Source organism: Hyperoodon ampullatus (assembly GCF_949752795.1).
Source record: "Hyperoodon ampullatus genome assembly, chromosome: 11".
NCBI classification, from domain to species: domain Eukaryota; kingdom Metazoa; phylum Chordata; class Mammalia; order Artiodactyla; family Ziphiidae; genus Hyperoodon; species Hyperoodon ampullatus.
In genome coordinates, this window is record NC_136924.1 from 53,845,174 (window position 1) to 53,912,312 (window position 67,139).

The following is a 67,139-nucleotide window of genomic DNA, read 5'->3' on the forward strand; positions in this document are numbered from 1 at the left end:
AATGAAAGTCTATTCATTCAGTCCTGCAGCCTGATTCACTTTAACGCTTTCATAAGTGCTGTGAAAGTCCAGCCTGCTCTCAAACAGCTAACTAGCCAGGATGTGTCCTCTTTCAAGCCCCTCTGCCTTCACATCTCTTCTGTCTGGAAAGCTCTTATCACCCCTTCTGCACCTGGCAAAAGCCTATTCATCTTTGCAGGCCTAGCTCAAATGCCATCTATTCTGTAAAGCTTTTCAAAATCTTCATCCAACCATCCAGCAAAATTAGTCACACAATTCTTTATCTCCTAATGTTTCGTTCCTACTTTTGGCATAAGGCTTACCACCGTTTATTTACACAGCACATTATAGTACAGTTAGTGGTTTGTGCTCTGTCTCCACACCAGACTGTGAGCAGTTAGATGGCAACAGCCCTGCTTTATTCACATTTGTACCCCTGGTATCACGCACTGTGCCTAGCATGTAAATGTGCCCCCCGTAAATGTTGGTGGAATCAAACTCATTAACTTTGGGGGAAGGACTGGATCTCTTTAAGCTTCCATTTCCTCCTTTATAGGAAGTGACAAAGATGTCTACAACAAAACATCAGCGTTCAGATTCAATGATATGTCAGATGTAAAATATTATCTTTTTTTTTTTTTTTTTTTTTTTAGAAGATGTTCAGGGTAGGAGTTTATTTATTTATTTATTTTTGCTTTGTTGGGTCTTCGTTTCTGTGCGAGGGCTTTCTCTAGTTGTGGCAAGTGGGGGGCCACTCTTCATCGCGGTGCGCAGTTCTCTCACTATCACGGCCTCCCTTTTTGCGGGGCACAGGCTCCAGACACACAGGCTCAGTAGCTGTGGCTCACGGACCTAGTTGCTCCGCGGCATGTGGGATCCTCCCAGACCAGGGCTCCAACCTGTGTCCCCTGCATTAGCAGGCAGATTCTCAACCACTGCGCCACCAGGGAAGCCCTGTAAAATATTATCTTGCACCCAACATAAACCCTTGTACATAATTAGCTCACTAGGAATTGATTAAATTCATCCATTCAATAAAAATTATTTAGATACTGTGTTCCCAGCGAATCTCAGTAGACACGATAAGCAATGACTCTGATGTCATAGAGTTTATATCTCAGAGGGAGAAGACAGCTGATGGCTAGTACACAAATAAATATAACAAAAAATACTAGTGATAAAATGCTTTGAAGAAAATTAAACAGGGTGTTGATACAGAAAGTTACTTGGGAAGGGGAGGTGGTGGGAGAGGCTTCTCAGAGGAGGTGATGTTTAAGCTGGAATCCATGTGACCAAAAAACCTGTGAAGATCTGGAAAAAGAGCACTCTGAGCTCTCCAATGGCAAGTTCATACCCTGAGGCAGGTACAAGTTAGAAGTCCGTATGAGAGGAAAATGAGGTAAGTATGATGAGAGCATTTTTACTTAAGAGAGGATGGGGGAGATGAGGTTGGAGAGGTAGGTATGGGGTAGATTATTTGGGGACTTAATAGACTAGGATAAGGAATTCATATTTTATTCAAGGTGCAATGAAAAACCAGTTAGAGTTCCTTAATCAGGGTAGTGATGTGAAGTGATCTATATTTTTTAAAGTTCACTCTAACAAGTGCTTGTTCCTGACTGTAGTAGTCTAGGAAGGAGATGCTGACGTGACTTTGGCTGATAGAAGCGAAGATGGAGAGGAGGGGATCTGAATATGTTTCAGAGACAGAGCCAAGAGGACTGACTGTGGAAAATGAGGGAAAGTAAGGAACCAAGCTTGATGTGGAGATTTTGACTTGCTTCTGGGTGAGATTAAGTTTGAAAGTACAGAAAATATTTTAGAACAACTAGCAGTAGGTGTGCTTTCCCCTATTTCTCCTGCTAAGTACAATTAAAAATCCTGGACATTATTTATAAATCAAATATAAGAAGACTCTAAAAAGTAGAGAGGAGGCAGATCAGCTAGGGACTCTGGGACCCAAAGAACACAGTGGTGAATACCCTGGGCTTTCCTTTTGCCTCGTATATCCCAAATGTGGGGCTAATGAGGATAGCAATCCAGAAACAACAGAGGGCACAGACCAAAAAAATTCCCCCAAAAGCGTCCTCTCTCTAACCAAAAGACTAGGAAAGGAACAGCCAAGCAAGACAGAAACTTTTAATTTTTTTAAATATTTATTTACTTACTTTGGCTGCGCCAGGTCTTAGTCTTCACTGCGGTATGTGGGATCTTTTAGTTGTGGCATGTGGACTCTTAGTTGCGGCACGCATGCAGGATCTAGTTCCCTGACCAGGGATTGAACCCCGGGCCCCCTGCATTGGGAGCACAGAGTCTTACCCACTGGACCACCAGGGAAGTCCCAAGACAGAAACTTTTAGATAATACCTATTCTACTCCAGGCAAACACTGCAGAAAAATCTGTGGCCCCACCCTCATCCACACCATCAAAACCAAGTAGGAAGCCTAGTCTCCCACCTTGTAAGGCTCTAATGAGGAGCTCTGATACCCAAGGGGCTGGCATAAGAAAAGGCCAAGTAGGGAGCCAGGAATTTTACTTCCACTGGCCGGTAACAAACACCCCAACCCTCATGGTATTCATGGAGACCACATGGGGCAAATGGACTTCTACCCCCACCCAGCAATAATGAGGTACCCATTCCCCCTCCCCACTGGGATGGGGTCAGAAGAGGAGGAGGCCTGATGGAGAATCAGGACTTTCAACACCACTCAGCAATAAAAAGACTGCCCTTACCACAGTGTCAGTGGAGACCATGGTGGGAAACAACACTCCCATCTCCACACACCAGTAAGGAGGAATCCTCACCCTCACCCCCACCACTTAGGAGGCTGAGTGGAGAACACAGATTTCTACCTCCTTCTGACAGTAACAGGGTGGTGGTGCTCCTCCCGACTCTCCTACTCCACCCCACCCCTGCTGCCACAGAAGTGTCAGATTAAGTCAGTTTTTAAAATAAGGATTAAATAAGGTCCAGAACCTCATACGTAATATGAAAATGTCCAGGTTTCAATAAAATAATTCATTATACAAAGAAATAGGAAGCACTCAAACTGAATGAAAAAGACAATAGATGCCAACACAAAGATTTCAGAGTTATTAATATGACCTGATTTTAAAGCAGCCACAATAAAAATGCTTCAACAAGCAACTACAAACATGCTTCAAACAAATAAAAATAGGAAATAAAAGATATAAAGAAAAACCAAATGGAAATTTTATAACTGAAAAATACGACTGAAATAAAAATCTCAGTGGATGTGCTTAACAGCAAAAGGAGAAAACAGGAGAGAAACAGTGAACTGAAAGACAAAACATTAGAAATTAACCTGAAAAATGGAGAAGAGAGACAAAAATACAGTCTCAAAGATCTGTGGGATTCTTTTTTTTAAAAAAAGATCTAACATCTATGTAATTTGAGTCTCACAAGGCAAGGAGAAAAATGGCAGGGCTGAAACAGGACTCTAAAAAATAATGGCTGAAAACTTCCCTAATTTCCCAGGAGAAAAAGACCTACAGATTCAAGAAGCTAAGCAAATGCCAAACAGGATAAACCTGAAGAAATCCATACCAAGACACATCATAATTAAACTTCTGAAAACTAAAAACAAAGAAAAAATCTTGAAAGCAGCCAGAGAAAAATGACAACTCACATATAGGAAAATAACAATGACAGCAGATTTCTCATCATAAATCATGGAGGCTAGAGGAAGTGGTATTATATTTTTCAGTGCCAAAAGAAAAGAACTGTCAACCAAGAATCCTACATCCAGTGAAAATATCCTTCAGCAATGACATGGATATAAAAATTTTCTAAGATAAAGGAAAGCTAAAGTCTTACCAGGAAACCTACCCAAAAAGAATAGCTAAAGAAATTTCTCTAAACAGATAGAAAACAATACAAGGAGGAACCCTGGAATATTAGGGAACTAAGTAAATACAACAGGCCTTCCTCCACTTAAGTTTTCTAAATTATGTTTGAAGGTTGAAGTAGAATTTATAACATTGTCTGGTATGGTTCTAAATGTATGTAGAGGAAATATTTAAGACTGTTGTATTATAAATAGGGAAGGGTAAAGGGATATAAAGAGAGGTAAGGTTTCTATACTTCACTTGAACTGGTAAAATGACACCACCAGTAGACTGCAATAAGTTTTATATATATATATATATATATATATATATATATACACACACACACATATATATATAATATGTATATATATATGTATATATATAATGTAATACTTAGAGAACCAATAAAAGAGCTATATTAAAAGATATACTTTTTAAAAAGATAAATCAAAATGGAATTTTAAAATAGATTCCAGAAGCACGCAGGAAGGCAAGGGGAAAAAAAGAAATGAAAAAAAAATAGAACAAACAGAAAACAAAAAAATAAAATGCCAGACTTATGTCCTAACATATCAATAATTACATTAAATATAAATGGTCTAAATATATGAATTAAAAACAGAGATTAGCAGGTTGGATTATAAACCATGACCTAACTATATGCTGTCTACAAGAAACTCACTTCAAGTATAATGATATAAGAAGGTTGAAAGGATGGAAAAAGGCATATTATGCTAACATAAATCAAAGGAGTGCAGGAGTGGCTATATTAATATCAAGCAAAGTAAATATCAGAACAAAGAAAATTATTAGAAACAAGAAGAGACATTATATAATGACAAAGTAATCAATCCACCAAGAAGACATAGCAATCCTAAATGTACATGTACCAAGAGCAGAGCTACAAAATATATGAAGCAAAAACTGACAGAACTGAAATGAGAAATTGACAGATTCCCAATTATAGTTAGAGACTTCAACATTCCTCTCAAAAACTGATAAAATATGTAGGCAAAAAATCAGCAAAGACATGGAAAAACTCAATACCATCAACCAACAGGTAGGAATTTATAAAATATACACTTAACAAAAGCAGAATCCATAGTTTTATCTCAAGTTCCCAAAAATCATTTACCGTATCCTGGGTTATAAAACAAACAACAATTTTAAAATAATAAGGATAATAAGGGAATACTACAAACAACTTTATACACACAAATTAACAATGAAGAGATTGATCAATACCTCAAAAACCACAAATTAGCATATATCACTCAATATTAAATAGATCATTTGAATAGCCCTATAATATTAAGGAAATTTAATTTGTAATTTAAACTCCCAAAAAATAAATCTCCAGGCCTAGATTGTTTCACTAGAGAATTTGATCCAACATTTGAAGAAGAATTAGCACCACTTGTACACTATCTTTTGCAGAAAATAGAAGAGGAAAGAACATTTTCCAATTCATTTTGTGAAGTTAGTATTACCTTGGTACCAAAACCAGACAAGCAAGGAGGGAAGGAAGGAAGGAAGAAAGAAAGAAAAGGAAGAAAGGAAGAAAGGGAAAGAAGGAAGAAAGAGGAAAGGAAAGGAAAGGAAAGGAGAAAGGAAGAAAGGGAGAGAAAGAAAAACACAGGCCGATATCCCTCATGAATATAGATGTAAAAAAAAAATTCTTAACAAAATATCAGCAAATAGAACTCAGCATTATATAAAGAGAATTATATACCATGACCCAAAGGGATTTATCCCAGGGATGCAAGGCTAGTTCAATATTTGAAAATCAATCAATATGATCCACTATATTAAAAGGCTAATGGAAAAGAAAATCACATGATCAGTAGTGCCAAAAAAGCATTTGAAAAAAATTTAACACCCATTTTTGATTTGAAAAAAAAAAAAAAAACTTTGAGAAACATAGAAATCAAATGCACTTTCTTCACCTTGATAAAAACTTTCCTTATGTTCCTTCATGGAAATCCTTTTTATAAGTCTCTCCACCTTCATCTTTCCAAAGTTTGTTGTTATCTTATTTCCTAATGCCCTGTTGCCTTTCTTTTTGCTGTTCGTGATTTATTTATTTGTAATCCTTTACTATTATTTTAGTAGGACCTGAGGAGAGGGGGGAAAGTGATGGTGCTTAATCCACCCTCTTTATCCAGAAGTCCCTACTCATTCTTTTAATTACCACTCCCTCTGAGAAGTCCTCTTGCTGATGTTAGACCATGGAAATCTCTTAACTCTTAATTCATTTAACATATAACTGTCTTCTGTTTCATTTTTATTAGCCTTGTGAGTCCACATCTAGGTTTTAAGCTTTTTAAAGTAATAATGGCTTTTTATATTTCTATTTACCCACTGAATATCCAGTACAGTATTAAGTGTTCACTATTTGATTGTTAAAAATAAGTAGATTAATTTTATGAATTTATAATATGACCCCATTCCTATATTCCAATTTAATTTTTTATTAATGTTTTAATGTGGTGGACCAATGAACATATTACGTCATGGATTTCACAATGCACCAGCTCTATTATACATGACAGCTTATGGGAGAAGGTGTAAGAGTTCACGTCCAAGTCCCAAAATGAAAAGCACACTGCCATCTCCTGGATCAAAGCTAATAATGCAGCCCTTGAAAAATGACATGAATACAGCTCCGAGTAAAAAGCAGATCTATGAAAAGTAATTATAGGTGAAAATGAGACTCTTTGCTTTCCTTCTAACAAATGTTAAGATAATATAATTAAAATCAATATTGATCACTCTGGTAATGAAAATCTTAGTCCTGAATTCAGGTCATTTACAGCTAGTTAAGGTGACCTGTTAAAACTGTCTTCCAAGTTCATCTAAGGAGCCACATTCCCTTACATGATCTTCTCTTTTTCTGAATGTCCACCCAGCCTGGATTCAAAATTCTCTGGTGATCAAAGCTGTCATGTGGTCGATATTAGAGAAAACTTTGTTCTGCTTTGCTCTATCAAAAGCAATGACAATTAAATGAAATGAAAAATGAGATGGCAAATATGCAGTGCAACCTGGCTGTAGCATTTCAGACTGCCGGCTGGAGTTTTTACCACAGACTAAAAATCCACATTTTGACTTACTCTGATTATCCAAATCAGGCTTTCTTGGATGGGAAAGAAGGTGATAGGGTGAGTCAAAAGGGCAAAGTCCAATCCCAGGTACCCAATGTAACAGACAAAATCAAAATCAAGCCAACATTTGGGGACTCACAAGCATTTCTGCATTCTTGTGTGTTTCCTGGCTTTTCTTTTTCCTTTGGGAAGATTCTCCCATTGTTCTGGGAAACACAGTTCGGGTTTTGGTCAAGGGAAGTCCTGAAAGCAGGAATAACACAAGTGCCAAGTGCTGAGGCTGCAGGCTGAGATGCTGAGCCTTCAAATGTAAGGCTCGTCTTCACAGAGAGTAGTGAAACTCTGCAGAGACTATGAGGTTTGCTCATAAACTGTGAGGTTTGGAACTGGGCTTGTTTCACCTGACTTAGGCAGCTCGTAGTGGAGAAGGGGCACCAGTGCAAAGAAGCAGTGGACTCCAGGAGCAGGGATGCCTGTTCTCTTTTCTGTCCCCTAACGCTCTGATGGCATCCTCAAGTATTCGGTAACGTTTTGTTAAACTCTGCCTTCTGGTATCAGCTGAGTTTGGGAAGCTAATGGAGAGGCCTGTGCCCACACGTGGGGTTAAACCGGCCTGGGGAGGAGCGAAGCCTGGAGGCTGTGAGGGAAGCCTGCAGCAGCTGTCCAGAGAAGAGCTGACAAGGAGCAGTCAGGATGGACTTGTGCACGGGTAAGCACTCCCTGGGCTGGGTGTCGCTGGCACCCATTAAAGCCTGGTGTCTTCCAGTGACACAAGGAGGCAGCTCAGGTTATGTTTGGGGGCATCAAAGTGATGAATGTTCCCCTAGAGCTGGAGCCCTAGTGATGATACCTAAGTCTATTCAAGTCTGGTACCCTCTCTGGATTCTGCATCTTGGGGGCTTCCCGTGGCCTTACTGTTTGGTCTGCAGTAGAACTGAAGGCAGATGGGGGCCACGTTACAGCATCCTCACCCTCTACTAACCTCAGCCCATCTGTTACTGAGGTAACAATAACCAGAGCTATAAGTTAGGGGTGCGTAGCACTGAACTGACTCATGAGAATGCTCACCCTGGAGACTCATGGATACTCAAAGTCAAGTTGTGAGCCCGGGACCTCAGCTTCTCCAGGCCCCACTCGGGCAAAGCTCTGAGCCTGTGGGAGGTGGCAGGCTCCCTACCTTACTCTTCTCCTACATTTCCCCAGTTAGGTCACCCTTTTCACTTCTGGATTACCCTAAACTCCACCTTGGCTTTGGTGTCCCAAGGCCTGCCTTTGGATTGTTTCAGAATCCTCTTCTCCAAGGCATGAAGATGGTGTGGGTTTTATCAGATAAAATTATCTCTGCTAATGGGCCAATTCGCTCAAATTCAAATTATTTTAAGGTCTGGGCCGAGTAAAACTGTTTGTGTTTCCAAGAGGTGTAGAATAGGTTTTCCAGGCACTGCAGCAAGCCAGTGGGGAGATGTATCTGGCAAGGGGCCCTCTGGCACTGCTCGGTGGCTGTCTAATCCAGGGCTAGAGCCGAGAACATGATCAAGTCTACAACCAAGCAGAGCTTCCACCCTTGCCAGACTCTCTGGATAACACTGCTTGGGTCTTGAATTGTAGTCTCCTGGTGCTAAAATAAGATCAGTAGCTAGAGAAACAGATTGGCACATCAGTGGTCTCTATCTATCGCTGGCTAATAAATACATGAGTGCTTTCCTTTAGTCCTCTTGCCATTCTAATAAACTACCACCTGACCAATGAGCAGTAACTAATCACAGAGAATTCCAGGATGTTTAGCACTCACAAAAGGCTTCATACAAAGAGTAGAAAAGAGAGGATGGAACATGATATAATCTTTGGGATATCAAACCAATGACCACAAAACAGTGACAACTTCTTGGTCTCAACTTGGCCTTTTGCCACTGCAAATGCACTCCTTTACCAAAATTCAGGATCTGCCTTGACTTCATTATTATTATAGTTTTTGCTCTGATGTCACAGAACATACATATTCCATGAGTCCAGTGAGACTAAAAAGCAAAATCACTATATTTTATTACGTAAATGGACTCTATAAAGTAAATATCAAAACAATTTATTGATGATAGAAACTGGGAGGCAGGGAAAATAGAAGAGAAACAGGTATCCCTGAATGCTGGTAGTTAAAACAGATGACTATCATATACAGACACAGCCATTTCCCACCGCACACACAGGCGTGCATACACACACAAACATGTACTTCCCTCTCTCTGGCCCAAGGAAAGACACATTTCTGCACACTTCGTTCTGACTGCATTTTTGTGACGTCTCTTCCTCTTCAAAGCCCGGTCTGATATTTATTTTAGATCCAGGTCCCATGCACTAAAGTACTGAAGGAAGAATACCCTTCCACATCCTACAGGTCCCTAGAAAGACCTTGTGAAACTGGAAAAGGGGACTCTGCTTGGTGTAGGAAGGTGGGGCTTCTGACATGGTCAGTATGGGGCACTGGCTTTGGGGTGTGAAAAATGGGTAAAGGGGGTCAACTGAATGGTGACAGATGGAAACTAAACTTTTGGTGGTGAGCACACACTGTAGTGTATATGGAAGTAGAAACATAATGTTATCCACATGAAACTTACATAATGTTGTATATAAACCAATGTTACCTCAATAAACAATAAATTCACTTTCATTTTGATTCCTATGCTTTCTGCCACGTACATGCTATTTTCTGACGATCCAGGGGGTGGCAGTAATAAAGAAATCCCAGCTGCCAGCCTGCCTCTCCCCTGGTCCTGCTTTTGTGTTATCACGAAGATTGTTCAGCTGTGACTGCAGCGTAGAAGTAAGAGGCAGCGCAGGAATAAAGACACAGACGTAGAGAACAGACTTGAGGACATGGGGGGAAGGGGAAGCTGGGATAAAGTGAGAGAGGGGGATTGACATATATACACTACCAAATGTAGAGTGGATGGCTAGTTGGAAGCTGCTTCATAGCCCAGGGGATCAGCTTGATGCTTTGTGACGATCTAAGGGGGTGGGATAGGGAGGATGGGAGGGAGGCTTAAGAGGAGGAGATATGGGGATATATGTATACGTATAGCTGATTCACTTTGTTTTACAGCAGAAACTAACACAACATTGTAAGGCAATTATATGCCAATAAAAATACTAAAAAAATTTTTTGTTCTTAAATGCTGCTGCCTAGAAATGACGTATCATTTCTGCCTACATTTCATTGGACAAAGCACTGGCACATGTAATTTTAAGGGGCCAGGGAAATATAATTCTCCCATAGGCCTGGAAGGAAAAGAAAACTGGCAATATCAGTGATTTGAACCCCTGTATTGTCTACTATGCTCACTGCATTTGTTCTTCATGAGATCTTACAGCACCCTGTTGCTTGATTTCTTTTTTTAAAAATAAATTTATTTATTTTATTTAAAAAAAAAAAAAAAAAGAGTGTCTAAGTCAGTCTAACCTCTGTTGGACTCCCAGCTTCACAGGACAGCCTATCTCTCTGAGCATATTTTGAGCATTAAGTGAGATGATATATGCAAAGCCCTGGTACAGTGCCCAGCATACAACAGAGTGCATACAAATGGTAACTAACAGTATCACTAGTCTGTTAGAACTGTTAGGACCAATAAGAGAGTTCCACAAAATTCCTATTCCCTTTCCACACTAATTTAGTATTCAAAAAATGTTTGCGGGTAGGAGCTCCCTGAACACAGTCCTGTAAGAGAGAACTGAAATAATCCCCATTGACGATGAAAAGGTCTTTAATGTTCAGGCAAGTGCTTTGAGCCAAACTTAAAAAGGCTCTTCATCTGGATTCTTCAGCCCATTCTATAGTACTTGAATCCATTCATTCATTTATTCAGCAAATATTTATTAACTTCCTATTACGAGCCAAGTAATGTGCTATGGAAGCCATCTCTTGAAAACACAATGCGGGCTTCCCTGGTGGCGCAGTGGTTGAGAGTCCGCCTGCCAATGCAGGGGACACGGGTTTGTGCCGCGGTTCAGGAGGATCCCACATGCCGCGGAGCGGCCGGGCCCATGAGCCATGGCCACTGAGCCTGCGCGTCCGGAGCCTGTGCTCCACAATGGGAGAGGCCACAACAGTGAGAGGCCCGCGTACAGAAAAAAAAAAAAAAAAAAAGGAAAACACATTGCATGTTTATATCCCACTGATATGCAGACTAACTCTCGTTCCCATTGAGGCCACGCTCAATGGTTTGTGGTGTAAAACTTGACTCAGTAAAGTCCGTATCATTACTGGATTCCATGTGAGGAGACCTTGATAGAGGTTTCTGGAACCAGTACAGAGTTCTGAGTTATATCACTATTCACATGACTTTGGGCGAATAATTTAACCTAAGTGCTGCCCTAAATACCTCAAGTTTCAAAGGTCAAATAGGACCAACTAAGTGTCAAGAAAACTATACAGCACAGAGCACACTGTTGTGATAAAAACTGTATGTTCTCTACGGTCCTGATTCTTTGGGACAAAATTCCAGATGTATTCTAAACGGTGCTGCAAATTCCGTTCTGCTACATGATTAATGGAATGATGGAGTCATCTACCCTTGTGTGTTTTCACCACTCTGGCTATAGGAATGGCTGTTTTTTTTAAACTCTCCTTTTGTAAAACTGAATTAATTCAGAATCCCTTTTGCCTGGTGTTTGTGGACAACACACAGCAACAACTGTCTCCAGCTCCACTCCCTCTCATTCAGTGAGCGTTTATCCTGCGCCCAACTGTGCTCTGCTCTATGCAAATAGTGAGGCCTCCATCCGGAGACAGGAAGCAACTCAGGAGGCTCATTAGCGAAAGACAACCGGACAGAGGTTGGAAGAGCATTTGATGTATTGCAGTAGCATATTAGCAGCTGAGAATCTTTTATTACTGATGACATTTTCACATACTTTTCAATATTTCTTATTTCTATACTCAAGCTTTATGAAGTTGCTCATTTTATCCTGATTTCATCGGCCCCACACCACCCAAGGGATGTCCTTGGTTTCATGAAACTACATTTCCCCCCATCATCAGCCTCAGGGTCATCATCAATATGTTCAATTTGATGGTTTTAAATGTCGGTCAGTAAAGCAAGCAGATTAGTTTAAGTAGATTAAACTAGACCACTGGAACTCAGGCCTATCTTCCTCATTTACACTATTCCCCAGAGATAATAAACAAAAGAAGGATTCTAATGAGGCCTAAATTTAGTTTTACCCATGTCAACTACATGAGGGCCTGTTCCCTTTTGATTTTTTTCTCTGACCCCTCAAGCTGATTATTTCAAAACATGAAGTTTAAATGCTGCAGGATCATTATGTAAAATATAAGATCCTCTAGGAAACACACCAAATGAGAAGTCTACTACTGGTCTTCTCCCTGCGACCCCTCCTGCGTGAACAGCACTGGGTTTTGCTGTGCCATTAGGGAACTGCTGTCGCAGCAATTTCCACTTTGCCATTTTACTACCCAGCTGCAACTCAGGACAGTTAGAATGTCGTCACCCCTCCGCCACCTAACCAGACCCCACCTGTCCTTTGAGGCCCGCTCAGACCCCACCTTCTCCCTACAACCTTCCCTGTCTGTTCCCCACATCTCCAGCTCCAGAACCGTACCTCCACTGAGCCTTTCATCACTCTCAGTCCTGCTGGCTTTGCAGCTGTCAACACAGCGCCAGTCACTGCCAAAGCACCATACTGATTCCATAAGCTATGTGGGAATCTACTATCCCCCATCTCCCATGGGCTTGGCTGGTTGCCATCAGAGAAGTCAACACAGAGTGAAGGAGTGCTGTCTTCTTAGATAAGCTGCCCACGGCCCTGGATCCTGGGACAGGAAGAGCCTAGAACTAAGACACCAAGCCCTCTGTAGGCCCTCTGTACTATTAACCACAGTCGCCACAAGAGTTGCATCTAGTGGGGCATACATAGCAGATGAACATTTATGAAGTACAATTACCCAGAGGCCTTTTTTGCTTACTTTTAAACTCCATAGTAAGCATCGGTTAATGAAGGTTTCCACATATTGAGGTGCTCAAGTAGGAGCAGCCCTTTTCAGATGTAAGGAATTCTGCCTCCTCACCACTGCCAGGTTGGGATTAGAAGGCCACATGGACTGCTGTATAAAAGTAAAAGAAATCACTCATCTTGTTATATGTCTTACGGCCAGATGAGCTGATGTTAGGGCTGAGTTAAAGTGAAGTTATCCATCCTCATGCTTCAAGGGGAAATAACTGAGTTTTTATACCTATACAAGCTCAATAAAACAATCATGTTAAAAAGGATTTTTTATCAAGTCCTTTTGTTGCCCCAAATTATTATTGATTTTAATCCTACTGATATGGGGATAACCCATACTATGTATAGTTTCATTTTTCTTCTATTTTCCAAGTGATTTCTGTGAAAAAGTTGTGAATAGTGTGATTCTCCAGTGAATTAGATATTCTGCTTTATTTTTTAATGCCACCTGCTTTATAACTCACTTCATGAAAACAACTGAATCTCTCACCTCTTTTTCAAAAGCAAATGTTCCTGAAAGTCTACTTTCTACCTTTTCAGATTTTTAAAAGCATGAAAACAAGATTTCTTTAACCCCATCTGTGCAGATTAGCTGTAGCAAAATATCTGCAATCAAAGCCAATCAGTAGCAGCCCCCCAAAAAAGGAAGGATTTAGTATGTGGTAAACTAAATTGATAGCTTCTTTGTGAGTTGGTTTCAACATCACTGAATCTTACTAAGGAGAAACTGTTTTCCTAGAGCCAGGATTACTGAGGGTCCTACATTAAATAACCACAGTGAGAGAAGAAATGCACTAACTCCAACCTAACCTAAGAAGAAAGGTGGTAATAATCTAGACTGATCCATCAATAAACGTTAACTGAGCCTCTGTCATGGACAAGGCCAATGTTAGCACTAAGAACACACATGACAGTGTCACGACCATCAAGGAGCTTCAAATCTAGTATGGAGTCAGGATGCGCGCAAATGAAAAATTAACAAATAAAAACAAATGAAAGGAGGGACTTCCCTGGTGGCACAGTGGTTAGGAATCCACCTGCCAGTGGAGGGGACACGGGTTCAATCCCTGGTCCGGGAAGATCCCACATGCCGTGGAGCAACTAAAGCCTGTGCGCCACAACTACTGAGCCTGCGCTATAGAGCCCACGAGCCACAACTACTGAGCCCGTGTGCCACAACTACTGAAGCCCACGCACCTATAGCCCATGCTCCGCAACAAGAGAAGCCATTACAATGAGAAGACTGTGCACCGCAACGAAGAGTAGCCCCCACTCGCCGCAAATAGAGAAAGCCTGTGCACAGCAATGAAGACCCAACGCAGCCAAAGATAAATAAAAAAATAAAATTAAAAAAAATAATAAAACAAACGAAAGGAGACTGTAGCCAATCAAATTCAAACTCTATCCCATACAACAGCCTTGATAGTGTATGGAATTGCCTACAACCCCCAGGGCAAGTCAAGGGGCTCATGAGATGTTACATGACCTTCATCTATGCTGATCCCTCTGCCAGGACCCTTTCCCTCCCATCGTGCACCTGGACCATCGTTCTCATATCTCAAGTCTCATAACAAACACTGCCTCCTCCTTCCCTGTGCCACCCAGTCTGACTCAGAGCTGCACCCTCTGTGCTCCCCCAGTGCCCTTTCCAAACTATCAGGGCACTCATGACACTGTACTGTAACTGCTGGTTTATCTGACTCCCCAGCTACACTGCGAGCTACTGGAGGGCAGAAATTGGGCCTGTGTTTTCCCCAGTGCTTAGTCACCTACGAGCACATTATAGACACTCAAGAAATGTTTGAATAGACGTGAATGAATGCCACCACGCCCTGCGGATTCTCCCTCCTTAAGATATCTTAAACTCAACCTGTCTTCCATCCCTTTGCACCAGTCAGTATAGTATAGAATGGTGGTTGGGCAAGTAGCCTTTGGATACAGACTACCTGTTACCAGGTGACCATAGGCAAGTTACATAACCTATATATGCCTCAATTTCCTTATCTGTAAAGTGGAGATAACAGAACCTACCTCCTAGGTTTGTTGAGGATTTAAATGAAAAAAGACATAAAGCCACTAATGTCAGGCAAATAGGCAGTACTTCATGCTACCCATTATTATTAGTTCAAATGTTATTTATCTCCTGCACTCTTGTATTCTTCAATTGGTCTCCCTGTTTCTAGCTACACCATCACCAATCCACCGCTCATCACTGCTACCAGAATGATCTTAAAACTCAAACCACATGTCACTCTCTTCCTTAAAACCTTGAGTGGTTCCCCATCACTTTCAGAAAACCAGCTTCTCTGTCACTGCATGGAAGGCCCTTCATGCCCCAGCTCCCACCCCCTCAGCCACCTCCCCACAGCCAAGCCCCACAAGCATCCTCCTGCCTACCACCTGCAAAACCCCTGCAAAATCACCGTCTTATTAATGACTTAAGAAAAATTCAAGTCATTCAAAACGCATTATTATTATGTATAAGCTATACTTTATGACTAAATTTCACTGCCTGTTTATATATCATAAGACTATACATTTAGCAACATATAACATTAATAAACTCCAAGCATGTTGTAAAACATTGAGCTATACAAATTATGATCATCTTAATAAGTTATACCATGAACTGGGGAAATTATCTTTTTAAACAGATTAATTATTCCTCAAGTAATTGTAGGCATAATAATATGTATGCTGCAACAAAAATAAAGTCTTAAATTTGACTGTCTTATTGATGCTAACAGCTATATAGGATGGTGACCTAGCATTTTTTTAACATGACAGCCTCTAAAATTAAATTGATTTTAGCAATATTTACAGGATGCCCAAAATTTGCTAAGTTGCCACTTTGAACATTTACTAAAGTTGATTCCTACCATCAATTCAATTAAATTTTATATTCAATTAAATTTACCAAGTGGGCACCTAACTATGTGCAAAGGACTGGGCCAAGGACCATGCAGAACAAGGATACGTAGAACACTAGCCTGGATTTCAAAAGCTCACAGACAACACACTCACATGAACCACGTACACACAAGCTATACACTAATTACTACCTTAAACATTCCTAGTTTTTAAACTTTTACACCTTGCTTTAGATTATCTGCATTCAGTTGACATATAACATGGATATCATGAGGAAAAAAAGCTGTAGCACTGAAATTTAAGTATGCTGTGACCTCCAAGTAACCTATTTAAAAAGTCTAACTGAAAGTCTCCTTTCAACATAAATACTAAAAATACACATCCTGCAACTAAGCAATTTTATGATAGTGAACTGGCACAATGGTACGAAAACATTTTATAATGAAACAATCTGATATCTACCTAACTCCCTCTATATAACTTTATTCATATGCTAAGGAAGCAACCTTGTCATGTGGTTACAAAAACTCATGAAAATATTTTTAAAAATGTAACACTTATGGAGCACTGAAGAATGTATCTAAACTTAACACTTAAAATGACTTATAGGACTTCCCTGGTGGCACAGGGGTTAAGAATCCGCCTGCCAATGCAGGGTACATGGGTTCGAGCCCTGGCCTGGGAAGATCCCACATGCTGCGGAGCAACTAAGCCCATGCGCCACAACTACTGAGCCTACGCTCTAGAGCCCACGAGCCACAACTACTGAAGCCTGTGCACCTAGAGCCCGTGCTCCGCAACAAGAGAAGCCACTGTAACGAGAAGCCCGTGCACCGCAACGAAGAGTAGCCCCCGCTCGCCACAACCAGAGAAAGCCCAAATGCAGCGACAAAATCCCAACGCAGCCAGATAAAAATAAAAAAAATTTTTTAATAAAAATAATAAAATAAAATGACATAAAACACCAATCTTTACAAGTATACCTCATTATTTATATTTTTATTTTCAGAAAAAAACTTATAAATAGTTCATTTAAGTATATTTCTCACTAGTTAAATCACAATTCACTTTATATTTAGTTAGCTTACGTCCAAAAACAGTACTTCTCCTGTATGATATCATTTTCTTAAAAAGCAAAACATTTTATTTTCAGTAGAAAAAAATTTACATGAAATCCAAAGGCAATAATTTCAGTAAAAATGGAAATCAACCACCGTATCTTTTCTTGAGTTCTTCAACAGAATTATCATTCAATCCTGATTTGTCTATGTGATTGAATAATACACGTGCAACTGAAAAAGAAAAAAAATTCATTTTAATCTCCATTTTTAAAAAGTAAAGCAAAAATTAAAGGTAAAAGTAAAGCAAAAATTAAATATTTTTTACATTATAAAGCAATCATTAGGATTATTTATAAATTCTAATTCAGATATTTAAAAAGCCAACCTGAGAACAGAAAATTATATAACAGTCCAATGATGTTTCTTAGCAGAATATTTTGCTTTGGCAGTAAAAAATTTCCCCTACATCCTCAATGACATTAACTTTGCAGATGAAACATATAATTCATTCTGTACTACCTTAAAGATTTTTGACCTGTGTAACAAGTATACTTTTACTTATTTAATATTCCAATTAACTTTTTCAAAACTTAAATCATTTTAAAAGAAAAATTTATATCACTACTATAAATTAAAAATTAGCAATAACATTCACAAGAATCATGTTTGATGGGCAAGCTGTACATTTTTATAATTACAATTAAAAGTTAAAAAAAGATTTGCTGGGAGGGAGGGAGACGCAAGAGGGAAGGGATGTGGGAACAGATGTATATGTATGACTGATTCACTTTGTTATAAAGCAGAAACTAATAAAAAAAAAGATTTGCTTATGAGTCATTTAAAATCTTTATCTTTCACACCACTGAAATGGGTGGTCTACACTCAACACTATGAAAAACGCTATTAGAGTTCATACATTCCTCAACATCAAAACTAGCTAACAGTTTTTAATAATGATGACAATAATAAAAGACAACAACAGCTACTATTTATTGACTATTAAGTTACATGCCAGGAACCACTGTTAAGTGCTTCCCATGTTTAACTTAGCGGACAGTGGTGACCCCACCAAGACAGTACTGTTGGTAGGCCAGTCTGAAGGACCAACTCACATGCTTTGAGCACACTTCAAGTTATCACATCATAGTGGCAAGAAATCCATTCACTCATGCACTATACTAAGAGGTTATTATGTACTAAGCACTGTTCTACACGCTGAGGCCTAAAGAACAAGGTAGACAAAGTTCCTATTGTCATGGAGCTTCCATTCTATTAGGGAGAGAGAAATAATAAACAAATACTTAAAATACTGTCAGCTCGTTCTGTATTATGAAGAAAAATAAAGCGAGGTAAGATGACAGAGGGTGATGAGGAAAGGGAGGCAGGCAGTTATTGTGAGTAGGCCTGTGAGGAAAGGTGTCTCTGAGGAGGTGACTATTAGGTGGAAACTGAATGAAGTGAGGAAGAGGCAGGGGAGGATAGTCTAGGCTGAGGGGGAACAGTCAAACACAAAGACCCTGAGGCTATAAGAAGTTTGGCAATTTGGTACATTAAAAAGACACAAAGTCAGTGCGGTGGGGCAGAATGACTAAAAAAAGTGATAAAAAATGAGGTCACAATAGTAATAAGAAACAGTAATACTTTCAGGGAATTTCAGGGACTGTTTCTGATTAAAGATTAACCAGAAACTTCTTTTGGTTTACCCCTATTAGGAATCTCTCTAAATTACATGTCCACTTCCCTAAGTTCAACATACAGAGTATTTTTCTTAGTGATTCAGATTCAATGTCACTGCTACATACATAAAGAAGAAACAGAAAAGGAGCCCAAGGTATGTTTAGTCCAGAAAGTATCTGAAAATCATAGTTTTTGCTATTTCTAAAACTAAAAAACTGGTACTCCTGCATTCTAATGATTTTTCTTTTTCCTAAAACTACAGTATAGCCTTAGAACTCCAAGTACAATTGACCCTTGAAAAACACGGGTTTCAACTGCACAGATCCACTTAAAGGCGGATATTTTTCAATAGTAAATACTACAATACTACATGATCCACGGTTGGCTGAATCTGTGAATGAGGAACCTCAGATACTGTGGACCGACTATAAAATTGTAGGTGGATTTTCAACTGTGTGGAGGGTTGGCGCCCCTAACTCCCATGTTGTTCAAGGGTCAATTGTAATTGAAGTTTCTCCATAGTTTGATTTTGCTTAAATTAGGGTTCTCCAAAACTGACACTTTATGCCAAAGACTGAGATGTAGAAATAAACAAGGGATCCAACTCTTCAGGCTAATCACCTGACTCTTTTTACCCTCTAACTCTACAATCCAGCCGCACTGCACTCCTTTTAATTTTCTAAGCTCAGTTTGCTCTCTCCTGCCTCAAAACCTCTGCACATTCCCACCTTCTTCATCTGACTCCTGCACTTTTTTGAGAATTCAGCTTAAATCAAAGAAACTCAAGGAAATTAGCTCAAAAAATGGGTGAGAACTCCCATGCACCCACGCCCAGTTGCAAGCTCCTGTGGCAGGAACCCTGCAGGAGTTCCATCATGCCAGCAGCTCAACCATTACGCTATCACTGCGTTTTCAAGTAGAAGAGCCCAGAACACCTTGGTTTAACTCCTGGGTCTGGCTTCCTAGCTATGGAATCTTGGTCAAGTTCCTTACCTGTGTATGCTTCAGTTTCCTCCTTTGTAAAACCAAAATGATAATCATACCTACACCTCACAAAGTTGTTGTCAGGATCAAAAAATTTAACTTTACTTAATTTAATAGTAATTCAATTTAATTAGCTTAATTGTAATTAATTTAATTGTATGTACCTTGTACATAATTGACATTCAATAAATATTTGCTACCATTTGTTGAATAAAGGGACACACAAGAATAAAGAGATATGAAAAAGCTTTCTTCACAGAACTCACTTTTCTTCTCAGGTTCTGACATAAACATCACTGCCATATCAAACCTTCTTAGTTCAGAAAGTCTTTGTAAGATTTCAAAGATGAGTGATGGCTTTTCTTTCCTGAAATAATCCAAATAAAAAAACAAATTATCAATTAAAAGCAGCTCATTCAGTCTGCTTACTAAAATAATATTTCTAATTATATATAAGTAAGGTCTTCATGTATCATTTTTCCCTGCATACTGTCTATATTTTAAGTGCCCAAATGAAGAATTTTATCAAGTCAACTGAAAAAATTGTAATATTCTTAAATGTGAGGCACAGCACAGACGTTATTAATCTGCTGTAATATTTGTCACTTCCATACCCTACCTTTCTCTAAAAAAAATTTTAAGTCATTTTTCCTCCTAATCATTTCCTATTTCATTGTTTGTACTTGTCATCTCTTTACAACTTCTGCAACAGCTAAATTTACAAGACAGCTAATTTTGCTATACAAAAGGTAATATGACATCAAAAAGAATGAATTTCCCAAATCACTAGAAACAGCTGAGCATTACAACATGAAAGCATAACTAAACTTACTTACTCAATGTAAAAATCATGCAGAATTTTAATGATATGGTTGAATACATCTGGATCTAGATTTTTCTGAAACAGCTTGGGATACAAGGATGGTTCAATTTGCTTGGGAAAAATATAAGGTGTTAGAAAATTAAATTATGGCAACATTCCCAATCACAAATTATTTATATAATAATTGCTTAGTTCAACACAGTAAAAAATAACTATTATGCATTAGTATTCAATGAATAATAATGGAGTCACACTGAAATGTAACTATGATAGAAGAATGAAAGTTAGAGGAACTATAAAATAATCACTCTGTTCAAGACAGAGAAAAATCTCATGGAGAGATGTGTACTACCCAACAGAACCAGGAAATGAAAGAGAGCTCTCAAGGACCAATAAAAAGAATTAGAGAGTTTAAAAAATAGAACTACCTGAAAAAGACAATGCTAAAAATCCATTATTTGGTAAATTTCATGAGTTAATTCTTTCTCTTGAGCAAATAAAAGCTCATTTTCAGGAGACTGACGGCCTAAATATTGCAAGCATTGCTTGGCACACAGAAGGCACTCAATGTATTTTAGCTTCTTTCCTCATCTTGAAGGATGAAGAATTAAGTTTAAGTCATGATGTAGGAAATTAGATTAAGTTATTTTAGAAAACAAAATTTAACACAGAACCTTTTTCAGAGGTTCACTGGTTGCAAATATTTAAAATGGTCTGACCAGGCTGATATATGTATCAGGCAAGGGATAAGAGCATTTTTCTACAATCATATTATAAGCAAATATAGTACTATTATTATATAGTGACCAAAGAAGTTCTTTGGCCTCTAACTTACAGGAGAACTACCAGCTTCCTCCCTCTTACCTTCAAATATTGATACAACATATCTGGAGAATTTTTCAGTTGTCTGAAATTAGATTCAAGCTGAAATGAGTTTGCAGGAACTGGAGGAAGAGCAGTCCTGATAAACTGAGCAGATGTTTTGTCCACCTCTATAGAAATCTTCTCACTGAAAGGCTGACATACATCCTTTTTCAAATTGACTTCAGGTCTGAAATATTTCAGAAGCATCAAACAATTAGAAAAGAACCACAGGGCTTCCCTGGTGGCGCCGTAGTTAAGAATCTGCCTGCCAATGCAGGGGACACAGCTTTGATCCCTGGCCCGGGAAGATCCCACATGCCGCGGAGCAACTAAGCCCATGCGCCACAACTACTGAGCCTGCACTCTAGAGCCTGTGAGCCACAACTACTGAGCCCACGTGCCACAACTACTGGAGCCCACGGGCCGAGAGCCCATGCTCTGTAACAAGAGAAGCCACCACAATGAGAAGCCCATGCACTGCAACAAAGAGTAGCCCCCGCTCACCGCAACTAGAGAAAGCCCACAAGCAGCAATGAAGACCCAAGGCAGCCAAAAATAAATAAATAATAATAATAAAAAAGAAAAACAAAGAGAAGAACCACAAATAGTCAAAGCTTATATAAGGAAACATCAACAGAGATTTTTTAATTTCTGACTTTATTAATACTGTATTATCTATTTATATTCTGCCAGTAGTAAATTCTTTCAGCTGATAATATATGTATACTTTTGGCAAGACAGATTATACTTGTGCAAATTTTCAGATGCTGGTTACATAATGACTATTCTCATTAGCTGGGCTAATAGCCTGGCCACCTTTTGACGAGACATTTCTATACACTGCATTATTATATCACATATACTCACAAGTCAACCTTTCACTCTGAATTATGTGAATTACCACAGTTTCAAGAAAGATTCCAAGAAGGAAGAAATGCTTCCTCCTTTAAAAAAAACAAAAACAAAAACTGCCTGCTTAAAGTTTTCCCACAATCTATAATATCACTCTAAACAGAACTACTAAAGTTCAAAATTTAAAACAAAAAAAACTTTTAATAGAACTGTTGAGTAGCAATGCAAAAATATATGAATAAAATTTCAACACCCCAAAGTAAACTACTAATCTATGTCTTTTATATTCTTATCATTAAGAAAATGCATGACTTTTTGAAAAATTCCAAACAAAATTTAAAGAGCCCATGAATATCTTAAATATTCATGGCTAGAATAATGATAGTGCCTAAATTCTACACTGTTTATGAAGCTTCCCTATAAAAAATTTAAAAACCTGAATTACAAAGTGAAACATATTTACTGAAGTTCTAGAAAAGAAAATGCACAAAATCAATTTGTTCAAGATACTTTCATCACTGTTTGCAGATGACATGATGCTATACATAGAAAATCCTAAAAATGCTACCAGAAATCTACTAGAGCTCATCAATTAATTCAGTAAAGTTGCAGGATACAAAATTAATACACAGAAATCTCCTGCATTCCTATATACTAACAACGAAAGATCTGACAGTGAAATTAAGGAAACACTCCCATTTACCATTGCATCAAAAAGAATAAAATACCTAGGAATAAACCTACCTAATGAGACAAAAGACCTCTACTGTGAAAACTGTAAGATGCTGATGAAAGAAATCAGAGATGACACAGATGGAAGGATATACCATGTTCTTGGATTGGAAAAATCAATACTGTCAAAATGACTATACTACCCAAGGCAATCTACAGATTTAATGCAATCCCTATCAAATTACCAATGGATTTTTCACAGAACTAGAGCAAAAATTTTTTTAATTTATATGGAAACACAAAAGACCCTGAAGAGCCAAAGCAATCTTGAGAAAGAAAAACAGAGCTGGAGGAATCAGACTCCCTGACTTCAGACTATACTACAAAGCTAGAGTAATCAAAACAGTACAGTACTGGCACAAAAACAGAAATATAGATCAATAAAATAGGCTAGGAAGCCCAGAAATAAACTCACAACACACCTACAGTCAACTATCTACAACAAAGGAGGCAAGGCTATACAATGGAGAAAAACAGTCTCTTCAATAAATGGTACTGGGAAAACCGCACAGCTACATGTAGGAAAATAAAATTAGAACATTCTCTAATACCACACACAAAAATAAACTCAAAATGGATCAAAGAACTAAATGTAAGGCTGTACACTATAAAACTCTTAGAGGAAAACACAGGCAGAACACTCTTTGACATAAACTGCAGTAATATCTTTTCTGATCCACCTCCTAGAATAATGAAAATAAAAACAAAAATAAACAAATGGGACCTAATTAAACTTAAAAGTTTCTGCACAGCAAAGGAAAGTATCAACAAAACAAAAAGAACCCACAGAATGGGAGAAAATATTTGCAACTGAAGCAAATGACAAGGGATTAATCTCTAAAATATACAAACAGCTCATGCAGCTCTATGTCTAAAAAACAAACAACCCAATCAAAAAGTGGGCAGAAGATCTAAACAGACATTTCTCCAAAGATGACATACAGATGGCCAAAATGCACATGAAAAGATGGTCAACATCACTAATTATCAGAGAAATGCAAATCAAAACTACAGTGAGATATCACCTCACACCAGTCAGAATGGCCATCATCAAAAAATCTACAAACAATAAATACTGGAGAGGGTGTGGAGAAAAGGGAACCCTCCTACACTGTTGATGGGAATGTAAATTGGTACAACTGCTATGGAGAACAGTATGGAGGTTCCTTAAAAAACTTAAAACAGAACTACCATATGATCCAGCAATCCCATTCCTGGGCATATATCCAGAGAAAACGATAATCTGAAAGGATACATGCACCCCAATGTTCACTGCAGCACTATTTACAACAGCCAAGACATGGAAGCAACCTAAATGTCCATCGAAAGAGGAATGGGTAAATAAGATGTGGTACATACACACAATGGAATATTACTAAGCCATAAAAAATAATGAAATAATGCCATTTACAGCAACATGGATGGACCTAGAGATTATCATACTAAGTGAAGTAAGTCAAAGACAAATATCATGATACCACTCATATGTGGAATCTAATTTTTTTAAAAAAGATACAAATGAACTTATTTATAAAACAGAAACAGACTTACAGATATTGAAAACAAACTTATCATTACCAGAGGGGAAACGTGGGGTGGGAGGGACAAATCAGGAGCTTGAGATGAACATACAAAAACTACTATATATAAGATAAATAAGCAACAAGGACCTACTGTATAGCACAGGGAACTCTACTGAATATTCTGTTATAATCTATATTGAGAAAGAATCTAAAAAAGAATGAATATATGTATATGTGTAACTGAATCACTTTGCTATATACCTGAAACTAACACAACATTGTAAATCTACTATACTCCAATAAAATTAAAATATTTTTTTAAAAAAAGATACTTTCTCTTATTTCTAAAGTCCTCGGTGTGGTAAAGGAATAGTGATCATTCCTTCAGCAAAACCTCTCTTACAGTTAAAAGAAAAACTACAGTGTAAAGTTGGATACTTCAAAAAACTATGTGGATGAGTACAAACCAGAAGTCTCATCAGCAATATCAATTTTCTAGTGGGATTACTACCATTCTAGATGACTATCAAATAAAAGTATTTCTACTCACTGCAGAGCTGAAGTATCACTGATTTCTTCTATTTTCAATACTTTTGCTTTTGGGATATCACTTGTGGGCAAAAGGTCATCTTGGCTTGAGTTCTTCTTACTTGTGCCAGTGCTTGCTGTTACCTTTGCTGGATTAATAGGATTATGCTCTGGAGCAGCAGCAGTAGTAGTGCTATCTGGCACATCAACAGTCTGTATCAAATTACCAGTTTCTTCAATAATAAGCTTCTTGAGTGGTTTCTAAAACAATTAAAATCAATTCTTTGCATCAACATACAAAGGTTTCCTATTTTAGGGACACAAATTAAAAGGTTACAGTGTTTTTACAGCCAATATCCGAGTTGTAAGTAAATTCAATTTGGAGTCATACTGCCAGACTACTACCATATGTCGGTCTAAATGGGGGAAAGAAGATGCATATATAAATAATTACAAGGCAATGGAACATGCACTATAAAAGGTACAGGTACAGGGCTTCCCTGGTGGTGCAGTGGTTGAGAGTCCACCTGCCAATGCAGGGGACACGGGTTCGTGCCCCAGTCCGGGAAGATCCCACATGCCGTGGAGCGGCTGGGCCCATGAGCCTTGGCCGCTGAGCCTGCGCGTCCGGAGCCTGTACTCCGCAACGGGAGAGGCCACAACAGTGAGAGGCCTGCGTACCGCAAAAAAAAAAAAAAAAAAAGGTACAGGTACAAAGTGCTAAAAGAACAGAGGAAGGAAGATAAAAATTGACATCAGGGGGCTTCACAGAAAAAGTACCCAGGAATGGCAGTGTTGAAGGGTATAGCATGGTCAGTGGAAAGGTGAGAAGTCCAGTAGGGCTGGTGCAAGGGGAGGAGAGGTGGAGATAAAGCCTGAAGGGCTCCTAAAGGCAGCTTATAAAGGGACTTGTGTGCTGTATCAAGGAGTTTGAAGTTTATCCTAGAGGCAACAAAGCTAAGAAAAAAATATGACCAAGTGACATCAGTATTGTGGGCTGAAGGCAAGTAGAACATGGCCAGGCAATAACCTGCATTCTGTATGAAAGAAAAGATCCTGCATGCCGCAACGAACATCTTGCAACTAAGACCTGATGCAGCCAAATAAGTAAATAAATAAATATTTTAAAAAACAAAAACAAAAACCTAACTGCATCCTCTAACTGCTGGATAAAACCAGCCTAGAATTAAAGATTTGCCAAATAATTTACACAAAGTTGGTAAGTACTTGACCACAATAATGGTTTTTAATTTATTAAAATAAATAGCATTCACTATTTATTTCAATCATAACAGGTGGCAAATATTTTAAACTTCTTCCTAAGTTTACATGTAATACTCTTTGCTTTTTAATAAAAGACGTTCTTCAGTATACTCTAAGTTTTCATTCCAACTGTAGAGTTGAATTTTAAATCAGAAAGCTGTAAATATAAAAACTTTTGACATATATACTAAACTCAGTGTTAAAACCAGGCATTCCATTAGTATAACTAAGAAAAGACCTACTGGTTAACAACTGAGTGTTACTAGATGAATGCACATAAATAAAAAAGCTATTAAAAGTCTGTTAACAGAATCCTGTTAGTGGTTCTATCTTTAAGGATAATCATGTTAATCTAAGGCTTTTGCTTTGCTGATAACTATCAACACCAATAGTTTTCTATCAAGATATTGACCAAGAATGGATATGTGTTAGTGTTAAAAAACAGTGTTAAAGAACAGACTATAAAAAAATAGACTATAACTACTGAATTGTATCAATGCAGTTCCATTTAAAACCAAATCCTTTCATTGACAACAGAGGTGCAAACATGATCCTAGTTAATGAATTTCCTAACAGATGATCTCTTTCAGGGTAGACCAGTGGCTACTGAGAGCTGCTCAATGCTACTGATGGCTGGGAGGGATGAGGGGATGACAGTATGCTGGTAACAGGAGTGAAACACAAAAGGTACCACTACAGTTGAAAGATGTAAGAAAATACGAAAGGATCAATTCATCTCTTTTTAAATTAAGATTTAGAAGCATACATTTTATTTAACTCTATATTATACCATTTCAAGAAAAAGAAAAGAGAAATAAGAATAAACAGAGGGATTCCCTGGTGGTGCAGTGGTTAAGAATCTGCCTGCCAATGCAGGGGACATGGGTTTGAGCCCTGGTTCGGGAAGATCCCACATGCCGCAGAGCAACTAAGCCCATGTGCCACAACTACTGAGCCTGCACTCTAGAGCCCACGAGCCACAACTACTGAGCCCACGAGTGGCAACTACTGAAACCCACGCGCCTAGAGCTGGTGCTCCACAACAAGAGAAGCCATGGCAATGAGGCACCCATGCACCGCAATGAAGAGTAGCCCCCGCTTGCCGCAACTAGAGAAAGCCTGTGTGCAGCAACAAAGACCCAACACAGCCAAAAATAAATAAATAAATAAATAAAATATTTTTTTAAAAAAAGAATAAACAGAAAAGGAGAAAGAGACAAAGGACCAAGCATGAAATTTTGATATGGGAAAACAGGAAAACGAAAAAAATAAAATATTTTAGTGGAGACCAAGAGATCAGGACAAACTCTCATTTACTACCATCCTACCTAGGAACCCCAGGCCCAGCTGACCTACATTACTGCTCTCCTACAGTCTCTCTAGAGAAGATATATTAACCGTACTCCCCACTGCACACCCTCAAGCACAGGACACCCCAACCGAGCCTCTCGCTTGAATAAAGTAACCCCAGGACTCTTTTTTCTCCACCTCCTGGGCCTTCCTTTCTTTCCTGACCACCTTCCTCAGTGTCCAGGTGGCCTCACACATATATGACTGAAAAGGAAATTAACATTTGTTTTACGTGAAACTGCCTTAGCATTATTGGACATTATTTCCTTTGATCTCAACTAACCTGTGAGTTATTCTCAACTTAAGTTTAAAGCTTATGAAATGGGGCTCAAATCAACTCAAAAGCATCATACCAAACTGCACCTACTATTTTTTAAATAATGCCCACTTTTTTAAATGGAGACCTATTACAAAAATAAATAGCAATTATTTCCCCTTCCCACTAGGATAATGATTTTGTTTCTGTTGGATCAGTTACAAAATGGTTTACCCTAGATCTCTCAATTCATGAAGGTGTTCTGTTTTGAGATCCAGCCACAAAAGATTCAAATTTATGTTGCATTTTCACAACTATTAACATAAACTGATTTTTAAACTGAGAGAGAAGAGAACCCAACAGATTTATAAAAGCTGTTTAGGGTATACTGGCCATGGGACATTCTTCCATACACAGATATCTGATTTACCACATGGTAATGTCTTTATAATTATGGACAGCAGAAGTCTGACAAAGGCTTTGTTTTTAACTTTTGAATTAACTTCTGTGACAAAGTTTTACAAAGAGATAAAAGTTTAAATCACATTGGATTAAACATTTAATCACCTTTATTGTTAAGAATAGAATAATAGCAAGTGAATATGATGTATGAAAATGAACATGATGTATGAAAATGTATGAAAGCAACTAAGATTTATGCCTGGCACATGAAACAATTATTATCTCAGAAAATTCAAGAATAAAGTCAAAATAAGAACCCAAGAAAAATATTAAACAAAGAATTCCTCTATCTGTTACTAACTTGAACTATGAACTTGGCAAAACACAAACTTTCTTTGCCTCACCTTCTTCCTTTGTAAAAGGAGGATAAAAATATCTGCTCCGACTTCCTTGTAAAATTGTTATTTCTCTCAAAGCATCATCCATGCATAACAGTTACTTCTAGGGTGCAGGGAGATCATGATCAGTGAGGGGCACAGAGGGAGATTTTTGGAGGCTGATACCTTTCAATTTTTTGACCTCGTTGGTGGTTTCACAGGTGTTCACTTTATTCTTTAAATCTTAATTTGTTCTGTGTACTTTTCTATACGCATTTTATCTTTCATAATTTCTATATATAATACCATGTAAATGTTAGAAGTTACCATAGAGTCACACACACACTATATATATATATATATATATATATATATATATATATATATAAACAAAACAAACCACTGAATTTTACCAGCTACTCTTTCTGTTCCAATATTGCAGGAAAAAACTGGCTTTGTTGGACTTAATGAAAAACAGTATGGTATACCAAAAACAATGTGCAGTGTATATTCTTAAGAATAATTCTGCCTATACAGGCAATACCTTGGAGATATTGCAGGTTCAGTTACAGACCACCACAATAAAGTGAATATTGCAATAAAGCAAGTCACATAAATCCTTTGGTTTCTCAATGCATATAAAAGTTATGTTTACACTATACTGTACTCTTTTAAGTGTGTAATAGCATTATGTCTTTAAAAAACGTACATACCTTAATTAAAAAATACTTTATTGCAAAAAAAAATGCTAACCATCATCTGAGCCTTCAGCAAGTCTTTTTGCAATAGTAACAAAGATCACTGATCACAGATCACCATAACAAATATGATAGTAATGAAAAAGTTTGAAATATTGCAAAAATTACCAAAATGTGACACAAAGACATGAAGTAAGAAAATGCTATTGGAAAAATGGTGCTGATAGACTTGCTCAGCACAGGGTTGCCACAAACCTTCAATTTGTAAAAAACGCAGTATCTGCAAAGTGCAATAAAACAAGGTATGCCTGTACTAGATTTTTGCCAAAGTGCTAACTTTAGATCAAACCCCACAGAAGATGAAAGACTACTGTAATAAAATCCCAATCTCAAATAACAGTAATAGAAGTAAAAATATTTAATTACAAAATGTAAAACTGCTCCAAATTCCTTTAAAGCCAGAAAATATGTAGAAATATTTAGTGTTAAATTAAAAGTCGCTTTAAAAAGTTACCCCAGAACTTTAAACAGCTCAATTTTCCCCAATTTGATTATGTCAATATTCCTAAGAAGTATTTTTTAAAGATTCTAAAAATGGCTCTTGGAAGAGATTTCAACATTTCTTTTCAGAGCCTACTAATTCAACATTTGTTTTCAGCTCTTATTAACAGAACACTGATATTTAAATAGCAAGGGAAAAAATTAAAGGGCTTTACTTACCGTTGATCCAAGATGAGGTGGATTATCAATGGGTTTTATCACGTTTTGCCTTTGAGTAGAATCAAGAAAGACATCATCCCAGTGTCCTTTCTCAATTAATTCCTTGAAAATAAATTTGTAATCATGACTATCAAAATATTCTCAAGTTAAGCATGCAACAAATAAATGTGTTTATGCTTCAGAAAATAAGACCACATTTTGGTGGAAAGAATGCATACCTTTTTAATTTTGGAAAGTTCAGTCACTGCCTGCTTATTTCCAGGTTCCAGAAGTAAAACAGTTTCAAAATCTGAAATGAATTTTTAAGAAATATAATAAATTAGTGAAAATACTTTATGGAGTTCAAGAAATTATATATTTAGTTAGTAACCCCACATTTATCTCAAGAAGTTTTACTCAGGATGCTAGGAAACTGGTGAGCAATAATAAGAACTAACATTTACCAACTGCTATTCTAGTTGCTTTATATGAATTCTCATGTAACCATGACTACAACTGACTTTACAGTGAAACAACTGAGGCCTTGATCTAGAGGTCATCTAACTTACCAAAACTCACACTGTTGACAAATGACAGGGTAATCACCAAACATAAGACAGAATCTAAGAGAATCCCAGAAAATGGAATATTATTAAGCCTTAAAAAGGAATCAAAGTCTGACATACGGTACAACATGGATGAGCCTTAGAGACATGCTAAGTGAAATAAGCCAGACACGAAAGGACAACTACTGTATGATTCTACTCACATGAGGTACTAGAATAGTCAAATTCAGAGACAGAAATTAGAATGTTGATTACCAGGGGCTGGAAGAAGGGGGAATGGAGAGTTATTGTCAGAAGGGTAGAATGTTCAGAATGTAATGATGAAAAAGTTCTGGAGATGTGTAATGGTGATGGTTGCACAACAATGTGAATGTACTCAATGTCACTGAACAGTACACTTAAAAATGGTTAAAACAGTAAATTTTATGTTATGTCTACTTTACCATAATAAAAAAATGCATGGGCTACAGCTGAAGCCAGACTTAAACTGCCAGATTTAAATGAACTTTCAAAACACAAAGGCTGAAAATCAATTATATAAGTATTGATGTGTCAAGAAGTTAGAAAACCAGCAAATTAAGCCAAAAGACAGATGAAGGAAGGAAATAAAAAGCAGAAATATGTAAAACAGAAAACACACAAGAGAAGTAAGTTGGTTCTTCAAAATGACTAACAGAGTAAATACTTAAAAGATCATGAAAAAATAAGAATAACTAGTATCAAGAAAAAAAGCGGGGGCATCACTACAGTCTCATATTATCCTCTACCTCCTGGTTGCTGACTCCCTTTTCATTCTTGCCTTTTTCTTGCTTTTTTCCTTCTCACCTATAATTCGAATTTTTCATTAATTTTGGTCAGATTGTACTGTATGCTATTAAAAGATAACCAGGTCCACTATGGAAGCTGAATTCCTTCAAATCTACAAATGTATTCATGATCTAAACTGTGAAAGAAAATGTACTTTTCTAAGTTCTGTATCCTTGAACCATGGGAAAGCTATGCAAATCTCTGCTTCTATAACAGGAGTGTCAACAGGAAGAGTGAGGGCCGGGTGTTACAAAAATAGTCTTACCTTGTTTGGCCTCATTGAGCTTTCCCAAAAAAGTTCTTGCAGTTCCCCTTCTGGCAAAAGCTTTAGAATATGAGCCATCTAATAAAATGGCTTGTGTGCAGTCTTCTTCAGCCTCTTCATACCTATTAAACATGATAAAATGACCAAGTAGAAAAACGTAGCTTACAGAAAACTTCATATAAACTCAGTTTCTAATATAAAAATATACATATAATTTCAATTACCAGCTCCCAAATCTGTGTTTGAGGGAAAAGACTAATTTTTAAATTTTTTATTCTCACCAAATTTTGGAATCATCTGGTGAGGAGAGAGAAGGTATCAGATTAAGGGAAAGTCAGGAAAGAGTCTGCTGGAAGGATGAAATTAATGATGATAAAATATGAGTAGAGCAGACAAAAGAACACCACTGCTGGCAGTGTACCTCCCCTCCAACTCTCAGTATGTACAGGTACTATATTAAAAATTATAACTGGCATTAAACCTCCAAACTTCATTAATATTTACCCACAGTACACATCACCTAAGGAAAACAGCACACACAGAACTTAGGATTCATTATATACGTGAAAGCGTATCATCTAATACTTTTCATATATTCTACTTTTCATAAATTCTACTCAGTCATGCAACCAGCAATTAATTCAGTCTGAGTACTGCTTTATGACAACAAAAAGCTAAGAAAGGTTAAAAAAAAAACAAACAACAGAAAAAACTTGAGACCCTCATATACATTAAAATGACATTAATGAATTATTGTGAATTCATTTGGCATAATAATGGTATTGTGGTTATGTATGAAACATCCTTTAGGGATGAAATATCATAATGTCTCTAATTTGCTTTACAATAATTCAGGGGGAAAAAACTGAAACAAATATGACAAAATAGGTATGGCTAGTGAACACTAGATGATTTGGTACATAGAGTTTATTATGAAAAGTTTCATAATAAAAAATATTTTTTTAAAAAAGAATCTTCTGTGATCACATTCTTCCCAAGGCCTAAGTGAATACCATTCTACCTTCAAAACAAGACCTAGTGTGAAAAAGATTAAACACCTCTGAATTTTCACTTTTCAGCAAGAGGAAGAACATGTTTGTGTGTGTTCGTGTCCATGCCCCAACCAGTATATTTTCTACTTGACAGATTATATCATTCTCCCATTCAAGATACTGCATGGTCCCCACATTTTTTACAATAAAGACTGAAGAGCACAAAGTCGGGGGCTTGCATGACGCTCCAGCCTTATCTCTGCCACTGCCCCTGCATATCAGCCATCATATGGACCACTTGTCCTTTCCAGAGGTACCATAGAGTTTCCCACTCCTGTGCCTCTGAACCTGCACGAGGACACTCGCCCTGTTTTTTCACCTCACTAATCACACTATCCCTTTAGATCTTGGTTCAGTTCAAACTCCTGTTTGAAAGAGTTGCTCTTTTCCTTGTTCCTCATCTAGTCTATAACATCTGACAGCAGTCACCATGTAGCAGAGAAAACTTCTGATATTAACTGAATCTAAAAGACACACTAGAAAAAGATACAAATAAGAGTCACATAGGGAGACCTTCAAGATGGCGGAAGAGTAAGACGTGGAGATCACCTTCCTCCCCACAAATACATCAGAAATACATCTACATGTGGAACAACCCCTACAGAACACCTACTGAACTCTGGCAGAAGGCCTTAGATCTCCCAAAAGGCAAGAAACTCCCCACGTACCTGGGTAGGGCAAAAGAAAAACAAAAAAACAGAGACAAAAGAATAGGGACGGAACCTGCACCTCTGGGAGGAAGCTGTGAAGGAGGAAAGGTTTCCACACACTAGGAAGACCCTTCACTGATGGAGACAGGGGGTGGTGGAGGGGAAGCTTCGGAGTCACAGAGGAGAGCGCAGCCACAGGGGTGCGGAAGGCAAAGCGGAGAGATTCCCGCACAGAGGATCGGTGCCGACCAGCACTCACCAGCCCGAGAGGCTTGTCTGCTCACCCGCCAGGGTGGGTGGGGCTGGGAGCTGAGGCTCGGGCTTCGGTCGGATCGCAGGGAGAGGACTGGGGTTGGCTGCATGAACACAGCCTGAGGGGCCAGTGCACCACGGCTAGATGGGAGGGAGTCCGGGAAAAAGTCTGGACCTGCCTAAAAGGCAAGAGACCATTGTTTCGGGGTGCGCGAAGAAAGGGGATTCAGAGCACCGCCAAAACGAGCTCCAGAGATGGGCACGAGCCGTGGCTAACAGCGTGGACCCCAGAGACGGGCATGAGATGCTAAGGCTGCTACTGCAGCCACCAAGAAGCCTGTGTGCAAGCACAGGTCACTATCCACACCTCCCCTCCCGAGAGCCTGTGCAGCCGCCACTGCCAGGGTCCTGTGATCCAGGGACAACTTCCCCAGGAGAACGCACAGCGCGCCTCAGGTTGTTGCAATGTCCCGCTGGCCTCTGCCGCTGCAGGCTCATCCCACATCCATACCCCTCCCTCCCCCCAACCTGAGTGAGCCAGAGCCCCCGAATCAGCTGCTCCTTTAACCCCATCCTGTCTGAACTAAGAACAGACGGCCTCAGGCAACCTACAGACAGAGGTGGATCCAAATCCAAAGCTGAATGCTGGTAGCTGTGCGAACAAAGAAGAGAAAGGGAAATCCCTCCCAGAAGCCTCAGGAGCAGTGGATTAAATCTCCACAATCAGCTTGATGTACCCTGCATCTGTGGAATACCTGAATAGACAAAGAATCATCCCAAATTCAGGAGGTGGACTTTGGGAGCAACGATATATTTTTTTCCTTTTTCTCTTTTTGTGAGTGTGTATGTGTAAGCTTCTGTGTGTGATTTTCTCTGCATAGCTTTGCTTTTACCATTTGTCCTAGGGTTCTGTCTGTCCGTTAATTTTGGGGGTTTTTTTGGTATAGTTTTTAGCATTTGTTATCATTGGTAGATTTGTTTTTTGGTTTGGTTGCTCTCTTTTTTTTTTCTTTTCTTTTTTTATTACTTTTTAATTTTTTTATTTTAATAACTTTATTTTATTTTGTTTCTTTTTTTCTCTTTCTTTTTTTCTCCCTTTTCTTCTGAGCCATGTGCCTGACAGGGTCTTGCTGCTCCAGCCAGGTGTCAGGCCTGTGCCTCCGAGGTGGGAGAGCCAAGTTCAGGACATTGGTCCACCAGAGACCTCTCAGATCCATGTAATATCAAATGGCGAAAGCTCTCCCAGGGATCTCCATCTCAACGCTAAGACCCAGCTCCACTCAACGCCCAGCAAGCTACAGTGCTGGACACCCTATGCCAAACAACTAGCAAGATAGGAATACAACCCCACCCATTAGCAGAGGCTGCCTAAAATCATAATAAGGTCACAAACACCCCAAAACACACCACCGGACACGGACCTGCCCACCAGAAAGACAAGATCCAGCCTCATCCACCAGAACACAGGCACCAGTCCCCTCCACCAGGAACCCTACACAACCCACTGAACCAATGTTAGCCACTTCGGGAAGACACCAAAAACAATAGGAACTACAAACCTGCAGTCTGTGAAAAGGAGACCCCAAACACAGTAAGTTAAGCAAAACGAGAAGATGGAGAAACACACCAGCAGATGAAAGAGCAAGATAAAAACCCAACAGACCAAACAACTGAAGAGGAAATAGGCAGTCTACCTGAAAAAGAATTCAGAGTAATGATAGTAAAGATGATCCAAAATATTGGAAATAGAATGGAGAAAATACAAGAAACGTTTAACAAGGACCTAGAAGAACTAAAGGGTAAACAAACAATGATGAACAACACAATAAATGAAATTAAAAATTCTCTAAAAGGAATCAATAGCAGAAAAACTGAGGAAGAAGAACAGATAAGTGACCTGTAAGATAAAATAGTGGAAATAACTACTGCAGAGCAGAATAAAGAAAAATGAATGAAAAGAATGGATGACAGTCTCAGAGACCTCTGGGACAACATTAAATGCACCAACATTCAAATTATAGGGGTCTCAGAAGAAAAAGAGAAAAAGAAAGGGACTGAGGAAATATTTGAAGAGATTATAGTTGAAAACTTCCCTAACATGGGAAAGGAAATAGTCAAGGCCAGGAAGCGCAGTGAGTCCCATATAGGATAAATCCAAGGAGAAACACGCCAGGACACATATTAATCACTCTATCAAAAATTAAATACAAAGAAAAAATATTAAAAGCAGCAAGGGAAAAACAACAAATAACATATAAGAGAATCCCCATAAGGTTAACAGCTTATCTTTCAGCAGAAACTCTGCAAGCCACAATGGAGTGGCAGGACATATTTAAAGTGATGAAAGGGAAAAACCTACAACTAAGATTACGCCACCCAGCAAGGATCTCATTCAGCTTCGATAGAGAAATCAAAAGCTTTACAGACAAGCAAAAGCTAAGAGAATTCAGCACCACCAAACCAGCTTTACAACAAATGCTAAAGGAACTTCTCTAGGCAAGAAACACAAGAGAAGGAAAAGACCTACAATAACAAACCCAAAACAATTAAGAAAATGGTAATAAGGACATACATATTGATAATTACCTTAAATGTAAATGGATTAAATGCCCCAACCAAAAGACACAGACTGGCTGAATGGATACAAAAACAAAACCCATATATATGCTGTCTACAAGAGACCCACTTCAGAACTAGGGACACATACAGAGTGAAAGTGAGGGGATGGAAAAAAGATATTCCATGCAAATGGAAATCAGAAGAAAGCTGGAGTAGCAATTCTCATATCGGACAAAATAGGCTTTAAAATAAAGACTATTACAAGAGACAAAGAAGGACACTACATAATGATCAAGGGATCAATGCAAGAAGAAGATATAACAATTGTAAGTATTTATGCACCGAACACAGGAGCACCTCAATACATAAGGCAAATGCTATCAGCCATAAAAGGGGAAATCGACAGTAACACAATCATAGTAGGGGACTTTAACACCCCACTTTCACCAATGGACAGATCACCCAAAATGAAAATAAACAAGGAAACACAGCTTTAAATGATACATTAAACAAGATGGGATTAATTGATATTTATAGGACATTTCATCCAAAAACAACAGAATACACTTTCTTCTCAAGTGATCATGGAACATTCTCCAGGACAGATCATATCTTGGGTCACAAATCAACTCCTGATAAATTTAAGAAAACTGAAATCCCATCAAGTATGTTTTCCAACCACAACACTATGAGACTACATACACATCAATTACAGGAAAAAATCTGTAAAAAATACAAGCATATGGACGCTAAACAATACACTACTTAACAACCAAGAGATCACTGAAGAAATCAAAGAGGAAATCAAAAAATACCTAGAAACAAATGACAATGAAAACACGACGACCCAAAACCAATGGGATGCAGCAAAAGCAGTTCTAAGAGGGAAGTTTATAGCAATACAATCCTACCTCAAGAAACAAGAAACATCTCAAATAAAAAACCTAATCTTACACCTAAAGCAATTAAAGAAAGAAGAACAAAAAAACCCCAAAGTTAACAAGAGGAAAGAAATCATAAAGATCAGATCAGAAATAAATGAAAAAGAAATGAAGGAGGGCTTCCCTAGTGGCGCAGTGGTTGAGAGTCTGCCTGCCGATTCAGGGGACATGGGTTCGTGCCCCGGTCCGGGAAGATCCCACATGCCGCGGAGCGGCTGGGCCCGTGAGCCATGGCCGCTGAGCCTGCACGTCCGGAGCCTGTACTCCGCAATGGGAGAGGCCACAACAGTGAGAGGCCCACGTACCGCAAAAAAAAAAAAAAAAAAAAAAAAAAAAGAAATGAAGGAAACAATAGCAAACATCAATAAAACTAAAAGCTGGTTCTTTGAGAAGATAAATAAAATTGATAAACCATTAGCCAGACTCATCAAGAAAAAAAGGGAGAAGACTCAAATCAACAGAATTAGAAATGAAAAAGGAGAAGTAACAACTGACACTGCAGAAATACAAAGGATCATGAGAGATTACTACAAGCAACTATATGTGAATAAAATGGACAACCTGGAAGAAATGAACAAATTCTTAGAAAGGCACAACTTTCCAAGACTGAACCAGGAAGAAATAGAAAATATAAACAGACCAAAAACAAGCACTGAAATTGAGACTGTGATTAAAAATCTTCCAACAAACAAAAGCCCAGGACCAGATGGCTTCACAGGCGAATTCTATCAAACATTTAGAGAAGAGCTAACACCTATCCTTCTCAAACTCTTCCAGACAAAACCAGACAAAGATGTCTCAAAGAAAGAAAACTACAGGCCAATATCACTGATGAACAGAGATGCAAAAATCCTCAACAAAATACTAGCAAACAGAATCCAACAGCACATTAAAAGGATCATACACCATGATCAAGTGGGGTTTATCCCAGGAATGCAAGGATTCTTCAGTATACGCAAATCAATCAACGTGATATACCATATTAACAAACTGAAGGAGAAAAACCATATGATCATCTCAATAGATGCAGAGAAAGCTTTCGACAAAATTCAACACCCATTTATGATAAAAATCCTGCAGAAAGCAGGCATAGAGGGAACTTTCCTCAACATAATAAAGGCCATATATGACAAACCCACAGCCAACATCGTCCTCAATGGTGAAAAACTGAAACCATTTCCACTAAGATCAGGAACAAGACAAGGCTGCCCACTCTCACCACTCTTATTCAACATAGTTTTGGAAGTTTTAGCCACAGCAATCAGAGAAGAAAAGGAAATAAAAGGAATCCAAATTGGAAAAGAAGAAGTAAAGCTGTCACTGTTTGCAGATGACATGATACTATACATAGAGAACCCTAAAGATGCTACCAGAAAACTACTAGAGCTAATCAATGAATTTGGTAAAGTAGCAGGATACAAAATTAATGCACAGAAATCTCTGGCATTCCTGTACACTAATGATGAAAAATCTGAAAGTGAAATCAAGAAAACACTCCCATTTACCACTGCAACAAAAAGAATAAAATATCTAGGAATAAACCTACCTAAGGAGACAAAAGACCTGAATGCAGAAAATTATAAGACACTGATGAAAGAAATTAAAGATGATACAAATAGATGGAGAGATATACCATGTTCCTGGATTGGAAGAATCAATATTGTGAAAATGACTCTACTACCCATAGCAATCTACAAATTCAGTGCAATCCCTATCAAACTACCACTGGCATTGTTCACAGAACTAGAACAAAATATTTCAAAATTTGTTTGGAAAAACAAAAGACCCCGAATAGCCAAAGCAATCTTGAGAACGAAAAACGGAGCTGGAGGAATCAGGCTCCCTGACTTCAGACTATACTACAAAGCTACAGTAATCAAGACAGTATGGTACTGGCACAAAAACAGAAAGATAGATCAATGGAACAGAATAGAAAGCCCAGAGATAAACCCACGCACATATGGTCACCTTATCTTTGATAAAGGAGGCAGGAATGTACAGTGGAGAAAGGACAGCCTCTTCAATAAGTGGTGCTGGGAAAACTGGACAGGGACATGTAAAAGTATGAGATTAGATCACTCCCTAACACCATACACAAAAATAAGCTCAAAATGGATTAAAGACCTAAATGTAAGGCCAGAAACTATCAAACTTTTAGAGGAAGACATAGGCAGAACACTCTATGACATAGATCATCCTTTTTGACCCACGTCCTAGAGAAATGGAAATAAAAACAAAAATAAACAAATGGGACCTAATGAAACTTCAAAGCTTTTGCACAGCAAAGGAAACCATAAACAAGACCAAAAGACAACCCTCAGAATGGGAGCAAATATTTGCAAATGAAGCAACTGACAAAGGATTAATCTCCAAAATTTATAAGCAGCGCATGCAGCTCAATAGCAAAAAAACAAACAACCCAATCCAAAAATGGGCAAAAGACCTAAATAGACATTTCTCCAAAGAAGATATACAGATTGCCAACAAACACATGAAAGAATGCTCAATATCATTAATCATTAGAGAAATGCAAATCAAAACTACAATGAGATATCATCTCACACCAGTCAGAATGGCCATCATCAAAAAATCTAGAAACAATAAATGCTGGAGAGGGTGTGGAGAAAAGGGAACACTCTTGCACTGCTGGTAGGAATGTGAATTGGTACAGCCACTATGGAGAACAGTATGGAGGTTCCTTAAAAAACTACAAATAGAACTACCATATGACCCAGCAATCCCACTACTGGGCATATACCCTGAGAAAACCATAATTCAAAAAGACTCATGTACCAAAATGTTCATTGTAGCTCTATTTACAACAGCCCAGAGATGGAAACAACCTAAGCGTCCATCATCAGATGAATGGATAAAGAAAATGTGGCACATATATACAATGGAATATTACTCAGCCATAAAAAGAAATGAAATTGAGCTATTTGTAATGAGGTGGATAGACCTAGAGTCTGTCATACAGAGTGAAGTAAGTCAGAAAGAGAAAGACAAATACCGTATGCTAACACATATATAAGGAATTTAAGAAAAAAAAAAAGAATGTCATGAAGAACCTAGGGGTAAAACAGGAATAAAGACACAGACCTACTTGAGAATGGACTTGAGGATATGGGGAGGGGGAAGGGTAAGCTGTGACAAAGTGAGAGAGAGGCATGGACATATATACACTACCAAACGTAAGGTAGATAGCTAGTGGGAAGCAGCCGCATAGCACAGGGAGATCAGCTCGGTGCTTTGTGACCACCTGGAGGGGTGGGATAGGGAAGGTGGGAGGGAGGGAGATGCAAGAGGGAAGGGATATGGGAACAGATGTATATCTGATTCACTTTGTTATAAAGCAGAAACTAATAAAAAAATAAAAATTCAAAAAAAATAAAAAAATTTAAAAAATTAAATAATACACTTCTAATGTGTCTATTAGTTTCAATGAGGTTAAATATACAATCAAAATTTTCTTATATGATAGAGGTTCCTATCCTGAGATCCTGTGAGAGATCTGAAAACTTGGATGGGAAAAATACTGTACCCTTATTTTCATTAACTTTTAAATGAAATGCAGCTTTCCTTTTGATTACAACTGTAGATAACAAACCACAGTACTAAAAACAGTACCTTTGACTTTGTCACCAATAAAAATCAGTTATTTTCATATCACATTACATTTGGTGCAGACATCTTTGAGATACCACAACTATTTCAGGAATACAGTGGTAGTTTAACCTGCTGTTTGAATGTGATCATAGTACCCCTGTTTATAAAGGCTCTACGACACAGCTGGCCAACTACCAGGCAACTCTGTCCCTAGCAGTCACTCAGATGCCAAAGAATGAAGCCATATGTTATCACACTGGTATAATGTAATCATCTGTGCTGCTTTCTAGGCATTCCCTAGACATACTGGTTGATCAATACGTGGAAGATGTGTCAAAGAACACCCACAAATTCTAGTGGCTTTATTCAAACTTTCACAATAATACGTCTTTAAAAAATATTTTAACTTTAACTTGCCTGCATTTTTATTTATTTTTAACTTGCCTGTATTTTAAACATAGTTTCTCATTTTGTACTATGTTAATTTTTAAAAGTATGTATACCAGTATCATAAATTTTAATATTTTTAAAACTCTATTTCAACATAGTTGATTTCCTTTGTAATCCTAAATGTATAATTACTCAGTTAAAAATATTATCTTGCGAAAGGTGCACCATGCAGCCAAAGCGGTCTATGGCACCAAAAAAGTTTAGAATCCTTACCTATAATATTTATAGGAATTTTTAATTCTGTAACTAGTGGGTAAAGTATTATTACAACAGATTCAAAGACATAGTTTCTGTCATCAGATATTATCCTGCTGACTGTCCAACATGGAGCCCTTGAGTGCATCCAGGAATATGTGGTTAGTATCACAGGACCAAGTTTTAGTTGTATATGTAATCAATCAGCAGTTTCAATGACAGCAATTCCCTTTTGTTATATATGTATACACTTCCAGATAAGATTCTGCCCAAAGGGTTCTGAGGTTAAAAATAACTTTCAAATTACTAATTCAGAATAACATAAAGAAATTAAAGAAGTGTTAAATTGTGAAATGCCAGAGCATTAAAACTGGAATAATATTTTAGAGCTAACTTTTACTGAGTATGTATTATGACACACACACACACTCTCTCTTTCTCTAACTTTAATGCTTAGGAGTAAATGAATTAAATTTAAATTTATTATTTAGCTAATATGCCAATTTATGGTAATTTCATTTTTCATCTTGAAAAGAATTAAAAGTAACCAATACTTACTTCTGAATCTTCAGATAGGCCATTGCTCTGTTAGCTGGAAGAAGGGCATTAGCACCATCTGCTGCTATCCCTCGAGTATAGCATTCGATTGCTCTTTCATATTTCCCCTCTTTGAAAAATGCATTCCCCTATCATTTTGGAAAGAAGTATGGAGAAGAATAAAAAAAGAAAATGCAAAAAAAAATTAGTTGAATTCAAATCTTTAGCAACACTTCAAGTATACCCATCATTATTATATCAGTAATTAAACTATATTTTAATTGCTAAAAATCCATGATACATGTTTTAGAATCTGTTAGTTTGGATTGCTTTTATAATGGTGTTAATCTCTTTTCAGTACTAAAAAAAAAAGTATGCTACTATATTACCTTGCGGCATTAACCATTATTTTATTAATTAAAGATTGGACAAAGCTTAAATTAAAAACACATTTTAATAAATATAGGCTCAGGGGCTTCCCTGGTGGCACAGTGGTTAAGAATCCACCTGCCAATGCAGGGGACACGGGTTCGAGCCCTGGTCTGGGAAGATCCCACATGACGTGGAGCAACTAAGTCCAGGTGCCACAACTACTGAGCCTGCATTCTAGAGCCCGTGAGCCACAACTACTGAAGCCCGTGTGCCTAGAGCCTGTGCTCCGCAACAAGAGAAGCCACCACAATGAGAAGCCCACGCACCGCAACACAAAGTAGCTGCTGCTCACGGCAACTAAAGAAAGCCCGCGCGCAGCAACAAAGACCCAACATAGCCAAAAAATAAATAAATAAATAGAATTTTATAAATAAATAAATAAATATAGGCCTGAATATTATACTCTTTAGTTATATTAGAATCTGTACAGGGAATTCCCTGGAGGTCCAGTGGTTAGGACTCCACGCTCTCACTGCTGAGGTCCCTGGTTCAAACCCTGGTGAGGGAACTAAGATCCCACAAGCCACAAGGCACAGCCAAAAAAAACCGAATCTGTACAGAAGAATTTCAAAACTCAAATAATTTTTGTGAAAGAACAGAGTACCAGACTGTACAGCTCACTCTTCAGTAACATTAATATGCCTGAATATAGGATAAATTAAAACTGTATTGGAATGTGTATACCAGATTTCACTGTAACATTTATTTATAATCAGAATCAGATATATCACAATCAATAATCATTCCATAAGTATTTATTAGGAATCTTTTGTGGGTCCATGAAAGGCTATATGTTAAATTAAATCTCAACTCAGGATTTCTAAAGAAATTTTGATCAGAAATAGTTTAGTGGGAGTTAATGAAAAACAAGTAAGAATGAATTGTAATTTATTTGTATGTTAAATTTATAACCACAATATGTAAATATATGTTAAAATGCTCCAAAATAATGTTTCCTAAACTTAAATACTTTTTTAAAATTATGTATTAAGTCATCAATTACTCAAAGTTTTAATTAGTAGGCCCCAGAAGTTTTAGTATATTTAAGTTTCAGTTTCTACTGAAGAATTTTAATATAATATTAGGAAAGACAGAAACTTAACTGATACACAAAAAGCTAAGAGTAAGCTCAGAGAAACATATATTTGTTGGACTCCTGGATTACCCGATCTTTCTCTGAAATGGCCTGCTGTTTATTCTGTTGCTCTTCAATTTGTTTTTTCTCTCCTTCAGCTGACTTAATCATTGTATCAGCTTCCTCTGGATATGAGTTTTCTTTGGAAGTTAAAGCCTAGGAGACATAGCAGTCAGCTAAAATAAAACAAGTAATGGAAGACGCATACATATTTGACTTTAAAACAATAAATTATTCAAATATATTAGAATTCCTGACACATTTCAAATAATTAAAATAATATTTACACCAATTCAAAATCTTTCTACTTACTAAAATAAAAAGCAAAGAAATTTAATGTGCATCTTACTCCAATTAAAATAAGTAATAGTCACTAAAGATAGTTGTTCATTTATTTATTCAACAAATATTTATTGAATTTCTACACTGTTCTAGAAACAATTTTCAAAAATAAAGAAAGTAATTGAGACCACATCACCAGATTTCTCAAATTTAATATTCAGTCATTATTTGACCTAGGACAAAACACAAAAATATACAATACAGTTCACAATTATAATCAAGTTGATATATCTACCAACAGATTTTATGTGCAATAAGTAATGGCAATATTTAAAGGCAGACTTTCCCCAATCATTGTCACTTTTTTATCAAAGTTTCAACAGTTGGCAAAATAATTATAACTGATTCAACAGCAAAGTAAAAGGAATATGTAACTGTTCAGTATCATTTGACAGCAAATTTTACATTTAAGTATCTATTTTCTTACTGTTAAAAAATCAGTATTATTTTTGCTATATAGACCATAAAGATGGAGCAACTTTAAAACTATACAAAATCAAAGAAATATGCAAAAGTACAAAAATCAAAGGACAAGCCAAATAAGAAAAATCAGTGAGATAAAGAAAAATGATTCTGACATCTAGGAAAAAGTGAAGCAGCAGTAGTTCTAAATATCTCAGACAACTTTTTAAGATAATAACTAATTAAGAATCTTTAAATACCATTATACCACCTCTAGCTTACGAATTTGTTTATTAAAAAACTCTACAGTACAAAGAATTAAAAGTATAAAAATGTCTATGTTGTATAGTACAAAGTCTATGCAAAAACCTTTACTTTATCAAATAAAAGTAATAAGTAATGTACTTAATTTAAATAACCACAGTTTACCTGATTAATTTTCCTGAGTTCATTTGTAGCTTCAAAGTTATTGGGTTCCAGTTCTAATACTTTTTCATAATCTGAGTAAAACAGAAGATAAAGAATATTTGAAAGACATATGAGATTAAAAAACCTGTATAGAACAACAATCATTTGCTTATGTGTGACAAATACGTAACTATCCTATAGCAAAATTAAGAGGAACTAAGAAACACTAACATTATGCCACTAGACTTCCTCCATTCCCCCAGGACAAACAAAACCCTGACAGAATCCTTGTGACAGATCACCTTCTTCTACCAGCCCTTGGGAAGAATACTTGCTATCATAAGTTATACTTCATAAAACCAAGAAGGAGCACAATCTTTCAGACATCAGCTTCATTCAGATTTTGTGATTTGTACTATGCAAACCTATTTTATGGAATAATGGAAGGCTTAGAGTTTACAAATAAATAAAAATGTGTTAAGGCTTTACATGCATTACCTCTAGCCTCACAATAGCTAACAAGATGTTTTAATCCCTATTTTACAGATGAGAAATTGAAAATCAGAGAAGATACATAACCTGGTCACACAGCTCATGGTCAAATGAGAATCTGAACCAAAGTCTAATTGGTGGCAAATAACATGCTCTTTTCCCAAAATATCAAGACACGTTTTAAATTGCAAAAATGAGTTTTATTCAATAATAGACAGATCTCTGAAGGTAGTAACTGTGATTCTCTATTATTCTTCGTATAGCATCAGTTAAATTAAAATTTTAAATAATTTTGTAGATAAGGATGACTTGGAAAATATTAATACCTTTTTTGGCATCCTCTAATTTTTGCAAAGCAAATCGAGCAGCACCTCGTCTCGCATAAGCCTTTGTATAACTTCTATTCAAGGCAATTGCTAAATTACAATCAGACTCAGCAACAGCAAATCTACAATTTAAAAAAATAAAGTTAATAAAAATCATCTGTTAAACCAAAACTTCAAAAAATTTGTTTCTGAAATCTCTGAAAAGGGAATTTACTTCCCAATTGAAGGCATGTTTCCCATCTCCTTTTAGTGAAGCCCACTAAAATCAATAATTCCTGATGGTGAGACGTGAGCAGTACTCCCTTTAAAGCAAAGAACAAAAATGCCCACTATCACTGCTTTTTCTCAGTACTGTGCTAGAGGTCCTGGCCAATGTAGTTCCATAACAAAGAAATAATAGCCAAAAGAACTGGGAAGGAAGGAACAAAACTGACATTCTTAGATGATATGATGGTCTACCAAGAAAACTCAAAACAATCTGGAGACATTGTTAGAAATAATGAAAGTTTAGCAAGGTGGCTACTCTACTAGAGATCAGCAACAAAAAACTGATATATCTAACAAAAGATGTACAAGATCCATATGCAGAAAATTACAAGACTGTCTTCAAAGACATCAAAGAAGTAGAGCAATTTCACATTCATCTATAATAAGACACAAAAACACAACAATATAATTCTCTCCAAACTGATCTATAAATCCAATGCAAATGTAATCAAAATTTTTCAAGGAATTTGACAAGATGATTCTAAAATTTATACTGAGGGCTTCCCTGGTGGCGCAGTGGTTGAGAGTCCGCCTGCTGATGCAGGAGACACGGGTTCGTGCCCCGGTCCGGGAAGATCCCACATGCCGCGGAGCGGCTGGGCCCGTGAGCCATGGCCGCTGAGCCTGCGCGTCCGGAGCCTGTGCTCCGCAACGGGAGAGGCCACAACAGTGAGAGGCCCACGTACTGAAAAAAAAAATAAATAAATAAAATAAAATTTATACTGATAAGTAAAAGTTCAAAAACACCCAACATGCCTAAAGAATAATAAGGTAGGAGAATGCCCTATACCAAATACCAAGACTTATTATAATTATAATGCTATAATAATTAAAGACAGTGTGGAATGGTTACAGTAACGGGCAATAGATCAATGTAAAGAATAGAGAGATGAAAAAGAGATCCATGCAAACTTGACATATGACAACAGTGGAATTGCAGATCCATGGGGAAAGCATGGATATTCAACAAATAGGTCTGAAACAACTGGGATATTCATGTGAAAAGATATGAAATTGGAATTCTACCTTCAGCATATATAACAAGACTTAAGCATGAAAAGTAAAACTTTTAGGAGTAAATACAGGAGACTGTTACGAACTCAGGGAAGGAAACTACTTTAACAAATCATATTTTTCAAAGTGCCAACATTTTACAAAAATCAATAAATGAAACACATTAAAATTAAAAATTTCTGGGACTTCCCTGGCAGTCCGTGGTTGAGACTCTGAGCCCCCAATGCAGGGGGCACAGGTTCAATCCCTAGTTGGGGAACTAAGATCCCACATGCCACAAGGTGGGGTCGAAAAAAAAATAATAATAATAAAATATATTTTTTAAAAATAAAATTAAATTAAAAATTTCTGCTCACCAAGACTCCATAAAAAAAGGAAGACCAACTACAAATTGAGAAAAGATAATTATTATAAATAAACACTAAAGAATTAGTATCTAGAATAAAGAACTCTTAAAAATCAACAGCAAAACAGCCTAACAGAAAAATGGTCAAAAGATAAAACAGACATTTCACAGAAAAAAAAAAAAAAGTGGTGAATAAACATATAAGAAGATGCTCAACCTCATTAGAAATTGGGGAAATGCAAGTTAAGGCCACAGTGAATTACCATTTTACACCCCCTAGACGGAAAACAATTCAGAAGCCCAATTATACCCGTGTTGGTAAAGATACAGAACATTCACTCTTATACACTGCTAACGGGAATGTTACAACTACCCTTGTAGCAACTGGTTACCACCATTTAAAGTTGAACCTGTGCACCCAGCACCAAGAAACAGGTACAAGAGTGTTCACAGTATCACTGTTGTTAAATAAGAAAGGGAAGGAGGGTGGAAGGCAGGGAAAGAAAGCGGGGAGAAGAAAAGGAAAGAGAGGAAGAAAGGAACAAACCAACAATCCAGCAACCGGAGAACGGATGCATAATGGTATATTACTAAAAAGGAACTGCATGTAACAGTGAAAATGAGAGATCTACAGCTATATGCAAAATACAAACAAATCTTAGAAAGATACTATTCAAAGAAATAGACAAGCCACAGAGACTACATCCAGTATGAAATACTTTTAAAGCTCAAAAATAAACAATGTTATACAATATATTATTTAAAGATACATACATATATAATGAACTTTTTTTTTTTAATCAAAAGAATGATATACAACTCAAGATAGTGGTTTACTGGGAGGGACAAGGGTCAGGATATGGAAAAGAATATCAAAGGTAGCTTCAAAAATAATGTTCTGGTTCTTAAGCTGGGTGGCAGGCTCATGCAGGTTTATTTAAAATTATTCTTCATCACTTACATAGTGTAGATATCAAATATTATAAAATGTAAATATTCCCCTAATTTGTCAGGATATGAATAGCACAAGTTTCAAAGATCTAAAAATATGCTATTTAAAACAGTAAAAACTCAGACACCAATATAGTTCGTATTTCCAAATAATTAAAACAGTAAGAATGTCCTCCTTGATGGTATTTGTCTTTTTAAAATTTCTTATGATAGGTCAGTTCCCTGCTTAGGATTAAGACCATACACATTTATGTTCTTCAACATTAAGTATTTATTTAAAGGGTATGACTTACACAAATGTTGAAACATATTTTAAGTTTACCATAATAATAGTTCTCTGTGTTAAATAGTGGATAAATAATTTTTCAAAATAATGGAGCAAAATTAATTTATGAAAAATTTTTACCCAGCTAACTTTTTTTTTGTCTGTGAATTAGGTAAAGAGCATCATTACTCAACTTTTAGAGGAGGAACGCCTCAGTAAAGTGAGCTACAGGAGCATGGTTTGAGCACCTGAATGTTTAAAATGGCTTAAGTAAAAGAACTCAATAAAAGAGAGTGAGTTATAAAAATTTACAGTTGAAATGTAAAACTTTTCCAAGAATTCCCACACATTTTATCACGAAATTTTTTTAAAGTCTCCATATACACATAAAATATTCACACACATTATGGAAACTCCTTACTTTTTCAGTCTAAAGTATGCTGATGCTCTGTTTGTTGGCAACACAGGATTATATGGATCAGCACCCATGCCTTTGGTGTAGCATTCAATCGCTTCATCATATTTTCCTTGTTTGAAGTATTTATTGCCCTGAAGAAGCATACAAGTCAGATATATACTGGCACAGAATTCCAGAGCCATTTTCTTTCATTATTATCCATCTCTTCCTATCTCATTAGCCATGTGATCAAGGCTCACAGGAAAGGCAAGGGAATTAAGCAAAGTGGTCTTTTTACAAGAGCTAAAATTCACTATATAGTCATAGTTTGGTCACAATCCAAGAGCCCTGGCAGAAAAATGAGTAAAATACCTAGCATTATATACTTTTTATTGACAATAAGAACCCACAGAAATATAACAAAACAAAGGCATAAAGATAAATTTTAATCTGAAAGAGTGCCACCTCTTTGAAAAGCAATATAGCCAGTTTTACAATAATGAGGCATTCCTCAGGGCGATGTTGAACGTTCCAAAAAGCAACCAAAGATGGTCTGTGATATGGAGGAGTGGGATATAATGTCCATGTCAAGAATCACACGCTGATTTGATTAGTACTTCAGTCTACTACTTAAAGCCCTGGAATAACTCTCTGTATGCTCCAAGCACTTTACATATAATAATTCATTTAATAACACAACCACCCATTGAGGTTTAGTAATAATATTAATCTTATTTTACAGCTGAGAAAACTGAGTACATTCAGGCAATTTAAAGAACTTGTCACAGGATGTGAACCTAGATAATCTGGTTTCAGAACACATACTCCTAACCAGTACGCTATACTGCCTCCTGATAGGGATATAGCCAATAACAGCTTAAAGTTTGAACACCCCCTAAATTATGCTGTAGAAATCTTGGGATGGACATGATTTTCTACATATCCTGCTTACTTGAAGGAACCAACGGCTAACCTAAAGAGTACCTTTTCTTTTAGAGCAAGAGCCTTTTGTGAATCTACATGAATCCCATCTTCTTCTGACTCCGATTCTTGAGACACAGAATCATGGGTACTCTCTTCTTTGTCAAGCTCATCAAGGATACTGTCCTGAAATCAAAAGTAGGGAAATAGTGTTCATAATTACATGACCATTAAAAAAAAAAGATAAAACTCCGCCCCCCCCAAAAGAACATTCAACAGAACATTAAGTTGTTACAATCTAAGGACCTAAAGGCCTACAAAAGCAACTCAAATAACCTCTCATTCTTAAGATTAAATCCAGAGAAAAGGATACTCTTGCTTAGAAAACCAAGATCCAAACCACTTAGAGAATCTGACTTTGAATTCATTAAGCAAGCTAAGTCAATAGAGTCTAAAAATCACCCCTAAGTCACAAACTATTAGCAGTGAAGTATTATTCCTTTACATAAGAGAAGTTTGCAAATAACCCCAAATCTATGTAATTGCATCCAACAGCAGAGAAATATTTTATCTAAAAACCTTTTTTCTCTCTTATTTTTAAAACAATAACTGCTTGTAGAGCACAATTAACTCCTGATTCTCACAGCAACCTATGAGGTAGACATAATTACCCATGTGTTTCACTTGAAGGAAATGACAAATAGAAGTTAGTTAACTCACTCAGGGTCACTCAGCTAGTAAGTGGCCAAGTGAGGATCTGAACCCTGGCAGTGTGCCTCCTCCAGAGGGCTCTCAATGACTATATATATACATATATATATACATATACTATACATATATATACTATATATATACACTGTTTCTCAGTGTATTCCAAAATATAGCTGACTCTACCAAAGAAAATACATAACATGCTAGTCCAGCAATTCCCAATCTCTTTTGACTCACACATTCCTTTCACAGTAATGAATCATTTCATGGACCCCATCAGTATTTTTTAATCATTTTTTTAGCACATATAATAAAAGAATGATTTTTAGTAAGAGATTTTTCTTTCTTTTTTTTTTTTTTTCCACACCACTTGGCTCACGGGATCTCAGTTCCCCAGCCAGGGACTGAACCCGGGCCACGGTGGTGAAAGCCCAGAATCGTAATCACTAGGCCGCCAGGGAACTCCCTAGTAAGAGATTTTAAACCAGTAACCATTAACGAGTTCGTTAAAACTCATATAGGGCTTCCCTGGTGGCGCAGTGGTTGAGAGTCCGCCTGCCGATGCAGGGGACGCAGGTTCGTGCCCCGGTCCGGGAAATCCCACATGCCGTGGAGCAGCTGGGCCCGTGAGCCATGGCCGCTGAGCCTGCGCGTCCGGAGCCTGTGCTCCACAACGGGAGAGGCCACAACAGTGAGAGGCCCGCGTACTGCAAAAAAAAAAAAAAAAACAAAACAAACTCATATAAACAGGGCTTCCCTGGTGGCGCAGTGGTTAAGAACCCGCCTGCCAATGCAGAGGACACGGGTTCAAGCCCTGGTCCAGAAAGATCCCACGTGCTGCAGAGCGACTAAGCCCGTGAGCCACAACTAGAGCCTGCGCTCTAGAGACCGTGCTCTGCAACAAGAGAAGTCACCACAATGAGAAGCCCACACACCGCAACGAAGAGTAGCACACCCTCTTGACGCAACTAGAGAAAGCCTTGCGCTCAACAACGAAGACCCAATGCAGCCAAAAATAAGTAAAATAAAAATTTAAAATGTATTTAAAAAAACTCATGTAAACAAAAACTTAATTATTATATAAACAAAATCCTTTCTGTATTTAACAATATACTATTTTAAATAATTTATGTAGAAAAAAAATTGTTGATAAATTATGAAACAAAATAAGACCTATGCTTAGTTCCACTGAATGAACATTCAAAGATGGACTGAAATTTAGCTATGTGTTTTAGCATGAAGATTCTAGAAATTCCACCAGCCTACCAAGATTAAAGCCAAGACTGTCCAACCCTGTTACACAGACATGTGTAGAAAACTAACAGCAGCAGAACACCAAAGCTGCTGCTCAGATCTGAACTAGAATGGAACAACCATGACTGCACTGGCCACACAAAGCAGGAGTTCAATCAATATCTGTTGAATGAATAAATGACTGTAGAAAGCAACTCTCTAAGAAATCATCTGACATGATGCCTTTTAGGAAAGGGCATTATAAGAAGATTCCAATTTATGAAAAGGAAAAGGCTACATAGAAGGGGGTAAAGTTATAAAAAATGAAAGCAGACTAAATAATACTCAGCAGAGAATAAATCATGTTCAGAAGGTATCATTTCCAACAGTAATAAATTCAAGACCCAAAATCATACTTCTCTTACATCGAGACATTACTAAAGCAGATGACATACTATTTAAATAATAATGTGTGCTCTCTCTGGACTCAATTAGCCTTGGTTTCATAAAGAAAAATGCAACCAGGGCAGAAGACCTAAATAGACATTTCTCCAAAGAAGACATACAGATGGTCAATAGGCACATGAAAAGATGCTCAACATCACTAATTATCAGAGAAATGCAAATCAAAACTACAATGAGGTATCACTTCACACCAGTCAGAGCAGCCATCATCAAAAAGTCTACAAATAATAAATGCTGGAGAGGGTGTGGAGAGAAGGGAACCCTCGAGCTTCCCTGGTGGCGCAGTGGTTGAGAGTCCGCCTGCCGATGCAGGGGATGCGGGTTCATGCCCCGGTCCGGGAAGATCCCACATGCTGTGGAGCGGCTGGGCCCATGAGCCATGGCTGCTGAGCCTGCGCTCCACAACAGGAGAGGCCACGACAGTGAGAGGCCCGGGTACCGCAAAAAAAAAAAAAAAAGCAAAGGGAACCCTCCCACTCTGCTGGTGGGAATGTAGATTGGTGCAGCCACTATGGAGAACAGTATAGAGGTTCCTTACAAAACTAAACATAGAGCTACCATATGATCCAGCAATCCCACTCCTGGGCATATAACCGGAAAAGACAAAAACTCTAATTTGAAAACATACATGCAGCCCAATGCTCCTAGCAGCACTATTTACAATAGCCAAGACATGGAAGCAACCTAAATGTCCATCGACAGAGGAAGGGATAAAGAAGATGTGGTACATATATACAATGGAATATTACTCAAGCCACAAAAAAGAATAAAATAATGCCATTTGCAGCAACATGGATGGATATGGAGATTATCATACTAAGTGAAGTAAGTCAGACAGAAAAAGACAAATATCATATGATATTGCTTATATGCAGAATCTAAAAAACAAAAAGATACAAATGAATTTATTTACAAAACAGAAACAGATTCACAGACTTAGAGAACAAACTTATGGTTACCAGGGGGAAGGGTCGGGGGGCAGGGATAGATTGGGAGTTTGGGATTGACATGTGCACACTACTATATTTAAAACAGATAACCAACAAGGACCTACTGTACAGTACAGAGAACTCTGCTCAATATTCTGTAATAACCTAAATGGGAAAAGAATTTGAAAAAGAATAGATACATGTATATGTATAACTGAATCACTTTGCTGTACACCTGAAACTAACACAACATTGTTAATCGACTATGCTCCGATGTAAAATAAAAATTAAAAAAAAAAAGAAAAAGAAAAAAGTGATACAAATGAACTCACTTACAAAACAGAAACAGACTCTCAGACATAGAAAACAGTTTATGGTTACCAAAGGGGGAAGTGGGGGAGGGATAAATTAGGAGTTTGGGTTTAACAGATATACACTACTATATATAAAACATAAACAATAAGGACTGACTGTATAGCACAGGCAACTATATTCAATATCTTGTAATAACCTATAATGGAAAAGGATCTGAAAAAGTACAGATAAGTGTGTGTGTATATATACATATAAAACTGAATGACTTTGCTGTACACCTGAAACTAAATTGTAAATCAACTATACTTCAATTAAAAATTTAATTAATTAAAAAAAATGTTTTATAAAAAGAGAAATATAACTAATTTGAAAAACCATTTGGCAGTATCTTCTAATGCTAAATGCATATACAAACTATGAGCAAGCAAATACCATCCCAGGTGCTATATCCATCAAAAGACATGTACAAGAATGTTCATAGCAGGTTTATTCATAACAGCCCCAAGCTGAAAACAACTCAGTGTATATCAATAGGAGAATGGATACACAAATTGTGATATATTCACACAATGGAATTCTGATCAGCAATAAAAAAGAACAAACTACTGCTACTGACAGTACAGATCAATCTCAGACAATAATAGCAAAAGAAGCCAAACATAGAACAGTGCATACTGTACGACACAATTGTAAGAAATTTCAAAACTGGCAAAACCTATCTACAGTATTAGAGATCACAACAATGGCCACCTTTGGGAGGTAATCAACCGAAAAGGGAGGTTTCTGGGATACTAGAAATGTTCTATATCTTGATCTGGATGGTAGTTTCTGAGTTTTGTACATGAGTGAAAATTCAGGAAGTTGTGCATTTAAGATTTTGGGACTTTACTGTATGAATGTTATACCTCAATAAAAATGTTAAACAAAAAAGTGCAAAGAAAACAATAAACATAAAAATCAGAATAGTAGTTACCTCTGAAGGTAGAGAGGAGAAAAGAAGATGGAACAGGGAAGGAGCAAACTGGCAGCTTCAATGGGATTGAAAAAATTCTCTTTATGTTAGGTGGTGGGTTTATGTATTCACTTTATTATCATGCTTTAGAACACGTATCTCTACAAACTATTTTGTATGAATCAAATGTTACATAATGAACACTTTTAAAAAGGCTAAAAGTGAGTGTGTATTCCAAATCAACCTAACTAAATCAACCCTTAGGGTGGGTCAGAGTCTAGAATAAGGCTGGCCAACAGGTTCCCGTTCACAGGTTGGCCTGACAGTGGCTGCTTGGAATACTGGGTAGAGGGTTATGAGGCAGAGTAATTAATTCTCCAGCTACACTGTGTCTCATGTGTGGGAGATGGGAGGCATGCACCACACCAGCCTAGAAGGGTGAAGCCCACCCTTCCTGAAATCAAGATAGCCCTAATTCTATTGTAACGCAGCCCTAGCCCTAAGACTAAACCCAAAGGCATTCTCTTTTAGCCAGTATTCTACAGGTCCTTCAGTCTATTAAAAAAAAACAAAAAAAAAAAAGTTGGTAGAGTCCTTCTTTTCTCATATTATTACTATCTTAGAATTCTGGCTGTTTAAGGGTTAGAGATGATGAAGAGGAAGGAGGTGGGCGCAACTATAGGTGGAGAGTATAAGGGAGGTCTTTGTGGTGATGCAGTATTTCCGTATCTTAATTGCAATGGTGGTTACCCAAATCTACAGGTCATAAAATGGCAAAGAACTATACATACATTGCACCAATATCAATTTCCTGGTTTTGATACTGTACTATAGTTAAATAAGATGTAACCATTAGGGGAGATTGGGTGAAGAGTACACTGGATCTCTATGTACTATTTGTGCAAAAGGAGAAAAAAAGAAAAAATAGGAAAAAAGAAAAGAATCCAGCTGTTTTAGCCACCACTCACTGAAAGAGGACTGTAGGAGAAAAAATAATCTAGTTAATTGAACAGCTAGGTATTTAAGTTTTTATTCCACACAAAATAGTCTATAAGAGAAAGACACAGGTCCTAAGAGCTCTACATTATTTTTCATTTAATCCATGACTCTTAACTAACTCCAAGAAAATTTTACTCAAATACTAAGAAGCATATAACCAGATTAACTTACCACATCAAGTTTTGCCCATGCCTCATAATCATAAGATTTTATCCTGTTTTTTGTGTTTTCATCTTTGGTTTTTTTAGATGACTCTTTAACTTTGCCTTTCTTCTTTTTCCTAAGATTCCCATTTCGAATAGGAGGTAAATTCTAGGAAGGGAAAACAACACAACGTTTTAAGACTGCTCTTTTACTTTTCTGTAAAACTAGCGATGTTTAAAATTCTCACTAAAGTATATTTTCAAGTAAAAGTAATTTTTAATTTAATTTTCAAGTGGTTAGAAATACCAATTCACTGATTTATAATGATAACTTATGCCTGAAAGTTTAATTCATCCTTTGACAAATATTGAACATTGTTCAGTCATAAGAAAAGTATTGATATTACCTAGAAATTTTAATTATACACTTTGCATTTTAGGATTTGCAATCCTAAATTCAAAAACTGCCTGATCTTCAGCCTTGGTACAATGATTTAGCAGCAGTACAATGGCACACTGAACTGCCTCCACATCATTACAAACAGTATGAAAAGGCTATCCATATTTGAATGCACTGTCTTAAGAAAACCATTTGGTTGAGCCTAGGTACTACCTAAGTTTTTACGGCAATACTGTAGGTTAATATACCACTAAATATATAATTATATATGATATACATAATTATATACAAACCCACATATTTTATGATTCTGTTCATTTACCTTAAGAATTATCACATGGTCTTCCTTTCAGTAACTATTCACTAAGCTTTAAAATGTCTTAATATAGTTAATACAATTATTAGAAAGACTTTAAAAAGTAGAATTTTTCAAAATGTTGGCAGAAAGCAAATCACTTCAATCAGTATTTCCACAAAACATTTTAAAGGTGGTGCTTTACTTTAAAATTAAAAAAATAGTTTTGCTGGATGATAAAGTAGGAATTTAATTAAGAAATTTACCTCTTCAGGAACACCATTCTGTCTTCTAAGTTCCATATCCTTTTGTTTAATATCTTTTTCCCAGTTTTCTAAATCCCTCATAAAGTCTTGTAACTCTTCTGCATTTTGTTTCACTTGTAGTTGTAATTCAATTGCTTTACTTGCTGAAGTCATTGTGGCCTGCACAGTTTTTATCAACCAACCTCTGATAAGAATTAAATTGAATTATTTGGTTTATTTTTTTTGAAACCCAGCTAATTAATGATTTTTACCTCTTCATAAACAGCCAAGATACATGTAAGGAAAGGAACCTAAAGTGATGCAGAAGAAAGAAAATATCAGTATATTATTTTTAAAATGAGTCAATCAATGTTTGCTGAATAAACAAATGCAAAATAAACAGATAGGTTGGGCATCCATGCAATGTGAATGAAAGGCAACAGGGAGGAAATCACTGAAAATTAGCAAGCAGCCTATGGTAGCAGATTGGCTGCTCATCTCTAGAGTTTATAAGTTTAGCCTAACTACCTCCTTTACTTTTTTTTTTCAACATTTATTGAACTTTGGCTATGTGAAAGGCCCTGTATCAAGATTTAGGGATGCAAAAACAAGACAAGGTCCCTCCTCTAGTGGAGGAGAAAACAAAATAATCTAAGTACTGCGTAACAAAATATTATGCTAGCCAGGGTTTCTCAACCTTGGGACTACTGACATTTTGGGCCAATAATTCTTTGTTGTAGGTTGGCTGTCCTGTGCATTGTAGGATGGTTGGCAGCATCCCTGGCCTCTGCTAACTAGTTGCCAGTATTACTCCCTTCCCTCTGGACTCTAACAACCAAAAATGTCTCTGGACATTTTCAAATATCCCCTGGTTGAGAACCACTGTGCTAGACGTACATGCAGATGCTATGGGGCTGACCACAAAGGACAGGTATAAATCAGACAATAGGGTGGCAGGTTCAAGGAAAGAGTCCCCAGAGGTGCTGAAATTTAGCCATGTTTCAAAAGGGGCCAGCCAAGTGATTAATGTGGAGAAGTGGGCCAGGAGAATGAGGGACTGGGAGGGAGAATGATGGAAGAGAAGGCAAATATGGGACAGATCAGGAAATGCCAGGCCATGAGATCTGACCTACAGTCTGAAAGCTATGGGAAACATTAAGCTGGTAAAATAAAAGGGACATGATGACTCATTAGATTGAGGAGTTGGTGAGCAGAGAAGGAATCAAAGTCTTAGATTTCTGGTTTGGGAGGCTGGTAAGATTAGTGGTACCACTTTGAGTCAGGAATCACAATTTTAAAAGGAAAAGAGGATTTAGGATTGCAGAACAAGTGTAAAGACAGATTTTTTTCAGTTTGGGATAAGGTGAATTTGAGTTCTTATGGGACATCAGGACATAGCCAGTATGTAGTTACAGAGGGCTAGAAATATAAATTTGGGTGTCACTAGCATAAAGGTAGAAGCTACAATCATGAGATTTGGATATGTTTAATTACTGTGACAATGGTGGGGGGGGCGCTGGGGGAAGCCTGAAAAACACATATCTAGGGAACAAACCAAGGACGAAATGCCAACACAGTAAAAATGAGGCAGTGGCATCTAGAGCTGGGAGGAAAACTTGGAAGTACTGTCACAGAAGAGAATTTTCAGGAGTTCAAGAAGACGGAGTTAGCAGTGTCAAAGGCCACAGAAGTCACATGGAGGAAATAAAGTGCATTATATTTAGTCATTTAAGAGTTTTAATGGGATTTTTTTAAGGACAGAAATAAAATGAGCTGAGTAAATGAGATTATATGGGAATTAGCATAATTTTGCCTTTCATAACCTAAAATTGCCCACGAGTATGGGGGGGGGGAATTGAGGAACAAGGTAAAAGAAGATACAGGAAGGGGGATGCGTGATGGGGCAAGGTCCCCAAAAAGGTGGGAGGGAATTCAAAGCTTAAGTGTGTATGGGGAGGACAGGGGGGCGGGGGTTGGTTAGGATGGGAGAGATAGAAGAGGTTAGAAAAGGGATTCGTTTTGGAGGAGGAACAGATGTTTGCAACCGCATATAGGTCTTCTGACCCCCCGGCCTTGCGTCAGAAAGTAAACTAAACTTAAGCTTCTTTCAGGCAGTGCCCATGTTTGATTACATACGTATATCTCATTAAAAAACAAAGCTAGTACAATGTTTTGCTGAGGGACTCAAAAATGTGAATAAAAGCGCAGCAAGCCACTGAGTTACGGGGGGGTGGGAGCGGGGAAAGAAACCTTTTCCATTTCACCTATCACCTCTGCTCCCACGCAACCTGCGTCCAGGCAGGCAACCAGAAACTTCCAGTGCCTGGGGTATCACTTTCATACCCAATATCCGGGCGAGCATTGCACACCCACGCCAAAAGGGGGCGGGCCCCACCGAGGTCCCCTGGGGAGGGTGGATCTGCGGTCCTGACCACCGCAAATCGCCCAATAATCCGGGCAGCCGGGGTGGAGAGACCGACAGCAAGGCTGACCGTCCAGGCCCGGGCTGCTCGGGCCGAGCCCCTCCCGGAACGCGCTCCCCGGTGCGCCTCTACCCTGGACACCGCCGCGCCACCCCAACGCCGCGCCCTGCCGCTCGCCCTTGCCCTCGCCGCCTCACCTGGGACCCACGGCCGCACCCCCTCCTCCCGAAGGGCGACCCCAAAAGCCTCCTCGCTGCTGCAGCCGGTGATAACCGCAAAGCCGGCTCACCTTAATACGCCATTACCGTCCCCACTGCTCCCGCCCGCAGTGACTCACGCCGGGCCCCGCCTTCCTGGGCTTTCCCACAAGTCCCCGCGTGCCCTCGCCCCGCCCCCTGGAGCCGGGACGGAGCGTGCGCAGAAGGTCAGATACAGTGTGCCCTCTTCGGGGTAGAACCAGCCTAGAGCGTTGACAGGTGTGTTAAAGCAAAATCTGCTGCTTTGCCTGCTTCCGGTATGACCAAACTTCACACTAGGTAATCCAAAAACTGCAGGATCATCCTGACTTGTTCTGATTCCCCAAATAATAACGCCTTGAATAGTTCCTTGGATTCCCCTCAGTTTTAATATTTGCCTTGCTGTGTGTAATGGTATTTTACAACCTTTGTATGATAATCATGTGAGAAAGTTACTGTTTGTCTACCATAAACAGGCTATGTAAACTAGTAACTCTAGCAATTTTTGTAGTAGTTTTTTTTTCTTTAAGTTCTTGTATTCGGCAAACCAGTTTTTCAGTCTGCCTACCTTGCGCCTTTGCAAGTAAACTCTTTCTTTTTCTAAATGTATCTATCTCTGAGTCTTTCTTGGATGTGTGTCGGTATTAAGGTCTGTCTTTAGATTTCCCTGGCCACAAAGAAAAAAGAATATGAAGCTTTTAATATTTTGTGCTTCTGCTTCCTGTATGAGTGAACTTTCTCTCATTTTTCATAGCAACTCTAAAACTGTAAAACAAAAGTAATTTTAAAAGCCCACAAAAACAAACAGAAACAAACAAACCTTTCCATTTGAAATAGCTCTAGGATCTTAAACATTAGACCAAAAATTCAGATTAGTGGCTCTCAAGCTTGGCTGAACTTTGGAATCACCTTGGGAGTGTGGGGAAAAAAATACTGATTTCTAGGACTTCTCCCCAGAGATTGTGATTTAATTAGCACAGCCTGAGCATCCTGATTTTTTTAAAAGCACAGATATAGCCATGCAGTTGAGGCTGGGACCCACTAATCCAGGTAAGGATCAGTGAAAAACCACCTTGAGGACCTTCCTTACAAAGTCATCAGCACATCTTTTCCACTGTGTAATTATTTGGTATCTTTGTATTTTAAACTCATAGTAGTCAAATCATTAACTGTCACCAAAATATTTACTAAAGGAATGATTCTTTTGTTTTTTGTGTTGGCGGGCAAACTAACTTTTTTTTTTTTTTTTTGCGGTACGCGGGTCTCTCACTGTTGTGGCCTCTCCCGTTGTGGAGCACAGGCTCCGGACGCGCAGGCTCAGCGGCCATGGCTCACGGGCCCAGCCGCTCCACGGCATGTGGGATCTTCCCGGACCGGGGCACGAACCCATGTCCTCTGCATCGGCAGGCGGACTCTCAACCACTGCACCACCAGGGAAGCCCAGAAAACTGACTTTTAAGGGGTTTTTTTGTGTGTGTTTTTAAATTAATCTAATAATAAATAATTTTAAAACAGATATTGATTTATAGATGTTCTTAACAAAAGCAACTCTGTTGGGGGTTTTATGGGTTTTGTTTTGTTTTATTTTTTTGGCCACACCGCAGGGCCTGCTGGATCTTAGTTCCCCGACTGGGGGTGGAACCTGTGCCCCCTGCAGTGGAAGTGCAGAGTCTTAACCACTGGACCACCAGGGAAGTCCCAAAGCAACTCTGTCTTTAAAAATTAATTCTGGCAGAGTCAACTGAGATGAGAGAAGGGGGCCAGCTGGCTGTTCTAGTAAAACCTCATAGACCCTCCCACATCTCTCTCTCTCTCTCTCTCTCTCTCTCTCTCGCTTCACATAATAATCAGTTGTTGCTTGGTGATACAAAATCAAAGTGAGAGGAGTTAGTCAGATGGTCTTGATGGCCACCATCACCTAATCCTGAGGCTCCCACTGTCGTACAAAAAACTATGCCTGTAATGGCAGCCTTCCCTCTGCAAGGGAGGTTGAGGGTTTTTTACTATTGGCAGTCATGTGCTCATCTAAAAACAAGAATTCAATAAATAAGGAAGGAGAGGAAGGGAGCAGATACTGAGGGGCAACCAGTAACCTCTATCAAAGGCCTTAATAAGTATTTGTCAAAAGAATAGTGAATGAATGAGTCGATACTGCTAGAAATCCAGGCTCACTATAACCTGAGGAAAAAGGTTGAATTCTGAAATGCTGATTCTTCCCCTTACTGAAAATGTAATCTGAATGTAATCTGTACACTGAGGCTTAATGTAAATTAAAATTAAAATGGAGAAGATAAAAATACCTACTGGAGTAAGAAAATGTATGTAGACGGCCTACTTAGCACAGCTTGGGACATGGTAGGAGCTCAACAAATGTTATTTCCTGTCTCTCCCTCCTGTAAAGCTAAGGTCCAGACCCGGGGATTTAATAACTCTCTCCTCCATCTCTCCCTGTCTCCCACTTGACTATCTGGAAGACCTCTGAAGACGTCTCTAAGAAGCACAAGTACTGGGCACCAGGAGATAAAGGTTAAGGTTGATAGCAGGGAAGGTAAACTGCCTCTCCTAATGCAAAATGAAATCTGTATAATAAGGAAGACAGGTAAGAATTATTATAAGAAATAAGCATGTTATTTTACATTCCTTATCTCACAACAATGGTAATATTATCCCCATTTTACTGATGAGGACACTGACCTGAATAATTAAGAAATTTGCCCATACAGCCAGCAAATGACAGAGTCTGGTGAGGTACCTGGGCAGTCTGACTTCAGAGCTGGCACCTGTGACTGCCTGTTCTACTACCCCCTGTCTTGCTCATTTGACTGTGACCTCCCTTGAGGAAGGGTAAGAGTAGGCCCTATTTCTTAAATCTACACTCTGTAACTTACCTGAGGCACTCCTCCATACCTGGCATTTTCCTAGCATCTGTGGCCTAAATAATCTGTTTACAGGTGAGAAGTCTCCTTGTATCTCTCTGGCACTCCTCCTCCCTCAGTTTGCATCCAGAGGCGTCCTTATGTTCCCTGTGTACGTGGTCAAGGGGGCTGGTTATCAAGGCTAGGGACCACCAGTCTCCAGGTATCCCCTCAGAGTCTATGTGCAATGCTCCTTCCATTCTTTATCTTTTTTAAAGACTTTATTTTCTGAGAGCAGTTTGGGTTTACAATAAAATTAAGATAAGGGATTAACTAATTAATTAAGAGATTTCCCATACACCCCCTACCCCAAGATATACATAGCCTTCCCCCTTTATCAACATCACTTGCCAGAATGGTACATTTTTTACCAAGTATGAACCTACATTGACACATCATAGTCACCCAGAATCCATACTTTAACTAAGGGTTCACTCTTGGTGTTGTACAGTGGGTTTGGACAAATGACGCATGGCTATATATCTATCATTATAATACCATACAGAGTATTTCCACTGCCCTAAAAATCCTCTGTGTTCTGCATATTCATCTCTCCCCCTCCACGCTCACCCCCAGCAGCCACTGATTATTTTTACTGTTGCCATAGATTTGCCCTTTCCACAATGTCAAATAGTTGAAATTATATGGTATGGAGCCTTCTCAGTTTGGCTTTTTTCACTTAGTAATATGAGCTTCAGATTCCTCCATGTCTTTACATGGCTTGATAGCCCATTTCTTTTTAGCTCTGAATTATATTCCATTGTTGGATGTACCACAGTTTATCCATGCACCTGCCGAAGGACACCTTGGTTGCTTCCAAGTTTGAGCCATTATGAATGAAATGGCTAAAAACATCCATTTGCAGAGTTTTGTGTGGACAGACGTATTCAGTTCCTTTGGGAGTGTAATTATGAAGGAGTGTAATTATGAAGGAGTGCAATTGCTGAATCATATGGTAAGAATATGCTTAGTTCTGTTACAAAATCAAGCTGTCTTCCAGAGTGGCTATACCGGTTTGCATTTCCACCATCGATGTCTGAGAGATTCTGTTGCTCCATATCCTCACCAGCATTTGCTGTTGTCAGTGTTCCAGATTTTGGCCATTCTAACAGGTGTGTAATGGTGTCTTGTTTTAATTTGCACTTCCCTGATGACATATGAGGTGGAGCATATTTTCATATGCTTATTTGCCATCTGTACATCTTCTTTGGTCTATTGATGGTTGATGTCTGTTAAGGTCCCATTCTTTAATTGGTTGTTTACTTTTTGTAGTTTCAAGCATTCTTTTTATATTTTGGATAACAATCTTTATCAAATATTTTTGCAAATATTTTCTCACCATTTGTGGCTTGTCTGCTAATTCCCTTGATATTGTCTTTCCCAGAGCAGAATTTTTTTAAATTGAAGTATAGTTGATTTACAATGTTTCAGGTGTACAGGAAAGTGATTCAGTTATATATATAATTGGGAGCAGTACTTGTTGGAATTAATCGTTTGGTTTTTCTGGAAGGAGCTCATAATAGAGGACTCCCTTCCAATTCCACCATATACACGGCATCACCTTCTTTGGATGAAGATTGGCCTTTGGTGTGGTTGGTGATGGTTCATTTCACTTGCCCCATGATCTCTTCCATTACACATTATTGTACAGTATCCACTTTTCATCACCCATCACAATTTGTTTTAAAAATGGAACGTTTTCATTATGTTTAAGTAGAGAATCGCATGCGGAAATATGGTCAAGAAGGTTTTTTTCGCTTAACTTAGATGGAACCCAAACATCAAAGCTATGAATATAACCAAGCTGGTGCAAATGATTTTCAACGCTTGATTTGGGTATTTTGAGTATGTCAACTATCTACCATGTGGTATAGCCACGTTGATTTTTCTCAATTAATGTCTCAATTTGATCACTATCAACGTCAACTGGTCTACCCGACGGTGGAGCACCATACAGCGAGAAATCTCCAGCATGAAACTTTGCAAACCACTTTCAACACGTTCAAGCAGTCACAGCACCTTCTCCATACACTGCACAAATCTTTTTTGCATTTCAGTTGCGTTTTTACCTTTCTTGAAATAATAAAGCATAATATGCGGAAAATGTTGCTATTTTTCTTCCAACTTCAGTATTAAAATGGCTACACAAAAATTCACCAATTTTGATAAGTTTTTTTTTAATGCATGCTGATATGCTGTCACAATACAATCTACCAAAATTGTTTCGAATGAAGTTAAAGACAAGCACTACTAGAGCCATCGTACAGAAAAAAACCAAACAGACCCTTTGGCCAACCGGGTAGTTCCCTGTGCTATACAATCGGTTCTTGTTTATCTGTTTTATATATAAATGTGTATAACAGTGTGTATCTGTTAAACCCAAACTCCTAATTTATCCCTCCCCACTCTTCGCCCTTTGGTAACCATAACTTGTTTTCTATGTCTGTGAGTCTATTTCTGTTTTGTAAGTACGTTCATTTGTATCATTTTTTTAGATTTCACATTTAAGTGATATCATATGATATTTGTCTTTCTCTGTCTGACTTACTTCACTTAGTATGATAATCTCTAGGTCCATCCATGTTGCAAATGACATTATTTCGTTCCTTTTTATGACTAAGTGATATTCCATTGTGTGTGTGTGTGTGTGTGTGTGTGTGTGTGTGTGTGTGTATCACATCTTCTTTACCCATTCATCTGTTGATGGACATTTAGGTTGCTTCCATGGCTTGGTTATTGTAAATAGTGCTGCTGTGAACATTGGGGTGCATCTTTTCAAATTAGAGTTTTTGTCTTTTCCGGATATATGCCCAGGAGTAGGATTGCTGGATCTTATGGTAACTCTGTTTTTAGTTATTTAAGGAACCTCTGTACTGTTTTCCATAGTGGCTACACCAATTTGCATTCCCAACAACAGTGTAGGAGGGTTCCCTACCATCTGTTTAGGTCTTCTACACATTTTCTGATTCTGTTGTTTGTTTGTTTGTTTTATAGTGAGCTGTATAAGCTGTTTGTATATTTTGGAAATTAATCCTCGTTGGTTGCATCATTTGCAAATATTTTCTCCCATTCTGTGTGTTGTCTTTTTGTTTTGTTTATGGTTTCCTTTGCTGTGCAAAAGCTTTTAAGTTTAATTAGGTCCCATTTGTTTATTTTTGCTTTTGTTTCCATTACTCTAGGAGATGGATTCAAAAAACTATTCCTGCAGTTTATGTCAAAGAGTGTTCTGCCTATGTTTTCCTCTAGGAGTTTTTTGTTTTTGTTTTTTTTTTGCGGTACGTGGGCCTCTCACTGCTGTGGCCTCTCCTGTTGCGGAGCATAGGCTCCAGACATGCAGGCTCAGCGGCCATGGCTCACGGGCCTAGCCGCTCCGCGGCATGTGGGATCCTCCCGGACCAGGGCACGAACCCGTGTCCCCTGCTTTGGCAGGCGGACTCCCAACCACTGCGCCACCAGGGAAGCCCCCTCTAGGAGTTTTATAGTATCTGGTCTTACATTTAGGTCTCTAATCCATTTTGAGTTTATTTTTGTGTGTGGTGTTAGGGAGTGTTCTAATTTCATTCTTTTACATGTAGCTGTCCAGTTTTCCCAGCACCACTTATTAAAGAGACTGTCCTTTCTCCATTGTATATTCTTGCCTCCTTTGTCACAGATTAATTGACCATAAGTGCATGCGTTTATTTCTGGGCTTTCTATCCTTTGCCATTGACCTATGTGTCTGTTTTTGTACCAGTACCATACTGGGTTATTTTGTGTGGTTTTTTTTTCTTTTTTTTTTTTTTTGGCTGCACCACACAGCATGCAGGATCTTAGTTTCCTGACCAGGGATCAAACCCATGCCCCCTGCAATGGAAGCATGGAGTCTTAACCTCTGAACTGCCAGGGAAGTCCTGAGTACCATACTGTTTTGATTACTGTACCTTGTAGTATAGTATGAAGTCAGGAAGCATGTTTCCTCTAGCTCAATTCTTCTTTCTCCAGATTGTTTTGGCCATTTGGGATCTTCTGTGTTTCCATACAAATTTAAAAATTTTTTGTTCCAGTTCTGTGAAAGTTGCCATTGGTAATTTGATAGGGATTTCATTGTATCTGTAGATTGCCTTGGGTAGTCTGGCCATTTTAACAGTAGTAATTCTTCCAATCCAAGAACATGGCATATCTTTCCATCTGTTTGTGTCATCTTCAGTTTCTTTCATCAGCGTCCTATAGTTTTCAGCGTACAAGTCTTTTGCCTCCTTAGGTTGGTTTATTCCTAGGTATTTTCTTCTTTTTGATGTGATTGTAAATGGGATTGTTTCCTTAATTTCTCTTTCTGATAGTTGTGTTAGTGTATAGAAATGCAAGAGATTTCTGTGTTATAATTTTATAACCTGCAACTTTACTGAATTCATTGATGAGGTCTACTAGTTTTCTGGTGACATCTTTAGGATTTTCTAAATAGAGTATCATGTCATCTGCAAACAGTGACAGTTTTACTTCTTCCTTTCCAATTTGGATTCCTTTTATTTCTTTTTCTTCTCTAATTGCTGTGGCTAGGACTTCCAAAACTATGTTAAGTAAAAGTGGCAAGAGTGGGCATCCTTGACTTGTTCCTGATCTTAGATGGAATGCTTTTAGCTTTTCCACCACTGTGTATGATGTTAGCTGTGGGTTTGTCATAGATGGCCTTTATTATGTTGAGATACGTTCCCTCTATGCCCACTTTCTGGAGAGTTTTGATCATAAATGGATACTGAATTTTATCAAAAGCTTTCTCTGCATCTACTGAGATGATCATATGGTTTTTATTCTAGCAGAAGTTTTTAGTGTTAATGAAGTATAGGTTATCAATATTTTCTTTCACAGATTTTGCCTTTGATGTTGTACCTAAAAAAGCATTACCAGGGACTTCCCTGGTGGCACAGTGGTTAAGAATCCACCTGCCAATGCAGGGGACACAGGTTTGATCCCTGGTCTGGGAAGATCCCACAGGTCACGGAGCAACTAAGCCTGTGTGCCACAACTGCTGAGCCTGCACTCTAGAGCCTGTGAGCCACAACTACTGAGCCCATGCACCAAAACTGCAGAAGCCCCTGTGCTCTAGGGCCCACATGCCGCAACTACTGAGCCCGTGTGCTGCAAGTGCTGAAGCCCGCGTGCCTAAAGCCCATGCTCCATAACAAGAGAAGCCACCACAGTGAGAAGCCCATGCACCACAACAAAGAGTAGCCCCTGCTCGCCGCAGCTAGAAAAAGCCCACGCGCAGCAATGAAAACCCAACGCAGCCAAAAAATAAATAAATATTTTTAAAAATAAAAAATAGGGCTTCCCTGGTGACGCAGTGGTTGAGAGTCCGCCTGCCGATGCAGGGGACACGGGTTCGTGCCCC

The 67,139-nt window shown here is 38.1% G+C and overlaps 1 protein-coding gene and 1 long non-coding RNA gene across 3 annotated transcripts; one reads left to right on the forward strand and one right to left on the reverse strand.

The window, feature by feature from the left end:
* Positions 1–16,813: 16,813 nt before the first annotated feature.
* On the reverse strand, positions 16,814–56,431 carry RPAP3 (RNA polymerase II associated protein 3). 2 transcript variants are annotated; one of them, XM_079715483.1, is made up of 16 exons: positions 56,219–56,431; positions 55,286–55,426; positions 49,574–49,696; positions 48,614–48,741; positions 45,350–45,471; positions 44,553–44,623; positions 43,410–43,535; positions 41,834–41,961; positions 31,571–31,692; positions 30,172–30,242; positions 29,954–30,055; positions 24,910–25,148; positions 21,253–21,439; positions 20,402–20,499; positions 19,832–19,932; positions 16,814–17,135 (listed from the first exon to the last, which is right to left on the reverse strand). In XM_079715483.1, the coding sequence occupies exons 1-16, from the start codon at positions 56,369–56,371 to the stop codon at positions 17,050–17,052; spliced, it is 1,998 nt and encodes a 665-aa protein (XP_079571609.1). In that variant the 5' UTR covers positions 56,372–56,431; the 3' UTR covers positions 16,814–17,049. The 2 variants fall into 2 exon arrangements, with proteins under 2 accessions (XP_079571609.1, XP_079571610.1); XM_079715484.1 differs by lacking the exon at positions 29,954–30,055.
* Positions 56,432–59,082: 2,651 nt separating this feature from the next.
* Positions 59,083–60,372, forward strand: LOC307060971. The gene is made up of 2 exons (XR_013811166.1): positions 59,083–59,156; positions 60,157–60,372. It is a non-coding gene; the product is annotated as an uncharacterized lncRNA (long non-coding RNA).
* Positions 60,373–67,139: the final 6,767 nt, after the last annotated feature.

What these genes read in the sequence shown, in the direction of transcription:
- RPAP3 (XM_079715483.1), bottom strand. Translation starts at nt 56,371, where the DNA reads ATGACTTCAGCAAGTAAAGCAATTGAATTACAACTACAAGTGAAACAA. An exon ending in CATGGGCAAAACTTGATGTG is followed by an intron (nt 49,697 to 55,285) that starts GTAAGTTAATCT and finishes TTTTGATTTCAG; the next exon opens with GACAGTATCCTTGATGAGCT. An exon ending in GCCTATCTGAAGATTCAGAA is followed by an intron (nt 31,693 to 41,833) that starts GTAAGTATTGGT and finishes CATGTTTAATAG; the next exon opens with GTATGAAGAGGCTGAAGAAG.